The sequence below is a fragment of the Triturus cristatus genome, chromosome 11 (genome assembly GCF_964204655.1).
Source record: "Triturus cristatus chromosome 11, aTriCri1.1, whole genome shotgun sequence".
Classification (NCBI taxonomy): Eukaryota; Metazoa; Chordata; class Amphibia; order Caudata; family Salamandridae; genus Triturus; species Triturus cristatus.
In genome coordinates this window covers 258,073,998-258,146,086 of record NC_140594.1, presented here as the reverse complement: position 1 = coordinate 258,146,086, position 72,089 = coordinate 258,073,998, and positions in this window count along the sequence as shown.

Below are 72,089 nucleotides of genomic sequence, written 5' to 3'. Positions count from 1 at the left end.
TGTGTGATGGTGCGCATTGTGCCACACATCCCCTCCACTCCTTTGACATGTGTGCATGTCGTACACACTAGTAGAGCCATGAGTCACTTGCATGTCCCAGTCACGGACACCCGCACCTGTCCCCTGATGCCAGGTACACGGAATATTACACATGACATGTGAATGGCTGCGTTGCACGCTGCAACCATGTCATGTGTGTGGCATGTGTTTCCATGATTTTGCTGTAGGTGTGTGGTCCAATGCATCAGCAGTTGCTGCTACCAACATGTGTCTGTGTGTAGATGGCCATGGCACACTGTTCCGCACACCAGCCCACATATGTGATCTGCCATGAGGTGTGTATGTATGCAACTACACGGAGTATCAAAACAAGTACATATCCACATGCTCTCAATGTATGTATGTTCTGTCTCGACATGTACTCCTCCAAGGCAATGTGTGTGGCCTGTCCTTTTCCTATAACATGTGACCAGTGCATATCGCATACACCAACCTGTCTGTACCATACGCATCCTACTTCTGCACATGTGTGGATGTCTGTGAATCCTGTGATGCGTGTGCATGTTCACTTACACTGGCCCACAGCTAGTCTCATGCCATGTCATCGTGAGCTTGCCCCACTCCGTTAGTGGCTGTCCCTTGGTAGGAGTGTCACCTGCCTGGCGTACGTGTCCAGGAAATGTGGCACAGACCTGACTCAGAATGTGGCATTTGTGTATTGGCTGTTTAACATGTGCTCAGTGCATTGACAATGTCGTCGTACAGTGCTCACTCTTCGGTGTTCCTTCCATTTCACTGCAGGGCTCCGCCTCTCCCTCGACGTATGCCAGACCTGGCTGCCCTGCATGAACGGGACTGTATACGCCGCTACAGATTCAGCCAACAGTTGATTGATGAGTTGACTGGCCGGCTGGAAGCACACCTCCTCCCGCGCCACAGGTATCCCAGTGCACTGACACCCAAGTTGAAGGTGATGGCAGCCCTACATTTCCTTGCCACGGGTACGTTCCAACATACCATTGCTGACGTCGGGGGCATGTCCCAGACGATGTTCAGCCGTGTTCTGCATGATTTCTTAGAGGCTATGTTGGTTCACCTGGATGAGTACATTAAATTCCCAATTCGTGAGCAGTTGACAGGTGTCAAGCGTGAGTTCTATGCCCTGGGAGGGATGCCCCATGTCATTGGGTCCATAGATGGGACACATGTTGCGTTGGTACCACCACAGGCACAGGAGGTGGTGTATAGGAATCGCAAACATTATCACTCCATTAATGCCCTTGTGGTGTGTCTGTCCAACATGGTGATTTCACATGTCTGTGTTCGCTTTCCAGGATCAGCACACGATGCCTTCATCATGAGGCATAGCAGGCTGCCTGAAATGATGCTGCAGCTGCGGAACGAGCGAGCATGTATTGTTGGTGGGTAGACTCTGGCAGTTCAGTGTTTGGCGTCATCTTCCAATCTCACTGCCTGTGCTGACACACTTCTGTCCATGATGTTTCCTTGTAGGGGACGCTGGCTATCCCAACATGCCATGGCTGATGACGCCTGTCCGCAACCCCAGCACAGCTGCCGAGCACCGCTACAACAACGCCCATGGGCGGACCAGGAGAGTCATTGAGAGGACGTTTGGACTTCTGAAGAGCCGATTCCAGTGCCTCCACAAGACCGGCGGAGCACTCCCATATGCCCCGGTGAAGGTGTGCAAGATCATCATCGTCTGCTGCATGCTGCACAACATGGCAGTGGGGGAAGCTGTTCCACTCATACTGGATCAAGATGACCAGGACCATCCACCCGTGGATGATGAAGGGCTTGGTGACGGGGCAAGTGATGTGGAGGAGCAGGAGGCTGTGGAGGACATGCGGAGTCGGCTCACACGCGACTTCTTTGCTTAGTGGTGAGTTCCAGTGTCTGAGTGTGCACGCATTGGGCCGTGTGTGGCATGTGTTGCAATGTGTGTGTCCATCTGCATGTCTGCCAAGTGAGTCAGTGGTGTGTATTGAAGTGTCACTCGAGTGATGGCGCAATGGAAGGATGTTGTCCGAGAGTCATCATTGTCACCTGTCATGTTGACAACATGATACGTGTTGAGTACATGCTTGCGGATGTGCTCCTTTGGGCTGACTTCTTGTGTGTCTCTCTTCCACAGGTCCATGGGCATGCTGTCTGCTGGTGGCATTGTTGTGCTCCTGCTACTCCTCATGAACACAGCAACATGTGCTGATTCTGCGTCACATGCACGGGCAAGTTTGGAAATCTCCTTAGGGTAAGGGATGCCTCACGGCGTTTTGGGTGTGTAAATTGTTTGTAGTCTGTGTGCACTTCTCCGGTTCATGTGTGGTCAATTTGCATACATGTGGATCCTACATGGGAAACATGACATGGGGCAGCCTTCACCTGGAGCCATGGTCAGACTTGGTGACTGTCATGTGTCAGGGGATTGGGGATTGTGATGAGGCCATCAATGTGTGTAACACTGGCCTCGGAAACATACAGGTTGCACCGGGTTGACATGGTGTGTGATTGCCCCATCAGGGCCTCAATGGTGTATAGCAGCCTCTCCGTGGCAGCAGGGGGTGTTTAGCTGTTATCCGTCACTTGTGTGCCAGTTCAATGGAATACCAGCATCTGTGTTGCAATGGGGGGTGCCAGTGTTGCTCCCACATGTTCATCCACATGACCTGTGTATGTGTTGACAGAGTATCATTGTCATTCCAACACACATGACTAATAAATTTCTCCCTCTGTCTCCAAGGTGCCTCTTCTCTGTCAATGGTGGCCTGTTGCCACTGTGCATGCGGCATGTCTGGCATAGTTTTCAGAGGTGGTGCATATGTGTCTATGTGTAGAGTAGCAAGATGCTAGCGGTTTGTCAGGGATTGGAATCTGTATTATGCACAAGATGCACAGTTCCATCCACCTCAAGGCAAGAGAGACCATCCCCAAGGGCAACTACAACATCTGTGTCTAATCCTACCCTGCAGTCTACGGACATGTGCCTTACAACTCCCATGATACTTGTCCATATCCGGAGTGCATCTGCACAGCTCTGCTACTGCATCGGGCAACCAGGCCACATCAACGTCCAAACGGGATGGGGGGAATGATTCACAGCCAGCTGCAGGATGACCTTCTCGATCCACGCCCACACTCATGATGCAGCCCACAACCCCAACACAACCATGTGGCACTGTGATCCAAAACTGCATTCTGGCATCTCCATGCATCCAACCTTGGCCTAGCCACCATTCTCAACATCCGCCTGACGCAAGCATGCAGGACATGGTAGGGACAAATGTCTAGACATACCTGGGAGCGGCAAGCCAGGTCACTCCACATGATCCCTGACCTCTGCGCATGACTGTTGCTCCCCTAAATGTGTCTGTAGCCACAGTTGTGCGGGAACCACTCAGCTGGTTGGGCCCAGCACAGGTGAGTATGGTACTCCATGTCTGTATCAGATGATACATTGGGACCCATGTGTGTCCTGGGCAAGACTGAGACCCCACGGTTTGGATGGTTGGAGTTAATTCTGAGATCAGGCATGCTTTGACTTTACGACACACACATGTATTGTAATAATGCAGAATCACGGCATCATCTTGTAATTGTGATTAATTTATTTGTGGTGGGGTACGGGTTTGTGGGGATGACAAGAGGTGCACTGCGGGAGTGTAGAATCCAAAGTTCACTGGGGGAGTTGGTATCCTTGCCGTAGCAAATTATCAGAGTCCATGCCACAGTCTTCGTCAACATAGGTAAGACAGTGACCAGCAAGTCCATGTGGCAGAGAATGTCATGTGCTGCTATTGGGCCAGAGGGCCAGGTGCCAGGCCAGGTGACCTGGGAGATGGTGATGTTCTGCTGACTCTCACAGTCTTTTTCGTGGCCGACCCACCTTCCTGCAGGGACCCTCGGAAGCAGGCCGTGACGATGTCTGTGACGCTCCGTCGGATGAATCCTCCTCCTCCTGATCCCTCCCTGTGTCTGGTAATGGCCTTCGCCTGGTGCCACAGGGAGGGTTGCCCATGTTGTCGGCAATCCGACGGAGTACACCGGTCATTTGGGTTTGCACCGCCACGAGCTCAGCCTGTCTATCCTCCATCCTTCCTTGGTGTTGCAGTTGACAGGCATGTTGCTGGGCCTGCAGGGTCTTCATCTCCTCGAGGGTCCCCTTGATGTCATTGAGGGTGGACGCAATCTGGTCCATGCCCCTGGTGTCACGCCGGTATGTATCCAGGATGTTGCTGACCTGGGACACTACCGGGTCCTGAGCTCCCTGGTCAGGTTCGCGCCTCCGCCGTCCTCCACTCCCGCCACCCCTGCCCACGTGCACCTGGCCTGCCGTTGTGGGCCCATCGGGTCTCCGGGACCCCTGAGGGATGGCATCTGCATTGTCGCCTGCCTCCTCCTGGGTGCCCGGAGGACCGTGTCCCTCCTGGGCAGACTGGCTGGGAGGTCGTGTGCGGGCAGGGCTCCTGGACGTCTCCTGGGATGTGGCAGGAATGGGGGTGGTGGTTGGCACAGTTGTACCTGACGCAGGTGCTGCAGGTGGTTGGACACCAGAGGGGCCAGGTTGGTCTGGGTCATCCACGGAGTGGTGAGAGTCGTCGCTGGCGGTGGGGTCCTCATCCCGCAGAGCCTGGTCCTGTGAGACTTCCCCCCCAGTGTTGGGGGGTGATCGACGACGTTGACCTGTGTGTGAGAGAGACAATGTTAACAGTGTTACATGTGGCATCCATGTTTCATGCATTTCTGATTTGGCACTCTTCCTCTGGGTAGTTGGATCTGTCTTGCATTCCTCTCACAGTGCACTTGTGCATGGGTATGTCCCTTGGCCACAGCTGTCAGGGCTTTACGCATGTGTGACACAATCTTAGTTGATGCATCTATTTGGGTACACAGTCAGCAGTGTGGTGTGCGGGCGTAGCGAGCCATGCAGAGGCGCCTTACGTGTTGCACTGTACGTGGCCAAATGGTGTTTTGCCAAGGCAATTTGATGATGCAGGTAGGTGACTGAAGCATTTGTGACAGGGTTCTTACCGACACAGTGGGTGTGTATACTGGGTGTGTGGTTAGGTCTGTGCCTGCAGCACGGATGGACTCGTGCACAGATTGACACATGGACCGGTCTTCATCTACGGTAGGGGGGGGTTGAGGCACTGCCGGACCTTGTCTGCATGCACACAGTCCACCGGCTGACGAGTGGACATGGCCACACCACCCAAGGGTGATTTAGTCTCCCTGTGTCTCCCTTCCTCCCTCCCTCTGTCACCCTCCTCCCTCTGTCGGTCTCCCTCTGTCACCCTACTCCCTCCCTCTGTCTGTCTCCCTGTGTCCCCCTCTGTCTCCTTCCCTCTCATTCCCCCTCTCCCTCCCTCTATTTGTCACCCTCTGTCACCTCAGGCCAGCTTCCTGGGCACACACAGATAGCCGGTCTTTGAATGGCCATTGGCTTGTTCATGTGAGTTAGTTCCTGTTCTCCGGGCACCCATTGGGCAGTGTGTCTGAGTGTAGGCTGCTGCTGTGGCGGTGTGTGCTGAGACTCTATCAGAGCGATGCATCTTCATTGTCTGCTGTTATGTGCAAATTGTGCCTTCAGACCCATGTCATCCTGCAAGGCGGCCACCATTTGCAGGCAAGACAGTACTGTGTGGGTACACACAGTTTGTATGGCTGTGCCCTGGGCCATATGGGCTGAGGGCATTGTTGTGTGCTTGTGAGTTGCTCAATGTTAGTTTTGATGCCCCCACTCCCAGCATCGGCCACATCCTGTGTTGTGTTGGTGTTTTGTGTGGCCTGTGACTTGGCATGGCCCTGATTGGTGCATGGGGCATGGAGGCGCTAGTGGCATGTGTGTGTTTGTGGAGTGTGGTTGTGTCCGGTGGTGGCTTGGGGGGGTGGCGTGCATGATTGATTGTGTATGGCATCCCCCCATGTGAGGTGAGTTGTTTGTGCACTCACCAGGGTCTGGGAGTACTGGTAGTCTGTGTAGTCCCTCCACCGCCAGCGTGGACATCACCTTCTCCTCCCAGGGATGGTATTGTACCGGTCTGGGGGGCGGCCCTCCTCCAGTGATGTTCTCCTGGTTGTGATTGTCAGTCATCTTCCTCTTGACCGTCCTCCGCAGATCGTACCACCTGGATTGGCACTCGTGCCTGGTCCTTCTGGTGGACCCAACAGCATTCACAGAATCGACAATCCTCTGCCACATGGACGATTTTTCGGATATGCTGGTCTGTCTGACCAATGTTCCAAAGAGCTGTGGCTCGACTCTGAGGATTTCGTCGACAAGGATCTCCAGCTCCTCCTTTGTGAACTTTGGATTCTTGGTTGTGGACATGGCGTGGGGTGTGGGTGTGGATGGTTGTGGGGGTGTGGGTGTGGATGGTTGTGGGTGTGTGAGTGTGGTAGTGGAGGTGTGTGTGTGAATGTGATGAGGGGGTGTTTGTGTAGGTGGTTGTGTGAAGGTATGCAAGTGTGAGGTTCAAGTATGGTGGTGTGGGTCGTCTGTGGGCTCTGGCAGCAGTGGGTCTGTTGCAAAGGCTCATGGTTTGTGTGTGTGGTCCATTTTTATTGGTCCATTTGTGGGTGTGGCTGTGTTTGAATTTTGTGTGGGTGTGTTATGAGGAGTGGTCGTGTTTTGGGCCTCTGTTTGGCAGTTTGGCAGTTGCAGGTCAGTGTATGTGATGTTTGTGGGGTTGTTGGGCATGTTTGGTGGTGTGGGGAAACTCTAATTGACTCTCCTTGTGTAAATATGGTTTGTCCTGGTTCAGTACGTGTGTTTTTGGCGTCAGTACGGTCCGTACATGCACTGGTGGGGGTACGATCCGTACATTCCCTGGTGGGGTGTGGGTACGGGCCATACTTCCACGGGTGGGGGTTCGGTGCGTACATACACGGGTGGGGGTTCGGGGCGTACATACACGGGTGGTGGTTCGGTGCGTACATACACGGGTGGGGGTTCGGTGCGTACATACACTGCTGGGGTGGGGGTTCTGTGCGTACATACACGGGTGGTGGGTCGGGGCGTACATACACGGGTGGGGGTTCGGGGCATACATACACTGCTGGGGTGGGGGTTCGGGGCGTACATACACGGGTGGTGGTTCGGTCCGTACATACACGGGTGGGGGTTCGGTGCGTACATACACGGGTGGGGGTTCGGGGCGTACATACACTGCTGGGGTGGGGGTTCGGTGCGTACATACATGGGTGGGGGTTCGGTGCGTACATACACGGGTGGGGGTTCGGGGCGTACATACACTGCTGGGGTGGGGGTTCGGTGCGTACATACACGGGTGGGGGTTCGGTGCGTACATACACGGGTGGGGGTTCGGGGCGTACATACACTGCTGGGGTGGGGGTTCGGGGCGTACATACACGGGTGGGGGTTCAGGGAGTACATACACGGGTGGGGGTTCGGGGCGTACATACACTGCTGGGGTGGGGATACGGGCCGTACTTCCACGGGTGTGGGTACGGTCCGTACATACACGGGTGGTGGTTCGGTGCATACATACATGGGTGGGGGTTCGGGGCGTACATACACTGCTGGGGTGGGGGTTCGGTGCGTACATACACGGGTGGGGGTTTGGTGCGTACATACACGGGTGGGGGTTCGGGGCGTACATACACTGCTGGGGTGGGGGTTCGGTGCGTACATACACGGGTGGGGGTTCGGTGCGTACATACACGGGTGGGGGTTCGGGGCGTACATACACTGCTGGGGTGGGGGTTTGGGGCGTACATACACGGGTGGGGGTTCGGGGCGTACATACACTGCTGGGGTGGGGGTACGGGCCGTACTTCCACGGGTGTGGGTATGGTCCGTACATACACGGGTGGTGGTTCGGTGCGTACATACACGGGTGGGGGTTCGGGGCGTACATACACTGCTGGGGTGGGGGTTCGGGGCGTACATACACGGGTGGGGGTTCGGGGAGTACATACACGGGTGGGGGTTCGGGGCGTACATACACTGCTGGGGTGGGGGTTCGGGGCGTACATACACGGGTGGGGGTTCGGGGCATACATACACGGGTGGGGGTTCGGGGCGTACATACACTGCTGGGGTGGGGGTCCGGGCCGTACTTCCACGGGTGTGGGTACGGTCCGTACATACACGGGTGGTGGTTCGGTGCGTACATACACGGGTGGGGGTTCGGGGCGTACATACACTGCTGGGGTGGGGGTTCGGGGCGTACATACACGGGTGGGGGTTCGGGGCATACATACACTGCTGGGGTGGGGGTTCGGGGCGTACATACACGGGTGGGGGTTCGGTGCGTACATACACGGGTGGGGGTTCGGGGCGTACATACACTGCTGGGGTGGGGGTTTGGTGTGTACATACACGGGTGGGGGTTCGGTGCGTACATACACGGGTGGGGGTTCGGGGCGTACATACACTGCTGGGGTGGGGGTTCGGGGCGTACATACACGGGTGGGGGTGCGGGGCGTACATACACTGCTGGGGTGGGGGTACGTGCCGTACTTCCACGGGTGTGGGTACGGTCCATACATACACGGGTGGTGGTTCGGTGCGTACATACACGGGTGGGGGTTCGGGGCGTACATACACTGCTGGGGTGGGGGTTCGGGGCGTACATACACGGGTGGGGGTTCGGGGCGTACATACACGGGTGGGGGTTCGGGGCGTACATACACGGGTGGGGGTTCGGGGCGTACATACACTGCTGGGGTGGGGGTTCGGTGCGTACATACACGGGTGGTGGTTCGGTGCGTACATACACGGGTGGGGGTTCGGGGCGTACATACACTGCTGGGGTGGGGGTACGGGCCGTACTTACACGGGTGTGGGTACGGTCCATACATACACGGGTGGTGGTTCGGTGCGTACATACACGGGTGGGGGTTCGGGGCGTACATACACTGCTGGGGTGGGGGTTTGGTGCGTACATACACGGGTGGTGGTTCGGGGCGTACATACACGGGTGGGGGTTCGGGGCGTACATACACTGCTGGGGTGGGGGTTCGGGGCGTACATACACGGGTGGTGGTTCGGTGCGTACATACGCGGGCGGGGGGGTGGTGGGGTGTTCGGCGCGTATGCGGGCACATGTCTCCATGGTTGCTATGGGAGTTCGGTTCGGACGGTGTTTTTTGCGTACGGTTGTGAAATGGGGAGGACGGGAGGGATCGAACTTGCGCAGTCGGACTTTATTTTTCCGCACGGTGGGTTTTTCGACCGGGGACGTGTCGGTGACTTTTCCCGACCCCAGGACGTGTGGGGAAATCTTCCCAATGCGATTCGTATGGACTTTTTTCCGTTCGAATCGTACTTGGCAGTTTGTACGCTACTTTGACGATTCGGACGGAAAAAAATCCGGATACGAGTCGGACGGGGAATTTTTTTACCGGATCGGAATTGGCCCCTTTATGATTTAAATTACCTAAGAGTGAAGAAAAAAATTACGAAATTATTGGATCAATGGTCACTTCTTCCATTATCGATAGTTGGGCGTGTATCTTTGATTAAAATGTCAATACTGCCTCTTTTGATTTTTTTATTCTCCAATGTCCCTATTAAAATTAACCAGGTATTTTTTAGGGAAACAGAAACGCTTTTTAGGCAATTTATATGGGAGAAGAAAGCCCCCCGAGTTAAACTGAATATCCTTCAACTACCCGTAGATCAGGGGGGACTCGCACTCCCACATATCAAATCCTATTATGAAGCCGCCCTCCTTGACCTTGTATCAAGTCTGTTAGGATCCAGCTCTTGTAGAGATACTTTTTTTATCGATAAAATGTTAACAGAGATCGGTTCATCCATTCCAGTGTTTTTAAAGACTGCCAAACTTCCAAAGAAAACCCGATATAAAATTCTAAAGGACTTCCTATTTCGACTACAGGCAATTTTTAGAGACATGAATTTGACAGGCTTTCTATACCTTAAACTAAAAGAATGTGCCGGCCTCGGTCTCCAGCTACAAGCCGGTCATAATATCATATGGGAAATCTCCGGCTTAACACAATTGAGACACTTTATAATACAGAATAGACCAATCTCTTGGCAGGAAATATTGGTCAGGGTGGGGGCTCGTCGGAAACCGGTCTATTTTGAATATCTACGCTTAGTCTCCTGGTTGAGAAGCTATGGAGGTTTAAAAGAACCCCCCAACCAGCTATCAACTGCACTTTATGGAGCTAAACTTCGAGGGATTGGTAATTGGTATAAGCTGATCCATAAACAACTCTATCCCCCTATAATTCAGAAACATCGGGAAAAAATACTTCGGGAGACTGACTGCAGTTTATCCGAAAGGGAGTGGGAGTGGGTCAGCCACTCTGGTGACCGTGCACTTCGCTCTGCAAACTATAAGAGGATGGCTTTTCTCTCAAGGTGGATGGCCTACTTGACACCCGCCATTTTGAGTAAAAGGTTTCCCGATGTTGAAGACAGGTGTTTTCGATGCGCCAAACCTGGGGAAGGCGGATGGCACCATACCTTTTTTGTATGTCCCGGGCTGAGGTCTTTTTGGGAAACAATTTTTTCAGACATCGAGCGTGCAATTGGGAATCCCATTCCTATTGCAGCTGAGACTGTTTTATTCGGCAGTTGCAAGGGCGATTTACAATTGTCTAATCCAGAAAGAATTTTTATTTTTATTGCCTGTGCGGTAGCTCGCTCTTTAATCTTACAAAATTGGAGATCTAATACAGCCCCCTCCCATTTGAAATGGATAAATAAAATGAAAAGGGTTAAAAAATTTGAGGAGGCTTATGCTAGGAGGGTTGGAGCTGTAAAAAAATTTGAGCGAAACTGGAAGTTTTTTGAAAAATTGGAGATGACTTAAATTCATTCCCCCTTAAGAATGCACTTGCACTTCGGCAACTGTTCTATAGCATTGGAAGTGGTGAATCCCTTAAAATCAGCTTTTTTATTCTGATTACCACGATTAATATGATGTTGAATCCTTTTTTGACTACAATCTTTTGGGACAACATGCCACCACAATTTTGTTCACTTTTCTCAAATCCTGTACAATCCTGAACTTCCCATTAGGTTTCTTCAGCCCCATTATCGGTGAATTACACGGGCTACTCAGTATTTCTCTCAAAACACCCTGTTGAATCATTTTGTCAATTATAGGTGTTATTCCCTCAATTATTTCCGGTGTCAATCTATACTGAGGAATATTAGGATAAACAATACCCTCTTTCACTGAAATCTTTACTGGATCTACATTATTCATCAATCCCACATCTTCTCCAGTAAAATCCCAAACTGCTGTTTTCACTGTGTGTCTCAACTCTTGAGGCAAATCATCTGGATTAAACACAGCATATGTACCAACAATTTCACTCTCTCTATTGTCTAGAGTCATCCGGTACAAAACATCTTCATCTGGTGTCTCAAAGGCTATTCCATCCGGAGTACAGAAAATTGTACAATTCATCTTGCACAATAGGTCCCTACCTAGCAAGTTCACTGGACTAGTGTCACAGACAACAAATCTGTGCATGTCTGAAAATTTCCCTATACTCACCCTAACTGGTTCAGTAAGACGAGTTTTAATCTGTGTATTGGCTACACCAACTACTTGGATTGCTTCGTCCGAGAGAGGAAGATTTCTAATATCTGCTGACCTGGCAGTTGATCTCGTCGCTCCTGTGTCTACCAAAAAAGTAACACTCTCCCCATTTATTTTCCCATCTACAAATGGTCCTGCCTTGTCTATTTCTAGAGTTGCACCAAGTATGCACTCTTCCTCCTCTCTTCGGCACCGTCAATAGTCCCCTTCAGACACACTCCCCTCATTCTTTAACCAGTACTGTTGTACCAGATTAGAACGTCTCGGTTTGTTTACCTGCTCATCATTGTAGAATCCCGAATCCTGATTGTACTTTTGAGACCCTCTATTCTGCGGCAAGGGCGGTTTTGGCTCTTGACTCTGCTGTCTGACAACCTTCTGTTGTTGCTGCTGTTGATTACACCCCTCATTCTGCAACTGTTGATTCAAGGGTTTATTTTCATTACTCACTAATGGTGGATTGGTACACTCGGATCTCCAATGCCCCAATTGTCCACAGTTGTGACAAGGGAACTTTTTCTTGGCCTCCTCTAAATTCCCTTTTCCCTTTCCCGCATATCTAGGTCTATTTCCTGGATTATTTGAATTAATTGCCTGCTCCATCAACTGTGCTTCTTGTCTTTCAGCAACTTTCACCTGTGCCCACATTGCCTTTTCTTTCAGCTTTCTCTGTTTTGCTTCAATCTCATCACTGAAGTATTTTGCATGTCTCAAGATTTCATCAATCTTTTTACTCTGCCAATCCACTGTATGCTCACGTATCTTTTCACTTATCTCAGGTCTCAGGCCATATACAAATCTGTATACAAAATGACTCAAATCCTTGTCACCCAGATGTTCATCTCCACTGAACTGTTTAAAAGCCAGTATCAGCCTTTCGTAAAAAGCATGAACTGATTCTTTTGCTTCTTGATGTGTCCGATCTATCTTAACCCAGTCTGTCTCTTTTGGGGGTACTTTATTTTTCAGGAACACAATAACCTGATCATACTTTCTCATAACCTCTGGATCTGGTGCTCCTGTCTTCGGATCTCTGGGATACTCCTTTGCAGGCCAACCTATAACTATTTTACACTCAGCCCACAAATCTGCTGGAACAATTATATCAAACAGGCTATTCAGATCAATCCACAGCACTTTTGACAATTTCACAAACCTGTCTACCTGCCTATACCACTCGACGGGCTTTTCTCTCAGTCGAGGGAAATCATTCGTGAATGATAAAATATCTTGTCTAGTCCATGGGACATGTACATATCCACCTCCAGGAATCTCTCTCATAGGATAAGCATCCACTGTTTTCTCTTTTTCTCTCACAGGAAAAGCTGAATAAGTTCTATCCACTGAATCTTCCCTTTTCTTGTACCATCTATCCTTCCACTTTTCTACATCACCCCATTTTCGCAATAAGGCAATCATTTCCTTAATCTGCCCTGTTCTACCAGCACCATTTAGGTTTTCAATATCTTTGTCTGTAAAATCCATACTGTAGGACCTCTGTAATACCTTCACTTTATCCATGTCAACTCCTTGTTCACTCGCTATTGCTGTTAACCTGTCATGTGTACTCTTAGCCCTCCAAGTGATGTTTTTGCACATAAATAACAACTCTCCATCATGATGACTTTTTAGTATATCTGTAGGAATTGTCCCTGCAATAAGCTCCTCCAACTCCATGCGCAATCTGGCCACATCAATTGCTTGAGAATCTTTATCCTTCTTTTGAAGAACCTTCAACCAATCATTCAAATCCTCAGCTGTTATTTCAGTAGACCTTTTCACTGCACCCACTTGTTCTATCACCCTCTGTGGTTCCAGAATTGTTCCTCCCAAACAACCAGTATTCAATCCTGAATTAGGCTGTACATCTAATCCCCCACTACAGGTGTCATGTCTTGATTGACTCAAATTATTTCCTCCTGTTCTTATTCCAGATTCCTCCAAAGAACACGTACCCACCAAACCATTTCCAACATATGGAACTGTCAAACCATTTTCACCCATTCTTTGTTTATCAAAAATAGGCACAACCGGACCTATAGTTACAGGCACTGTAACTGCTTCAAGATTTTTCGTTAGCTCCCTAATTTTCTCAGTCAGCTCAGTTGTGGTTCTGGCTAATTCTCTTGTTTTCTCGTCACCAACTCGATACTCTCTCTCTCGCTCTCTCTCTCTTTCCCTTTCCGCAAAAGAGCTACCACTTTTCAAATCAGGTGGTGTCACAACCTCAGTTTTAATAATCCGCAAAGTATCTCTTACAGGAGTAGCAGCTGACATACTCTCTTCTGGTTCTGGTCTATACGGAGGTGGTCTCTTGTAAATCATGTCATCCAAGACCTCAGCTTCATAATCATTAACTCCATACCTTCTCACTTCTGCATCAGGCACCTTTTCTGTACCTTTCCTTCCTTCCGCTTCTTCAACTGTCCTCATAGGATATAATCCCTCTGACATACTAGCATCTCGCCATCTCCTCATTCGATCATGATGAGTTTCACGATCATATTTTCTTCCAAAAAAGTATCTATAATTACTTCCACTCCTCTGCTTTTCTCGCTCATGCACCTCATCTTCCCATTCCACCAATGCCTCGAACTGTGTCGGCCTTGGTCTAGGCTCTAGACGCATCATTTTCTCCCGTAAATTTCTCAACACGGCCAAATTAAATGAACCATGTTCCGGGAACGCTAAGACACCATCTTCCTTAGTATATCTAGCCCAGTTCTCCACCATATACAGGTATGATATCCATATTTCGCAACCATGAAGGATGCAGGAGTTTTCGTCGGAGGTAGCAATTCACCCTCTCTGGTTATTATTTTCTTATCCTTGTCGAACCACTTCTTTATTTTACCGAACAAGGATTTTTTCTTCTTTTCCTCCGGTTGGTAATACATTTTAATGTTTACCAATATTCACTAATCCCTTCCGTACAATTACGATCTTTTGTCCAATACCAGCGCGACTCACACCAACGCACCAATCCTGGAGCGTCTACGTCACTCTGTACTCCTTCCAATACCAGCGCGACTCACACCAACACACCAATCCTAGCGCGAGCACTGTTCTGATTCACCACCCAATCAGAGCACGGTCTGTATGACGTCAGCAGTCGCTGCAGTCGCTTCTGCTCCTGTCTCCTGTCACTCGTCTACCCCTCCTTTACAAAGCCTTCTTAGTAGACTTCGTTTCAGATTCTACAAAATCTATTAGTTACAACATATAAACATCTCCATTGTCTGTTTCGCTAACCACAGAATAGTAAAGAAAATCTTTTTCACAAGAATCCCGCTTCTCTCTAGAACAGCGCTTACCTCTGCTCCACTACGGAATAATCACTCTCGTTGACACAGTAGCACATCCCTCTACTCTGCCCTTCTAACATGCATCCATTAACTGTTTCCTCTAGGACTGCTCCAAAGAGTCTTTGTTGGACTTGGCCCTTCTGGCAGGTTCACCCCTGGACTTTTTGGCTTTTTATTGGTGACTTGGTGTGGTAATTTATTTGGTTTCTGCGCACTTTCCCTGTGTCCCAGGGTAAAGTGCGTGCGTGCTCTGAGTGCATGTGGTGAGATAGGCCTGCCCTCCCATAGGAATGCATGGGGAATGTATGTGTCCCTAGTAGTTCCTGATGCGTGGGGTGTGCAGGCCCGAGTTTGGTATGTGCGAACTCGTGGGAGTGAATGCTGCGCGATGATGTGTGCGGCGTGCATGTACCTAGTGTGGAAGTGCCACTTCTAGAAGTGGGCACTTCTGTGTGCAGTGTGTCTGTCGCGTGATTGGCTGGTCATGTCATGTGACGGGCTAGGGATTCCCCAGAGTCAGGATGAGTCACCCAGTGGTGAATGGGGAGATCAGCAGCTAGATGGGTGGGAGGAGTACACCTGGGTCCTGAATAGGACAGGGTTTTCCACACACAATGCTGGCCCCGCCCCCTGTGGTGCGACTGACGACCCTAGCCCTGCCAGTGAATAGAGTGGGGGGCTGAGCACATCAAGGGTGCTCCCCAACCAGCTGCGACTGGTTTTCCCCCTCACCCTGAACCCAGAACAAAGGGTTTGACTGTATAAAAATGGGGCTGTGTCCCCACAGAAACTGTTCTTTGCCAGGATCCTGCCTGAGGGGGGCTGCTGCTGCTGCTGCTGGACCAGAGGACCGCCACCTGGACTACCTCCCTGCCTGGAGGCCCAGTGAGCTGGCTCTGGGTCCAGCCTTGCCCCCCACCCCTGCCCTGCTGCATGCAGGGGAAAACTCTGCTGGACTTTGCTACTGGCACCCTTAACGCGCTGGGAGCGCTTTATTTGGATCTCTAAGCGCCTGGAAGCGCTGAACTGGCCTTGAGCGCTGGGAGCGCCCTCCCTTGCTTTCCTTAGCGCTTGGAGCGCGCTATTTCGAAAAGCCGGTGCCCACCCGGCGTGTGCCCCGTTCTCTGCAAATCCTAAAGTCCCCTGGCAGGTGCCCACCCTGCCAGGGACATTGCCGCAATATCGAGTGCCCACCTCGATTTATTGGATTATAATAGCGCCGGTGCACACCCGGCATTTGCCCCGTGAATCGCCCTCCGGCGCCCGACCAGGAAGTCAGGCGGGCCGGGGCGGGCCTCCGGGACAACCGGAAAAGGAAGTAGGAGGGCGGGAGCCTACCCCGCCTCCCTCCGAAAGTCCGCGCTGGTCTATGCCCTCAAGACCCAGGCGGGAGCCTACCCCGCGCTGGGCCGGTCCGGAGCGAAGACGTGACCTCCGCGACCCAGACTGTGCCGAACGCCGGAGAAGAAGGAAGGCCCCGAGGAGGATCCTCCCCACGCTCCCCTGAAGGAAGAAGGGACCGGGTGAAGAGGAATCCTTCCCCCAGAGGCCCGGTAAGTCCTGGCTCCAAGGGGAGGGGGGGCAGCGAGAGAGAGGCACCAGTGCCGGTGCCGACTTCCTGGGCGGCCCCGTCTAGCAGCGGGCCGCCCCAACGTCCGGGCACAGTGTTTTACGAGCCTGCGAGGCTCGCGAGTCCCTGAGAGGGACTCCAACGAAGGGGGCAGAGAGGTTAAAGAGCCTAGAGGGCTCCAACGTCCCCCAGATCGTTTGTTTGGAGCCTATTGTTTTCAGAGCCCACAAGGCTCCACCGAAGTCCGGGGGCATCTCCTTGGCGACCACGAGCCCCGTGAGGCTCCAACGAAGGAGCGCATTATCGATCAGAGCCTACGAGGCTCAGGGGCATTTTTTGTGTAGAGCCTTTGAGGCTCAGGGGGCCACAAGTGTTTTCTTAGAGCCCAGAGGGGCCCCACGTGACTGTGATCTGTGTTCAGAGGGCACAGTGGTGCCCACGTTCCTTTTCCCAGCTGCCCAGCACTTAGTGGGCAGCTGCAACGTTTAGGTTGTGACCTCTGCGTTTGGTTGTGCGCTTGGCTGGCGCAGCTGGCGCAGCCGTGCCCTAACTTCTCTGGACATAGGGCGTCCTAGCCCCGACCAGGCCAGTTGGCCTGGGGACTGCCACAGATAGTGGCTAATGTGAGTTTTTGCGCTAGTGTTCCTTTCCTGCACCTCTGAATGTGTTTATGCGTCATGTGCTTTGCTCTACACCTCTGAATGTGTTATTTTATGCATCATGTGTTTCCCTTGTTCTACACCTCTGAATGTGATGCATCATGTGTAATGTGCGTTTACCCCTCCAGGTATTGTGATACTTAGGTGGTTGTTTTCTCCCTAGTACAGGTGGTACTAGTAAGGTCCTAGTTCCCTGCGTGATATTCCTAAAGGTGGTTAGGGTTGCGTAGGTGGTACTTTCTGGTTACCAGTAGTTACTGGTTGTGTGCTATATGTTCTATTTTTAGTGCTACAGTGATTGTATGTGCTATGTTCTAAAATATTATTCCTACGTTCTAAGTGCTATTTCTACAAAGTGCTAATTCCTGACAGTGGTCCATGTGGCCCTGTCCCCTGTATATATAATCCCTTGTAAATTCTGCCCGTGCCTGTTGGCACATTGTAAAGTGTGTGTTTTTATCTAATGTGTTGTGTATAATACAAAGGCTATTTTTATAGAATACCTTGTGTGGAGTTTCCTTTGTGGTGGGCCTTGGGTGTTGTTGCTGGGTGCGCGCGCAAACGCTTTACACATCGCCTCAGAGATAAGCCTGACTGCTCGTGCCAAGCTACCAAGGGGGTGAGCAGGGGTTATCTTTGGCGTGTAACTTCCTTGCCCTGACTAGAGTGGTGGTTTCTGCCTGACTTTGGCGCAAGCCTTAGCCAACCAGAAATCCCATTTCTAACATTGGTGATCAGCGGTGGGATTTGGACTTGCGTCTGCGCTGTACCGCAGCGGCAACTGGCCGCACTACAAAACTCTGCATTTAGATAAATCACATGGTATAGGGTTTATTGTTTTAAAATTGTTTTTAATTGTCATTTCTTTGGAAATGTGGTTTTGTGCACTGTGAGTTAGGTGTCCCTAGCTCGGGAGGGTAGATCATCCCCCTTAGTGCATTGTGTTTCTGGATTCACCAGAGGGTGCGATCCAGTGGTGGCAGCGCAATAGTGTCCTGTACATTTGTCCCCCGCCCTGAGCCCAGAGTTGGTACCTGTGTCACGTGGTGGTCAGGTTGAGGAATCAGGGGTGGTAGAAACTGCCTTACCAGTCCGAGGGGAGGGTTGTGTGTGTGGATGAATGGTGTGTGGCACTAGGCAAGTGAGTGTGAGTTCTCTGGGTTAGAGAGCTTGCTGAATCTTTTTGTGAATTGTGTGCTCCTGTGTTAAACGCAGACCCCTAGGTTCCCTGTGTGATCTTTTCTCTAGAACGTCTGCCAGAATGGAGCCTGCTTTTGATCTCAGTGATCTAATTTATTACAGTATGCAGGAGTTGGAAAGGTTCTGTAGAGAGAGAGGCATAGGGGTGAGAGAGTCAGACACTGTGTGAACTTAGGGGCCACATGATCCAGTGGGTTAAGAGGCAAAGGGATCTTGAGCGCAGTACGGAAAGGGCCCAGGCCTCACACCTGGAGGGTGGTGGGTCTGTGGGGAGCCCTGAAGATTCAGAAGAGGAGGTAGAGGATTACAATACCTGGACGCCAGTAGAGAGTGAGGACCCCATAGGTAGGGCGTCCCTTGCTGGGTCCAGCGTAGGAGGCAGCGCCTCATCCCTTTCCCTGTCCCCAGAGGAGTGGGAAGATAGGAGGAAAGAAAGGGAGCACCAGCTGGCGTTAGAGAAGCTCAGGTTAGAGCATGCTCAGGCTATGGCGCAGCTGGAGGCCAGGAAGCAACAGCGAGAGACTGAGTGGGTCTTGGCGCGGGAGAGGAGGCTGAGAGGGCCTCCACCAGAGGCAAAGTAGCTCTGGAGGGTAGACTATCCCCTGCGCGCAGTTTTAATTTTCTGGACTCCCCAGGGAGGGTTGAGTCCAGTGGTAGTAGCGATGTAGATTCCAGTGTAGGAAATCCCAGTCCCCCCAGTCTGGTACCTGTTCCCCAGGAGGAGGAGTTAAGGTTGAAGTTCAGGGGCAGTAGGAAACTGTCTCACCAGTCTTGGGAGGAGTTTGTGGATGAATGTGAGGATGCCCTGTTTGATTGGATAAGAGTTCCCGCAGAAGCTGATTATGATAAACTGTGTGATCTGATTCTCAGAGAACACCTGCTCAATTGTTGTGCGCCGGGGTTGCGCCAACACCTGTTAGGGTGTGGAGTGTCTGCGCCATTTGAGCTTGGAGATGAAGCAGAGCGCTGGGAAAGGGCTAGAGGTTCTCTAGAGTCATTAGGGAGTGACTCCAAAAGTAGTGGGTCAGGTATCTTCCAGCCCAGCGTGGTGGAAGAGGCTCAGTGTAGCCCAGCTAGGTCCCAGGATAGCGAGGAGGGTGTAGGGGCTCACTGCCTGGCTCAGTGAAGCAGGAGTGAGAGGGTGACCGAGGGTCCCCAGACGCACGAAACCCTGCCTCAGGACTTGGATGGTTTCTTGAGGGAACACCAAGTTGGGGACCTAGGCTGTCCTGTTAGCCCATTTGAGGAAGATCTCCTGGTGAGTAGAGGACCTGGAGCACCTGTAACCAGGGGTCCTGTGGTTCTAGAGTCTGGCAGTACCGCTCCGGTAGGGAGGGTACAGGAGTCCAGTGTGAGGAGTGATTGGAGGATGAGTTCCCCAGTGGAAGAGCCTGTGGGTCAGGGACTACCCAGTTGGGCTAGGATCCCGTGTAGTGGCCAGGGTGGCACCACTTCTGTTCTGGGGGATCTCCACGCACTGTCAGGTGGACAGGGGACGGGAGATCAGCGCCAGACAGACAGTCGCTCGGCATATGTGTCCTTTGATAGCCTCAGGGGGGTGGAGTGGAAATCCCCAGAAGTCCTGGAGTGCCAGGCAATTATTCCACCAAAGGTTCTAGGCCGGAGGTTGGGAGGCCAGGTTCAGGATCAGCCTGACCTGAAGGGTGGGACGTCTGTAATCGGCGTCCCGACCAGTTCTTCTTCCAGAGGTACCGCCCCAGTTGGTAGGGAGCAGGGTTCTGGAAGGGGGTGCAGAGGGTGGGAGAGCCCACCTCTGGCCCCGGTACAACCTGAGGGGTTAAACCCTGGGTTGGAATGGCGTTCTAGGTGTACCCCTCGCCAGAGGAGGAGGAACCCTAGGAGAAGAGGTAGGAGGAGGAGAGCCTTCCCTGAGACTCCTGGTCCGCCTGAGGGTGTAGACCCTAGGCTGGAGAACCAGTGGCAGTCTAGTCCTGTCTTGCAGAGAGGAAGAGTGGAGAATGGCCGCTATGTGCCAGGGGTTACTACCCCCCACTCTGTGATTAGGCAAAGACCGGTGGCACCTGGGTGGCCTAGGGCCTGGTCTTGGCCGCGGACCGCTTGGGAGTACCAGTGGGGTAGCCCAGTTGGTCCAGACAGTGGTGTTAGAAAGAATTCCATGGGTTCACCGTGGCGTAGAACCGGAGGGTGTCCCTGCAGTTGCGGGCCCGCGTCCGTGTTCTATCGCCCCAAGCAGGGAAGTCCATCACGGTGGTGATTGGTCTGCCCTGCGTTTTGGCTGGAAGGGGGTTGTGTTGGACTTGGCCCTTCTGGCAGGTTCACCCCTGGACTTTTTGGCTTTTTATTGGTGACTTGGTGTGGTAATTTATTTGGTTTCTGCGTACTTTCCCTGTGTCCCAGGGTAAAGTGCGTGCGTGCTCTGAGTGCATGTGGTGAGATAGGCCTGCCCTCCCATAGGAATGCATGGGGAATGTATGTGTCCCTAGTAGTTCCTGATGCGTGGGGTGTGCAGGCCCGAGTTTGGTATGTGTGGACTCGTGGGAGTGAATGCTGCGCGATGATGTGTGCGGCGTGCATGTACCTAGTGTGGAAGTGCCACTTCTAGAAGTGGGCACTTCTGTGTGCAGTGTGTCTGTCGCGTGATTGGCTGGTCATGTCATGTGACGGGCTAGGGATTCCCCAGAGTCAGGATGAGTCACCCAGTGGTGAATGGGGAGATCAGCAGCTAGATGGGTGGGAGGAGTACACCTGGGTCCTGAATAGGACAGGGTTTTCCACACACAATGCTGGCCCCGCCCCCTGTGGTGCGACTGACGACCCTAGCCCTGCCAGTGAATAGAGTGAGGGGCTGAGCACATCAAGGGTGCTCCCCAACCAGCTGCGACTGGTTTTCCCCCTCACCCTGAACCCAGAACAAAGGGTTTGACTGTATAAAAATGGGGCTGTGTCCCCACAGAAACTGTTCTTTGCCAGGATTCTGCCTGAGGGGGGCTGCTGCTGCTGCTGCTGGACCAGAGGACCGCCACCTGGACTACCTTCCTGCCTGGAGGCCCAGTGAGCTGGCTCTGGGTCCAGCCTTGCCCCCCACCCCTGCCCTGCTGCATGCAGGGGAAATCTCTGCTGGACTTTGCTACTGGCACCCTTAACGCGCTGGGAGCGCTTTATTTGGATCTCTAAGCGCCTGGAAGCGCTGAACTGGCCTTGAGCGCTGGGAGCGCCCTCCCTTGCTTTCCTTAGCGCTTGGAGCGCGCTATTTCGAAAAGCCGGTGCCCACCCGGCGTGTGCCCCGTTCTCTGCAAATCCTAAAGTCCCCTGGCAGGTGCCCACCCTGCCAGGGACATTGCCGCAATATCGAGTGCCCACCTCGATTTATTGGATTATAATAGCGCCGGTGCACACCCGGCATTTGCCCCGTGAATCGCCCTCCGGCGCCCGACCAGGAAGTCAGGCGGGCCGGGGGCGGGCCTCCGGGACAACCGGAAAAGGAAGTAGGAGGGCGGGAGCCTACCCCGCCTCCCTCCGAAAGTCCGCGCTGGTCTATGCCCTCAAGACCCAGGCGGGAGCCTACCCCGCGCTGGGCCGGTCCGGAGCGAAGACGTGACCTCCGCGACCCAGGCTGGGCCGAACGCCGGAGAAGAAGGAAGGCCCCGAGGAGGATCCTCCCCACGCTCCCCTGAAGGAAGAAGGGACCGGGTGAAGAGGAATCCTTCCCCCAGAGGCCCGGTAAGTCCTGGCTCCAAGGGGAGGGGGGGCAGCGAGAGAGAGGCACCAGTGCCGGTGCCGACTTCCTGGGCGGCCCCGTCTAGCAGCGGGCCGCCCCAACGTCCGGGCACAGTGTTTTACGAGCCTGCGAGGCTCGCGAGTCCCTGAGAGGGACTCCAACGAAGGGGGCAGAGAGGTTAAAGAGCCTAGAGGGCTCCAACGTCCCCCAGATCGTTTGTTTGGAGCCTATTGTTTTCAGAGACCACGAGGCTCCACCGAAGTCCGGGGGCATCTCCTTGGCGACCACGAGCCCCGTGAGGCTCCAACGAAGGAGCGCATTATCGATCAGAGCCTACGAGGCTCAGGGGCATTTTTTGTGTAGAGCCTGTGAGGCTCAGGGGGCCACAAGTGTTTTCTTAGAGCCCAGAGGGGCCCCACGTGACTGTGATCTGTGTTCAGAGGGCACAGTGGTGCCCACATTCCTTTTCCCAGCTGCCCAGCACTTAGTGGGCAGCTGCAACGTTTAGGTTGTGACCTCTGCGTTTGGTTGTGCGCTTGGCTGGCGCAGCTGGCGCAGCCGTGCCCTAACTTCTCTGGACATAGGGCGTCCTAGCCCCGACCAGGCCAGTTGGCCTGGGGACTGCCACAGATAGTGGCTAATGTGAGTTTTTGCGCTAGTGTTCCTTTCCTGCACCTCTGAATGTGTTTATGCGTCATGTGCTTTGCTCTACACCTCTGAATGTGTTATTTTATGCATCATGTGTTTCCCTTGTTCTACACCTCTGAATGTGATGCATCATGTGTAATGTGCGTTTACCCCTCCAGGTATTGTGATACTTAGGTGGTTGTTTTCTCCCTAGTACAGGTGGTACTAGTAAGGTCCTAGTTCCCTGCGTGATATTCCTAAAGGTGGTTAGGGTTGCGTAGGTGGTACTTTCTGGTTACCAGTAGTTACTGGTTGTGTGCTATATGTTCTATTTTTAGTGCTACAGTGATTGTATGTGCTATGTTCTAAAATATTATTCCTACGTTCTAAGTGCTATTTCTACAAAGTGCTAATTCCTGACAGTGGTCCATGTGGCCCTGTCCCCTGTATATATAATCCCTTGTAAATTCTGCCCGTGCCTGTTGGCACATTGTAAAGTGTGTGTTTTTATCTAATGTGTTGTGTATAATACAAAGGCTATTTTTATAGAATACCTTGTGTGGAGTTTCCTTTGTGGTGGGCCTTGGGTGTTGTTGCTGGGTGCGCGCGCAAACGCTTTACACATCGCCTCAGAGATAAGCCTGACTGCTCGTGCCAAGCTACCAAGGGGGTGAGCAGGGGTTATCTTTGGCGTGTAACTTCCTTGCCCTGACTAGAGTGGTGGTTTCTGCCTGACTTTGGCGCAAGCCTTAGCCAACCAGAAATCCCATTTCTAACAGTCTTACAATCAATTAAATGCTCATACATTCACGCACTTTCACACCGAAAAATATAGCACATATACACAGAATCCTGCCTTTCCCGAGAACAGCGAACAGTCTGTCCCACTACAGAATTACAACACGCGTTAACCAAGCAGCGCTTACCTCTGCCCAGTCCTTCAGACAAGCTCAGAGAATACCTATTACTCCTCCCGCGATAAGCTTTAACGGCAACCTTTCAGATCCCTGGGACTTATGACCAGAGTTTCACAGATAACCTTCGCTACCATACACACTCCTTTTATACCGAAAATATATCTAATAGTAACACGCGACGATGTCACTTATTCCGAACCCAGACAATGTGACGCGCAACTTCAATTGTCACACGATTTTTTTTCTCTTCCTGCATACGTACAGGTAATTCCAACAATCCCGTTTTTCCCGAGAGCAGCACACACTTCCCACTGCCCTACTACGGAACTGTCACCAGCTCCCAAGTTCCAGAAGCACTACATAAAACTCAATACGACGACTTCAACATATAGGTGCCGATTACGATCCTGGAAAAACCGGGTACGAACCGTCGGACGGAGCATATTCTCTGTCCGACGCGTGCCCGGTCGTCAAAATTTACAAACAAGGAATTACGATTCGCACGGGAACACCATTTCCGTACGAATCGTAAAAAAGCCCAACCGAACAAAATAAACCTACAAATGCGATCCGGGAAAGCGCCGACGTGACGTCGGGACGCTCGCAGCCTGCCATTCACGAACCAGGAATTACGATTCGCACCGACGTCATCCCGCACGGTGAATATTTTCCGGCTGCCAAAAACTGCCGGGAAATCAGGACGACGCGAACAAGGACCACCAGTACGCGACGGACAGACAGGACGACGCAAACAAGGAGGACCAGTACGCGACAGGACGACGCGAACAAGGAGTACCAGTACGCGACGGACAGACAGGACGACGCGATCAAGGAGGACCAGTACGCGACGGACAGACAGGGCGACGCGAACAAGGAGGACCCGTACGCGACGGACAGACATGGACCCGAACCTACGTGTCATCCCGGTCCTCATAGCAGTCGACCTCCTCTACAGGTTCGGACGCAGACGCCGCAGAAGGTCAGAATAACTAAGGGAGGGGGTAAAGTGGGGTGGGGTGGGGGTGGCAGGACCAGGGCAGGCCACAAAACCCCCACCAAAGTCACACAGCACACATGCCCAGGACATACCTGACTCCCATGCCCTGGTCACTACGAGGGGGTGGGGGCGTGTCCAGCTAAGCAAGCGACCGCCACAACGGAAGTCCGTCACCACGCGAACCGGCAACACAACCAGACCGGTACGTCCCGTACCCACGCCTGAAGAGCGTGGGTACGAGACGTACCACGCCACACCCACGTCACCCCAACAATGGCGGGACGGATCGTACCCACGTGCCAAAGGCCTGGGTACGGCCCGCACAAGCATCACATAGCGTGGGGACGGATATGTACGGACCCTAACCCCACCCGCGTACGTATGGAGCGTACCCCCACCCCACCAGTGTAAGTACGACTCGTACCCTCACCCGCGGACGTACGGACCGTACCCCCACCCCCACCAGTGTAAGTACGACACGTACCCTCACCCGCGGACGTACGGACTGTACCCCCACCCCCACCAGTGTAAGTACGACACGTACCCCCACCCCCAGGCATGGAGCCTACCCCCACCCCACCAGTGTAAGTACGACTCGTACCCTCACCCCGTATGCATGGAGCATACCCCCACCCCAACAGTGTAAGTACGACTCGTACCCTCACCCGCGGACGTACGGACCGTACCCCCACCCCCACCAGTGTAAGTACGACACGTACCCCCACCCCCGTAGGCATGGAGCCTACCCCCACCCCACCAGTGTAAGTACGACTTGTACCCTCACCCCGTATGCATGGAGCGTACCCCCACCCCACCAGTGTAAGTACGACTCGTACCCTCACCCGCGTATGCATGGAGCGTACCCCCACCCCAACAGTGTAAGTACGACTCGTACCCTCACCTGCGGACGTACGGAGCGTACCCCCACCCCCACCAGTGTAAGTACGACATGTACCCCCACCCCCGTAGGCATGGAGCCTACCCCCACCCCACCAGTGTAAGTACGACTCGTACCCTCACCCCGTATGCATGGAGCATACCCCCACCCCACCAGTGTAAGTACGACTCGTACCCTCACCCGCGTATGCATGGAGCCTACCCCCACCCCACCAGTGTAAGTACGACACGTACCCCCACCCCCTTAGGCATGGAGCCTACCCCCACCCCACCAGTGTAAGTACAACTCGTACCCTCACCCGCGTATGCATGGAGCGTACCCCCACCCCAACAGTGTAAGTACGACTCGTACCCTCACCCCCGTAGGCATGGAGCCTACCCCCACCCCACCAGTGTAAGTACGACTCGTACCCTCACCCGCGTATGCATGGAGCGTACCCCCACCCCAACAGTGTAAGTACAACTCGTACCCTCACCCGCGGACGTACGGAGCGTACCCCCACCCCCACCAGTGTAAGTACGACACGTACCCCCACCCCCGTAGGCATGGAGCCTACCCCCACCCCACCAGTGTAAGTACAACTCGTACACTCACCCCGTATGCATGGAGCGTACCCCCACCCCACCAGTGTAAGTACGACTCGTACCCTCACCCGCGTATGCATGGAGCGTACCCCCACCCCACCAGTGTAAGTACGACTCGTACCCTCACCTCGAATGCATGGAGCGTACCCCCACCCCACCAGTGTAAGTACGACTCGTACCGTCACCTCGAATGCATGGAGCGTACCCCCACCCCACCAGTGTAAGTACGACTCGTACCCTCAACTCGAATGCATGGAGCGCACCCCCACCGTGTATGTTCCAAGCGTACATATCCAGAAATAGGAGGTGTGTGTGCAGAGTCCTCCCAGCAGTGCCCTGAGACAGGAGGGGTGGGTGCCTAACACTCCCAGCAGTGCCCTGAGACAGGAGGGGTGGGTGCAGAGTCCTCCCAGCAGTGCCCTGAGACAGGAGGGGTGGGTGCAGAGTCCTCCCAGCAGTGCCCTGAGACAGGAGGGGTGGGTGCAGAGTCCTCCCAGCAGTGCCCTGAGACAGGAGGGGTGTGTGCCTAACACTCCCAGCAGTGCCCTGAGACAGGAGGGGTGGGTGCAGAGTCCTCCCAGCAGTGCCCTGAGACAGGAGGGGTGGGTGCAGAGTCCTCCCAGCAGTGCCCTGAGACAGGAGGGGTGGGTGCTGAGTCCTCCCAGCAGTGCCCTGAGACAGGAGGGGTGGGTGCAGAGTCCTCCCAGCAGTGCCCTGAGACAGAAGGGGTGGGTGCTGAGTCCTCCCAGCAGTGCCCTGAGACAGGAGGTGTGTGTGCAGAGTCCTCCCAGCAGTGCCCTGAGACAGGAGGGGTGGGTGCTGAGTCCTCCCAGCAGTGCCCTGAGACAGGAGGTGTGTGTGCAGAGTCCTCCCAGCAGTGCCCTGAGACAGGAGGGGTGGGTGCAGAGTCCTCCCAGCAGTGCCCTGAGACAGGAGGGGTGTGTGCCTAACACTCCCAGCAGTGCCCTGAGACAGGAGGGGTGGGTGCAGAGTCCTCCCAGCAGTGCCCTGAGACAGGAGGGGTGGGTGCAGAGTCCTCGCAGCAGTGCCCTGAGACAGGAGGGGTGGGTGCAGAGTCCTCCCAGCAGTGCCCTGAGACAGGAGGGGTGTGTGCCTAACACTCCCAGCAGTGCCCTGAGACAGGAGGGGTGGGTGCAGAGTCCTCCCAGCAGTGCCCTGAGACAGGAGGGGTGGGTGCAGAGTCCTCCCAGCAGTGCCCTGAGACAGGAGGGGTGTGCGCCTAACACTCCCAGCAGTGCCCTGAGACAGGAGGTGTGTGTGCAGAGTCCTCCCAGCAGTGCCCTGAGACAGGAGGGGTGGGTGCAGAGTCCTCCCAGCAGTGCCCTGAGACAGGAGGGGTGGGTGCCTAACACTACCAGCAGTGCCCTGAGACAGGAGGGGTGGGTGCAGAGTCCTCCCAGCAGTGCCCTGAGACAGGAGGGGTGGGTGCAGAGTCCTCCCAGCAGTGCCCTGAGACAGGAGGGGTGGGTGTGGAGTCCTCCCAGCAGTGCCCTGAGACAGGAGGGGTGTAACACATGTGTGTGAGGCTGGAAGTACACACATGCATACTGCCTACAAGGGAACATATCCCCATGAACTCATGTCAACAGACTCCATACACAAGTACAGTGATCACCAAGGATGCCACGAATGTTGCAGGTGGAGACATGGCCCTGCATGCATGGCCAAAGTAGAAGTGCTCCGTCACACACACAGCTAATGTAGACACAGCTCTGTGCTAAATATTGGGAACACCCTGCAGGGAAGATATCAGGGTACACAGAGGGAGGAATACACCCTGGGACAATTGCACCATGCAGTAACTGCTTACATGAACAAAGAAAGTTAGCTAACACCTTGTGATGGCACACAGATCCCAGGGTCCCCCCAATGAGCAGCACACTACTACATTTCCCACACACCCAACACATGAACACCACCCAAAACCATGTGGCAGCCCCACCAACACCAATACCAGCACAGCAGTAGTGTCAGAATGAAAAAAAAAGTAAAGCTTTATTCAGCATGATCACAATGTCCGTGGATCGCAGGCAGTTCAATATTCACAAAGCCCATAGGGCAGTCAATAAGTCTCAGCTGGATGGGGGACACAGTGGGATGTGTGTCCCCTAGCTTGCCTGCACAGTTACATGCCGTCGTCTGCCACAGGGGTGAGGGCATCAGGGGGGGGGGAAGCACCAGGCACCGCATGGACATCAGGGCAAAGGGGAGGCGTTGTGGGTGCAGGGATGGAGGACTCCACCACAGGGGGTGGGGCAGGGCCAAAGGCGGAGGCCAGGATGGCACTACACACCTTTGCAAGGTCCTCCAGGGATTCCCCTGCATCTGAAGGAACCACAGGCCCCAAGGAGGGGGGGCGGTCAGAGGGATGGGTCGCAGCGCCACCGGGGGAGGGTGTGGACAGGGGGGGGGATGCAACCACCCTGACCGGGGACTTCCTTGACCGCTTGCGGGGTGGTGTCACTGTGGGGCTCAGGGACAGAGCGGCCATGAAGGAGTCTTTGGGGGAGAGGTGGCCAGGAGAGCTGAGGGGAGGGGATTTGGAGGGAGTGGACTGGGTGGAATGCGGACTCCCACTCTGGCTGCGTGTCACACGTTTGCCCCCCGACCCAGTGGGTGTGCCTACCTCACCCTGTGTGTGCGTGTCAGGAGGAGTGCGGTGGACCTTCCCTGCTGGTGTGGTGCCTGTGTCTGTTGTGGTGGGTGCATGCCGACGTCTGGGTGTACGTGGGACAGGCATGGGAGTGGGAAGTGTGGATGGGGCAGGGGTAGGTGGTGGGAGGTCGCGCTGCAGGAGACACACTGCTGCAGTCAGTGTCGAGTCTATCGACCTCAGCAAGCTGCGTTGGTCAGCCTGCGATGAATTAATGCCCTCCAAGTATGCCTCGATGTTGTTGAGGGTCTGGCCGTGGGCATGGAGGACATTAAGGATCGCAGCCTGACCAACCTGCAGCTGCCGCTGGATGTCCACAGACTCGGCATTGGCGGCAGCAGTGGAGACAGGGGCAGGGGGTGCGGTGCCTGGCATGAAGGAGACATGCGGTGACCGGGCACGCTGGGAAGGGACACGAGCAAGTGGGAGGCGGCTGATGGGAACCTAGGGGGCGGTGCGAGGTGTTGTTCCGCTGTCAGCTGCTGGTGCAGCCTCCGCCCACTCGGATACATCCTCCTCGGACCTGTCAGCTTCGTATTCTGACGTGCCAGTCGACAGGTCTTCGGCCGCACTCTCCTCCGCCTCTGTCCCATTCGATGTGCCAGCCACGATGTCACGGCTGGCACTGGTGCTCGGTCCCTCCGCCTGGTCTGTGTCCATGTCTCCCTCTGTGTCCCCCGACGATGCTGTGGGCAGGGTGGAGAGACAGAAATTAATCAGACACCTGTACACATCTGTCACATGAGTCCAATCTACATAGGTTACATTGCATAGCCTGAAAAGGAAGATCCCTAACATCTACTAAACAAGGTACCGATGTAGGGCATGAAACACACAGTTGGTTGAGCCACCATGCCACTGAAATACCATGGAGAGCATGAGACAATAGCAAATGACAGGAAACGGAGTCTGACATAGCACCCAGGCCCTGGGGACAATCCAGCACTGCATCTGCACCACACTGCGTTGGCGAAAATAGGGATGACCAGGGACCATATCCATGAACTTGAGACACATGCTGCATAGGTAATGCTGAAAACATGCCCAACATGACTGGGTCACTGCACCTTGAGTGTATGTCCAGACAAACATCACACACTGCCCAGACCCAGCAAGTAGAAATCAGGATTTGACATATAGGCTTTGCCCGCCCCAACCACCCCCTACACGTGGCAAATTGTTGAGACACAGGTGACACCAACATCTCATAGTCTGGGTGATAAACACAGGGGCAGGCAAAATGCAAGATTGGACGCCAAACACCCAAGGTGCGCCTGTACAAATAATGAGGTACCAGTGCCCATCCTCAGATGAGTATAACAAGACACACAGGCACTGGCAACTGTGAGTATAAAGAAGGACATTCAGGTCAGGCTGCACAGTGGACACCTGTACTAAATTTCACGTCTATATACATGGTGCCAGGGGACAATGGCACAGAGCACAACCTACGCTGTAGACACTGAGAGTGTCCACGTTTTGTGAAGACACATACAACACCGAGGAAAAGGTGCCCCAGGGGACAGTAGTGGCCACACAACTCCATGCTCCTGAATGGTAATGACTGCAACACATGCCACCATCCCTGCACTATGTGTATCGCACACTCATGCACATCATGTCACAGGCCACTACATAGGACATGCGCGCTGTAAGGCATGACACTTGAGAGACTAACTCCCATGTCTGGACTCAGCATCAGTGCCAACTGACATGGAACCCACATGCAGTGAACTGGACAGGGCACAGGCAAGGTCCCAAAACCTGTTACACACCACCCCCACACATGATGCTACAGGCATAGTTCTCGTGGACAAAGCGCCAGCCTACATTACCTTGTGAAGGAGTGACTACACACAGACCAGGGAACACATTGCAAGGAGGGGAAGGGTGGCAGGAGCGCAGCGCTATACTGGGGCAAACTGGATCTGCACAGCACCTTTAAACCCTGGCAGTGAATTCATGCTACTGTGCCCTTACAAATGCCGGTGACACACAACAAACACACATGTACCTACCCCCTTCCGGCTGCTGCATCTCCTGTAAGCGCGGTTCTTGTGGCTCACAGGTGAGTCCCCCAGCAGGACCCGTGCGATCCTCCGCGTCCAGCACCGGATATCCTGCCAGCGTTTCCTCACCTGGGACAGGCTCCGCCTCCGACCATCCACACCCCTCACGGCACTGACGGCGGTCAGCCAGATCTGCTCCTTGGCAGTGGCGCCTACCTGTGAGGAAGAACAAGTGACACCACATCAATACACCAGCCACATGTCACAGAGAGACATATGAGAACAAATTAGCTGGTTACAACAAGGCATGTCATGCAGCCAACGCATTGCACCTTTGTCATAGGGACATGATCCTCTGGGGAGGGAAAAAGCAGTACGTGCCATTGTAGGTACACAGGTGGAATGATGGCAATGTCACAATCAATGATCAAGGCTCACACTGTGCATCACACCCACCCCTCCTGTCTCAGGGCACTGCTGGGAGGACTCTGCACACACCCCTCCTGTCTCAGGGCACTGCTGGGAGGACTCTGCACACACCCCTCCTGTCTCAGGGCACTGCTGGGAGGACTCTGCACACACACCTCCTGTCTCAGGGCACTGCTGGGAGGACTCTGCACACACCCCTCCTGTCTCAGGGCACTGCTGGGAGGACTCTGCACACACCCCTCCTGTCTCAGGGCACTGCTGGGAGGACTCTGCACACACCCATCCTGTCTCAGGGCACTGCTGGGAGGACTCTGCACACACACCTCCTGTCTCAGGGCACTGCTGGGAGGACTCTGCACACACCCCTCCTGTCTCAGGGCACTGCTGGGAGGACTTTGCACACACACCTCCTGTGTCTGGCCAGCACCTCAAAGCAGTCACATGCCACAGGCCACTGACGCCACCTCAGCAGAGTACACAGACACACACAGGCACAGGACATTCACCTGCCATTGCCAAATGCAGATACAAACCTCACTGCACATGTGCCACTAGATCGGGGGGGCTCACAGGTGTGGGGCTGGCTCTGCACGTCAGACACACAGCACTGCTCCCTGCTCACATGAGATGTGCAGGGCATATCCAGGCCTCATGCATCTGGGGTGGTCCACTACACATATGCACCCACACAAATGACATTGGACTTACACACACAGATGTCCAGGGGACGAACACATCATGTGGACACTCTCAGCATAGGTACAGTGGACAAACACACATCTGTAGGTACAGTCACCTGTCACACTGGGGTAACCACAGAATCACAGGAGGACTGTAGTAGCTCCATACCCTGGAGGATTAGACAGGCACAATGTGTAATGCCACATGCAGTGAATGTCACAGTAAACACAATGCAAGTGAGGAGAGCAGACATGCACCACAGCATGCTCTGGCTGGGACACATCAGGCATCCCCCCCTGGTACCCCCCCTACAGTACATAGCATGTGTGTCACACCAGGACACAATGCCAGAAGTCACAGTCACAACAAAGAGACAGTCTGTGCCAGTGGCCTATGCACTCACCTGATACCCTGGTCGCCCATACAGAAGGGGGTACTGTGGGAGGATCACATCCAGCAATGCCAGGTTCTCCTCCAGGGTGAATGGCTGTGTCCTCTCCACAGCCCTTGACATGGTTCCACGGAATCAGTAGCAGCAGCTGGGTCGACGAATTCAAAGATGTGCAGGCAAGTTCTCCCTCATGGGACCTGGCTGCCTTATATCTGCCTTTCTGCCCTGTCTCATGCACAGGAGTACAGAGTGATTGGTCACTCACATTTGCATCCTATGTTTCCACCAATCCCTTCAAACCTAGCAGTCTGTGTGTACTCTATCGGTTTCATTCTCCTGCATGATGTCAGCCCCACAAACACATTGCAACAAAGTAGATTAATTCCAACTGACTTCTGCTGTGCACCTTCCAAACAAATTCAAAATTTGAACTTGGTCTCCATGACAACCAGCATGCATGTAGGCCTTAATACTTGTCCCTCATGTGTCCCCTATGTAATTAGGAGCTTCACACACAGGTACGGTGCGTTCCGGGGCCCTAGGGCACCCCAAATGCATTGCAACAGCCCGTACACGCGTGCCTACGTTCACTATCACTATGGGTGTCCTCGCGTATGCGTACTCGTAGTGGTACGGGCCGTACACACGCCTGTACGCTCCCTATCACTATGGGTGTCCTCGCGTATGCGTACTCGTAGTGGTACGGGCCGTACACACGCCTGTACGCTCCCTATCACTATGGGTGTCCTCGCGTATGCGTACTCGTAGTGGTACGGGCCGTACACACGCCTGTACGCTCCCTATCACTATGGGTGTCCTCGCGTATGCGTACTCGTAGTGGTACGGGCCGTACACACGCCTGTACGCTCCCTATCACTATGGGTGTCCTCGCGTATGCGTACACGTTGTGATAGGGAGCGTACAGGCGTGTGTACGGCCCGTACCACTACGAGTACGCATACGCGAGGACACCCATTGTGATAGGGAGCGTACAGGCGTGTGTACGGCCCGTACCACTACGAGTACGCATACGCGAGGACACCCATAGTAATAGGGAGCGTACAGGCGTGTGTACGGCCCTACCACTATGGGTGTTCTTGCGTATGCGTACTCGTAGTGGTACGGGCCGTACACATGCCTGTACGCTCGCCATCACGATGGGTACACATACGGCAGCACTCCCATAGTGAAATGGTAACGTACACAGGCCCTCTTCGCAGCAGTACAGTGGTTTTCACACATCACAGTGGTGACAGGCGGCACACAGGTAGGGATAGGGCGGACATACTTGTCCATGGATGGACATACTTGTCCATGGATGGACATACTTGTCCATGAATGGACATACTTGTCCATTAATTGACATCGAGGCATCGTCTGTGCATTACTACATGTGTGGGGCACAGGTGTGACGGCCTGTGATGTGGAACATTACTCCTGAGTCGAGAAGGCACCAGATGCATGATGAGATGTCTACAGATGTACTGTGTGATGGTGCAATGTGTGCCAGGCATGCCCTTGACTCCTTTGACATGTGTGCATGTTGTACTGCACACTTGGGGTGAGCGTCACTGGCATGGCACGGACACCAACACACGGAAGTGTCCCCTGATGCCCGGTACTGGGCTTACCACACCTGACTTGTCACTACCCACGGTGCACAATGTGACTATGTCATGTATGTGTGGGGGCTTCCCATCAGGTTGATGTTGGAGCACCCTCAAAAGCTGCAGCCGTTGCAGCAACCAACATGTGTCTGTGTGTAGATTGACATTGCACACTGTTCCGCACACCATGCCACATGTGGTATCGGATGTGAGGTGCACATGTATGCATGGGACACGGAGTAGCGTGACAAGGACATGTCTGCATCCTCACAATGAATGTGTGGTGAGTCATGACATGTGCACCTTCATGGCAAGGTGTGTGGGCTGTCCTAGTGTGATGTCATGTGACCTGTGGCTCTAGTGTTCCGCTACCAGTCTCTGCAATCGGCATCCTACTTCTGCTGATGTGTGGGTGTATGTCACTCCTGTCTTGCGTCTGGCTGTTCACTTGCACTGGGACACAGCTATTCCCATGGCATGGCATGGGGAGGTTCTCAATCTCCGTGTGTAGCTGGGTCTTGGTAGGGGTGTCACCTTGCATCCATACGTGTCCTGGGCATGTAGCACATACCTGACTCCCTATGTAGCATATGTGTATTGACAGATTAACATGTGCGCAGTACATATGAATTGTTGTCGTAGTGCACTCACTCTTCCTTGTCACTTCCAAATTACTGCAGAGCGCCGCCTCTTGCCCGAGCAATTCCGGACTTGGCTGACATGCGGGAGAATGACAGCATCCGGCTCTACCGCTTCCCCCAACCGTTGATTCTGGAGTTGACGGCGAGACTGGCACCACACCTGCAACCGCAGCACAGGTATCCTACGGCACTGACACCCCAGCTGAAGGTAATGGCTGTCCTACATTTTCTTGCCACGGGTACCTTTCAATATACCATAGCTCATGTTGGTGGAATGTCCCAGAGCATGTTCTGCCGTGTGCTGCATGATTTCTTAGAGGCCATGTTGATTCACCTGGATGACTTCATCAAGTTCCCAACCCCTGAACAGTTGACTGCGGTCAAGCGTGGATTCTATGCCCTGGGAGGGATGCCCCATGTCATTGGGTCCATAGATGGGACACATGTAGCTTTGGTACCACCACACGCACGGGAGGTGGCGTACCGCAATCGGAAGCACTACCACTCCATCAATGCCCTTGTGGTGTGTCAGTCCGACATGGTGATTTCACATGTCTGTGCTCGTTTTCCAGGATCAGCACACGATGCCTACATCATGAGGCGTAGCAGGATGCCTGAAATGATGATGCAGCTGCGCAACGAAAGAGCATGTGTTGTTGGTGGGTACAGTCTGTCTGTCCTGTATTTTGCATAGCCTACCAGCACAACCGCTGCACCACTTCTAACGATGTCAATGTGCTTCCCATGTAGGGGACGCTGGCTATCCCAGCATGCCATGGCTGCTCACACCTCTCCGCAACCCCATCACGCCGGCACAGCTCCGCTACAACACCGCCAATGGCCGGACAAGGCGAGTGATAGAGAGGACGTTTGGCCTGCTGAAGAGCCGATTTCGGTGCCTCCACAAGACCGGCGGCGCGCTCCCATATGCCCCTGCGAAGGTCTGCAAAATCTTCATGGTCTGCTGCATGCTGCACAACATGGCAGTTGAGAGAGCTGTGCCACTCATCCTGGATCAACATGACGAGGACCATCCACCCGTGGAGGACGAAGGGCTTGGCAATGGGGCTAGTGATGTTGAGGATGTGGAACCGCAAGAGGACATCCGGACTCGGCTCATACGCGACTTCTTTGCTTAGTGGTGAGTACCAGTGTCTGAGTGTGCACGCATTGGTCCCCGTGTGGCATGTGTTGTGATGTGTGTCTCCACCTGCATGTATGGCACGTGAGTCAGAGGTGTGTGTGGGTGTGTCACTGGAGTGATGGTGGCAGTGATGGTTGTATTTCCCCAGTCATAATTGTGACCTAGCATGTTGTCATCCATACATGTGTCGAGTAAATGCACATGCAAGTGGCTGTGCTTTTTGTGGCTGACTTCTTGTGTGTCTCTCTTCCCCAGGTACTTGCGCATGCCGTCTGCTGCTTGCATTGTTGTGGCACTGCTATTCCTCATGGACACGTCATCGTGGGCTGACTCAGCGTTACAGGCACGGACACGTTTGGAAGTCTCCTTCGGGTAAGGGATGCATCAGGGGTGTATTGGGTGTGGCAGTTGTTCACGATGTATGCACACTGCCCATGTCGATGTTTGGTTCCTCTGCAGACATGTCGCATCACCATGGTGCACATGACATGCAGCTGGGTACACCTGAATAGATGGTCAGACTTGTTGACAGTCATCTGTAATGGGATAGTGGATTGTGATGATGGCATCCATGTGTGTAACACTGCCCTCGGACACATGCGGTTAGCATTGGGTTGACATAGTGTGGGACTTCCACATCAGCTGATCAATGGTGTATGGCACTCTCTCCGTGAGCAGCTGTGGGTGTTTAGCTGTTAGCCGACAATTGTGTGCAAGTTCCATGGCTAACACGCATTTGTGCTGCAGAAGGGGGGTGCCAGTGTTGGACCCACATGTTACTCCACAAGATGTGTTCATGTGTACTTCAAGTTGCCTCTGCAATCCCGAATACATGACTAATAAAGGTGTCCCCATGCCTCCAAGGTGCCTCTTCTCCGTCAATGCTGGTGTGTTGCCACGGTGCATCCAGCATGTCTGGCATGGTTCTCCCTGATGGTGGCTATGTGTCGATGTGTCGAGTAGCAAGATGCAAGCTGTGTGTGTGGGCTGAGACTGTGTATTGTGCATGATGTCCATGAGTGTGTGGGTATTGTGACATGTGCCATCCCCATGCATCCAACGTTGGCCAGGCCCCCATTCTCTGCATCCACCGGACTCAAGCTTGCAGGACATGGTTCTGCCACCTGTCTACACATACCTGGGTGCCCCCCTGGACCCTGGACTGGATCCCTGACCTCTGCGCATGACTGTTGCTGTACTCAATGTGTCTGTCAGCACGGTTGTGCGGCCACCCCCTCAGCTGGTTGGGCCCATCACGGGTGTGTATGGTGCTCCATGTCTGTCTTGACTAATACACTGTGACCCGTGTGTCCTGTGCCAGACTCAGGCCCCAGGGTGTGGATGGTTGAAGACAAAAGATGACTCAGGCATGTTTAGACTTTACAAGACACATGTTAGGTAATAATGCAACCAGCAGGCATCTACTCTTCATAGTGTGATTTATTATTGGGGGTGGGGGGGACAAAGTGAGGGGCTTTCCGGGATTTTGGAATCCAAAGTTCAGTAGGGGAGTTGGTGTCCTTGCCATTTGAAATCCTCAGAGTCCATGCCACAGTCTTTGTCAACATTGGTCAGCCAGTGACCAGCAGGGCCATGTGGCAGAGAATGTCTCTTGATGCTGTGATGCTGTTGCTTCAGTGGGCCAGGTGCCAGGCCAGGTGTCCTGGGAGATGGTGATGTAGCGCCGACCCTCACGGTCCTTTCCGTGGATGACCCGGCCTCCTGCGGGGACCCTCAGCAGCAGGCCGTGACGACGTCTGGGATGCTCCATCGGATGTTTCCTCCTCCTCCTCCTGATCCCTCCCTGTGGGTGGTGATGTTCTCCGCCTTCTGGCACAGGGAGGGTCGGCCATGTTGTCGGCCATCCGACGGAGTGTATCGTGAATCCCCTGGAACGCCGTCACTTGCTCAGCCTGTCTGTCCTCCATCCTCCGTTGGTGTCGCAGTAGACAGGCATGTTTCTCCGCATGTTGCTGGGCCTGCTGGGTCTTTATCTCATCGAGGGTCCCCTTGATCTCATTGAGGGTGGACACAACCTGGGCCATGCCCGTGGTGTCCTGCCGGTATGTGTCCATGATGTTTCGGACATGGGCAAATACCGGTTCCCCAGCCAACTGGTCAGGCTCGCGCCTCCGCCGTCCTCCACTCCCACCACCCCTGCCCACTTGCACCTGGCCTGCCCTTGTGGGTACATCGGGTCTCCGGGACCCCTGAGGGGTGGCAGTGGCGTTGTCGCCTGCCTCCTCCTGGGTGCCTGGGACACCGTGTCCCTCCTGGCCAGCCTGGCTGTATTGTGGTGTTGGGGCAGGGATCCTGGGTGTCTCCTGGGATGTGGCAGGAGTGGGGGTGGTGGTTGGCACAGTTGTACCTGACGCAGGTGCTGCAGGTGGTTGGACACCAGAGGGGCCAGGTCGGTCGGGGTCGTCCACAGAGTGGTGAGAGTGGTCGCTGCCAGTGGGATCGGGCTCCCGCAGATCCGGGTCCTGTGAGTCTTCCCCCCCAGTGTTGGGGGGTGAACCACGACGTTGACCTGTGTGTGAGAGAGACAATGTTAATTTTGGTCCATGCAACATCCATGTTTCATCAGTGTCAAAGTTGGCACTTTTCCTCTTGGAATTAGGATCTGTCTTGCATTCCACTCACAGTGCACTTGTGCATGGGTGTGTCCCTTGGACACCACTTTGGCCCCTTTAAATATGTGTGGCACAGTCTTACGTGCTGCGTCAAGTGTGACTGCAGTCAGCAGTGGAGTGGGCAGGTGTGGCGAGCCATGCATTGGCGCCTTCCGTGTGGCACTGTACATGTGCACATGGAGTGGATCCACACACTTATATAATGCAGGTAGCTGTCGTTGTGCTCGTGAACAGGTTGTGACATGGCCCTGTGTTTTGCCATGGTGAAGAGGGGGGGTTCTGGCACTGGCCACCCTTGGCTACATGCACGCAGTCTACCTGCTGACGAGCAGACATTCCCACACACCACACGGTTGATTTGCTCTCCCTGTGTCTCCCTCCCTCTCTGTCCCCCTCTCCCTCCCTCTCTGTCCCCCTCTCCCTCCCTCTCTGTCCCCCTCTCCCTCCCTCTCTGTCCCCCTCTCCCTCCCTCTGTGTGTCAGCCTCCTCCCTCTGTCCGTGTCCCTGTGTCTCCCTCCCTCTCTGTCCCCCTCTCCCTCCCTCTCTGTCCCCCTCTCCCTCCCTCTCTGTCCCCTTCTCCCTCCCTCTGTGTGTCAGCCTCCTCCCTATGTCCGTGTCCCTGTGTCTCCCTCCCTCTCTGTCCCCCTCTCCCTCCCTCTCTGTCCCCCTCTCCCTCCCTCTCTGTCCCCCTCTCCCTCCCTCTCTGTCCCCCTCTCCCTCCCGCTCTCTGTCCCCCTCTCCCTCCCACTGTGTGTCACCCTCTGTCACCTCAGCCCAGCTTCATAGACACACTCTTTTTCCAGTCCTTTGAATGGCCCTTGGCTTGTTGCTGTGAGTTGGTTTCTGATCTCCAGGCACCCATTGGGTGTGGTGTCTGTGTGTGCGCTGCTGCTGTGGTTGTGTGTGCTGCCACTCTTTCACAGTGTTGGCTGTTCATTAGCTGCTGTCATGTGCAAAAAGTGCCTTCACCCCCATGTGTTGATGCAAGGCGTCCGCCATTTGCTGGCGAGTCTTTCCTGTGTGGGGACACACTGTTTGTCTGGCTGTGACCTGGGCCATATGGGCAGAGGGCATTGTTGTCTGCTTCTGAGTTGCACTATGTGATTTTTGGGGCCCACCCTCCCGCCATCCGGGTTACCGTGTCATGTGTTGGTGTCTTCTGTGGCCTGTGACTTGACATTGTCCAGCTGGGTGCATGGTGGCAGCAGTGGCATGTGCGTGTTCATGGAGTGTGGTTGAGTCATGTGATCGGTTGGGGTGGTTGCGTGCCTGTTAGTGATTTTGGTTGTGGATGAGGTCCCCCCCATGTGAGGTGCGTTGTTCGTGTACTCACCCGGGTCTCGGAGTCCTCCTAATCCTTCGACTGCCTCCACCGGCTGTATGGCCATCACCCTCTCCTCCCAGGGCTGGTATTGTACGGGTCTGCGGGAGGGCCCTCCTCCGGTGGCGTTGGCCTGGTTGTGTTCCTCCAGCATCTTGGCTCGGACCCTCCTCCGCAGATCGTACCACCTGGCTTGGCATTCCTGCCTGGTTCTTCTGGTGTCCGCAACAGCATTCACAGCATCGACGATGGTCTGCCACATGGCTGTTTTTGCTGCAATGCTGGTCTGTCTGACCAATGTTCCAAAGAGGTGTGGCTCGACTCTGAGGATTTCATCAACAAGGACCTCCAACTCTCGGTTACTGAACTTTGGATTCTTGTTAGTGGGCATGGTGAGGGGTGTTGGTGTGGATGGGGGGGGGTGTGGATGGTTGTGGGTGTGTGGGTGTGGTTGTGCAGGTGTGTGTGTGTGTGAATGTGATGAGGGGGTGTTTGTGGAGGTGGTTGTGTGGAGGTTTGCAAGTGTAAGGTGTGGTGAGGCTTGTAGTATGGTTCTGTGGTGTCTGGCAGCAGTGAGTCTGTTGCACAGGCTCATGGTTTGTGTGTGTGGGCTCTTTTTATTGGTCCATGGGTGGGTGTGGCTGTGTTTGAAGTTTGGGTGGGTGTGTTATAAGGAGTGGTGGTGTTTTGGGCCTCTGTTTGTTTTTGGCAGTTGCAGGTCAGTGGATGTGTTTTTTTAATGTTTGTTGGCCATGTTTAGTGGCTTTGTGCCAATCGAATAGTGTATTCTTGTGTAGTTTTGTTTTGTCCTGGTTGTGTACGTGCGTTTTGAGCGTGTGTACGGTGTGTACATGGGCCATTTGGTTGTACGGTGCTGTCCTTGTGTGTGGCTTGGTACGACTCGTACATGAGGTTGTGATGTTGGGGCCTGGGGTGCGCTCCGTACTTAGGAGGTTGTGTTGGGGGTTCGACTCGAACGTACTGGGGTGTACATGGACGTTGTTACGACACGTACTTGGGTGGGGGTTGGACTCGAACGTACTGGGATGTACATAGACGGTGGTACGACACGTACAGGGGTGGGGGTTCGACTCGAACGTACTGGGGTGTACATTGACGGTGGTACGACACGTACAGGGGTGGGGGTTCGACTCGAACGTACTGGGGTGTACATACATGGGGGTCGGACACATACAGGGGTGGGGGTTCGACTCAAACGTACTGGGGTGTACATGGACGTTGGTACGACACGTACAGGGGTGGGGGTTCGACTCGAACGTACTGGGGTGTACATAGACGGTGGTACGACATGTACAGGGGTGGGGGTTCGACTCGAACGTACTGGGGTGTACATACATGGGGGTCGGACACATACAGGGGTGGGGGTTCAACTCGAACGTACTGGGGTGTACATGGACGTTGTTACAACACGTACTGGGGTGGGGGTTGGACTCGAACGTACTGGGGTGTACATAGACGGTGGTACGACATGTACAGGGGTGGGGGTTCGACTTGAACGTACTGGGGTGTACATAGACGGTGGTACGACACGTACAGGGGTGGGGGTTCGACTCGAACGTACTGGGGTGTACATACATGGGGGTCGGACACATACAGGGGTGGGGGTTCGACTCGAACGTACTGGGGTGTACATGGATGTTGTTACGACACGTACTGGGGTGGGGGTTGGACTCGAACGTACTGGGGTGTACATAGACGGTGGTACGACACATACAGGGGTGGGGGTTCGACTCGAACGTACTGGGGTGTACATAGACGGGGGGGTTCAACACGTACTCGGGTGTACATACACGGGGGGTTTGACACATACTCGGGTGTACATACACGGGGGGGGTTCGACACGTACAGTTCGACTCGTACTCGGGTGTACATACACGGGGGGTTCGACACGTACAGTTCGACTCGTACTCGGGTGTACATACACGGGGGGTTCGACACGTACTCGGGTGTACATACACGGGGGGGTTCAACACGTACAGTTCGACTCGTACTCGGGTGTACATACACGGGGGGTTCGACACGTACAGTTCGACTCGTACTCGGGTGTACATACACGGGGGGTTCGACACGTACTCGGATGTACATACACGGGGGGGTTCGACACGTACAGTTCGACTCGTACTCGAGTGTACATACACGGGGGGTTCGACACGTACAGTTCGACTCGTACTCGGGTGTACATACACGGGGGTTCGACACGTACTCGGGTGTACATACACGGGGGGGTTCGACACGTACAGTACGACTCGTACTCGGGTGTACATACACGGGGGGTTCGACACGTACAGTTCGACTCGTACTCGGGTGTACATACACGGGGGGTTCGACACGTACTCGGGTGTACATACACGGGGGGGTTCGACACGTACAGTTCGACACGTACTCGGGTGTACATACACGGGGGGTTCGACACGTACTCGGGTGTACATACACGGGGGTTCGGCGCGTACATGCGGGGCCTGGGGGGGGTCGACTCGAACGTACGGGGGCTGGGGGGGTACGGCGCGTACATGCGGGGGCTGGGGGGGAGTACGGCGCGTACCGGGCACCTGTTTGGACGTCTCCATGGTTGCTATAGGAGTTCGGTGCGGACGGTGTTTTTACCATACGGTTGTACGGTCGGACGCACGGGTTGGATCGTAATTCCTCGGTCGGACTTCACTTTTCACATTCGTACGGTAAATCGTCCGAGGAGGTGTCGGACACATTTTCCGACCCGAGGACGTGTGGGGTACAATTCCCAATGCGATTCGTATGGACTTTTTCCCATGCGAATCGTGATTGCCAGTTTGTACGGCACTTGTACGATTCGTACGGTAAAAAGACCGGATACGAGTCGTACGGGGAATATTTTTACCGGATCGTAATCGGCACCATAGTATTAGTACATATACCAACATCAATCAATAATCAATAAATCAAAAAGCCAATGTACAATCAATCTAATCTGATCAAGACAATCATCTAACCATCCTCTGCTACCAGGAAACTGCTGCAGATCGGCACATACAAAATCTCCCTGCTTCCACGGACAGAGTAAACCTACAGTCACACGCACATACATACATCATACGCTAGGGCCCATCACACTAAATTCACACTATTTACTCTATCCACACTGAATATAGGAGAACCAACCTGCATTTACAATGAGGTCAATGCGACCAGAAAATCATTGTCCTGAGTCATGATTTTTAAACATAATGAAAACATTTAGAACTCAATAAATGACAAGAAATAAACAACCGACACTGAAATTAAAATATGCTTATTTATCTAAATTAGTTCAAAAATGAAAGTCAATCATTAGCAAAATTGTCATTCTCATAGTTACCTATTCTAGCTAAAAGGGTCAGGACAGGTCTCTCAGTAAAGTCTCTCGAGATGCCGTCCTCAGCATAGGTAACATCCAAACGTGATGATCACCAGGAAAGAATGAATAAACGAACGAACATGGACCCTCTCTAGTCTAACATTTTATAGATTATGTTGCAAAAGAAAGTAACGAACAAAAATTAGATATCCGTTGAGCTGCTGAGCAGAGCGAGCAGGAAAGGAAGTCTCTCGGTTACATTTAGAAAAACTCCGCTCAGGAAAAATCACAAAAATAAAAAGACGGAAGAAGGAAACTCGAGTTTGCAAATGTATCTTTCGTAAATGTTCTTCCTTGATATCTTAGCAGAGTCACCGCAATTGTTCAATTGTTCATTGTGACTTTATCCCTGTCCAGGGTCAGCTGGAATCACGCCCAGAGCTACCATCCTCACGGAAGATTTTCTAACCAGGCAACACTGCGGTCAGGTGACTCTCGACCATATTCAGCAAGGCCTCCCATCAAAATTCACTCACTCGAGCGCAGGCTGTAAAAGGCAGCCATCTTGTTTTATGCCAAAACGAACCATCTTAATTAAAAGAAACACAAACAACGTTACCACAGCACAATGATAGAACAGTGTTAATTCCCACTAATACCCTTATGTGTATGTATTTATCTAGCCTCTTGCAACACAATAAAGCATTAGTACACGTTATTTCAAAAGCGTTTTGTGCTCTAAACAAACAACACTTTGCAACATTCATTTAATTAAAACCGCACATTATTATTAAGCAACATATATGCATTCCCACGTGTAGTTTTCTCTCATTAGTAGTATTGGTAAGTTCGACTTCAACAAAACAAACTATGAATTAGTGTTTTTAAAATTAATAATTTTAGTTAAACCATATAAACGAAACTGGAGCTTAAAACACGATAAATTTTCAACAGAAAACTCTGCTCCAGCAATATAGCAAAGCTCAAAGTAACACATCCTTAAGTACTATCCTCGCTAGGTATGTTCGGTACCCAATGTCCACAATTAACCACTTCTTGAATATTTGTAGATGAGGATCTCTAGACATATTTCACTAACGACTGTTAAAATAAAGTTTTGCTGTAGTTTTTTAGCAGGGTCTCGTATTTACTAAAGCATTTATTTGGGAGTTTTGTAAAGCGCTGCATATGACATTGCCGTTAATTCATAGCAGTACATTTACCCATTGTCTTGTTTATGTTGCAAGATGCATGCAGTTCTTTTTTCTATAGCGCATTGGTAAGCAGTTTAAAACTGCCAGGGGCTACACGGGGTGCTAATTTCTGTATCGTCGAGAGTTGGAATTTGATTGTTTAATCGGTCCCTCACCCTGTCATTTGATGTTTTACCACTGTTCGATTACAGATAACCTCCCTGGCTCACAAGTTGTTGGTTTGTGTACTGTGACACGTGGTGTGATCCGACATGCCCGTTATCAGAGATTGTTTTCTGTGTGTTAACTTCCTAAATAATGACCTCAGCGGGGAGAAGAGATAAAGGACTTCACACCTCGCTCTCTCAGACGCATTGTTATGCCTCTGCTTCGTGCCCATTTTGGATCCGGACCCAGGCAAGATCTGTGCCTAGCGGCCAGCCAGAGGGGGAGGGAGGTGGGATGAGAGGGCAGCCGAAGCCCACGGGTGTTGGCACCCAATCTCATCAGGTCACACCCACAAGGTTGGTATGAAATTATACCAGAGGAAGCAATAATGCCCCCTCTGAAGATATGAGGTCTTTGAAACGGTGAGCAGTCTATATATCGACTTTTAAATATCGAGGGACATAAATATCGAGTCAAAAATATCTACTGTATAAAATATCGAAATAGATAATATCGATGTGCAAAATATCGATTTTTTTTTGTAATTATATGTCGATGTAAGTAATATCGTTAGTAATAATATCGACATGTGAAAATATCGTTATTGTGTGTTTAGTAAATATTTTGAAGTTGTTTGTATAAATAGTTAAAATGTATATAATATGAGAAATATTTTTTTTGTTTTAGGGGCGGGATGTTGGGTTATAGGGGATAAGGGTGGGGAGTGTTTTAAAAAAGTTAATTATTTTTTAAATATATTGTAAAATTTAATTAGTAAATTTTAATTCAAATTTGAAATGTATATTTAATTTTAGGAGCGGGATGTTGGGTTACAGGGGATAAGGGTGGGAAGTGTTTTAAAAATGTTTATATATTTTTGAATTTTTACAAAAATTTAGTTAGAAATTTTAATATAAATTTAGATTTTTAATTTTTTTTTTAGGAGCATGATGTTGGGTTATAGGGGATAAGGGTGGGAAGTGTTTTAAAAATGTTTATATATTATTTTTTTTTTTTTTAAATTATTTAGAAATTGTAAATTAAATTTAGAATTTTACAAATAATTTTAGGAGCGGGATGTTGGTTTATAGGGGATAAGGGTGGGAAGTGTTTTAAAAATGTTTATATATTTTTAAATTTTAAAAAAATATAATTTAGAAATTGTAAATTAAATTTAGAATTTTAGAAATAATTTTAGGAGCGGGTTGTTGGGTTATAGGGGATAAGGGTGGGAAGTGTTTTAAAAATGTTTATATGTTTTAGAATGTTTAAAAAAAATAATGTAGAAATTTTAATTTTAATTTAGAAATTTAAAAATTATTTTAGGAGTGGGATGTTGGGTTATAGGGAATAAGGGTGGGAAGTGTTTTGCAAATGTTTATATATTTTTGAATTGTTTATAAAAAAAATTTGTAATTTTATATTTAATTTAAAAATTTAGTTAAAATTATCGGAGGGGGATGTTGAGTTATAGGGGATAAGGGTGGGAATTGTTGTAAAAAAATATTTTACATTTTGAATATTTAAAACATTTTATTTGAAATTTGGAATAAAAATATATTTTTAATATTATCTTTTAGGAGTGGGATGTTGGGTTATAGGGGATGAGGGTGGGGAGTGTTTTAAAAAATGTCATTTATGTGTGAATAATTTGTATACAAAATTTAGAAAATTATAATAAAATTTCGAATGTTATATTGAATTTTAGGAGTGAGATGTTGTGTTATGGGGATAAGGGTGTGGAGTTTGATAAAAATGTGTAAAATGTTGGTAATATTGTATAAAAAGTATGTATAAATTTTGATTTTTATTGTACAATTTTAAATTTATTTGGGGCTTGGGATGTTGGCTTATAGGGGATAAGGGTGGGGAGTGTTTTAAAAATGTATTTGAAATTAGTAATATTGAGTAATTTATATTAAAATATATTATATTATAATATAATATTTTGGGATACATTTTAGATTGGGGATTTGGATTTGTAGAGGATAAGTGTGGGTATTTTTTATGTTAATGTATTAATAATGATTAACACATATTTTTTTTTATATATTTATATTTATATATTTGTATTGCAATTACTGTAATTAAATACATATTGGAGTGGGAATATAAAATTAATTAAGATTAGTATACATGATCTAGTGTAATTTAATATATTTATGAGTGGGAATACTAAATTAATTAAGTTTATTGTTTTGCAACTACCATAATTAAATATAGATTTGAGTGAGAATAGTAAATTAATTAAGTTCAGTGTCCAGCACTTATCCTAATTTAATATAGACTGGAGTGGGAATAGTAAATTAATTCAGTTCAGTGTCCAGCACCTACCCTAATTAAATATAGATTGGAGTGAGAATAGTAAATTAATTAAGTTTAGTGTCCAGCACTTATCTTAATTTCATATAGACTGGAGTGGGAATAGTAAATTAATTCAGTTCAGTGTCCAGCACCTACCCTAATTAAATATAGATTGGAGTGAGAATAGTAAATTAATTAAGTTCAGTGTCCAGCACTTATCTTAATTAAATATAGACTGGAGTGGGAATAGTAAATTAATTCAGTTCAGTGTCCAGCACATACTCTAATTTAATATAGGTTGGAGTGAGAATAGTAAATTAATTAAGTTCAGTGTCCAGCACTTATATTAATTAAAGATAGTCTGGAGTGGGAATAGTAAATTAATTAAGTTCAGTGTCCAGCACATACTCTCATTAAATATAGGTTGGAGTGAGAATAGTAAATTAATTAAGTTCAGTGTCCAGCACTTATCTTAATTAAATATAGACTGGAGTGGGAATAGTAAATTAATTCAGTTCAGTGTCCAGCACCTACCCTAATTAAATATAGATTGGAGTGAGAATAGTAAATTAATTAAGTTCAGTGTCCAGCACTTATCTTAATTAAATATAGACTGGAGTGGGAATAGTAAATTAATTCAGTTCAGTGTCCAGCACCTACCCTAATTAAATATAGATTGGAGTGAGAATAGTAAATTAATTAAGTTCAGTGTCCAGCACTTATCTTAATTAAATATAGACTGGAGTGGGAATAGTAAATTAATTCAGTTCAGTGTCCAGCACCTACCCTAATTAAATATAGATTGGAGTGAGAATAGTAAATTAATTAAGTTTAGTGTCCAGCACTTATCTTAATTTCATATAGACTGGAGTGGGAATAGTAAATTAATTCAGTTCAGTGTCCAGCACCTACTCTAATTTAATATAGGTTGGAGTGAGAATAGTAAATTAATTAAGTTCAGTGTCCAGCACTTATATTAATTAAAGATAGTCTGGAGTGGGAATAGTAAATTAATTAAGTTCAGGGTCCAGCACATACTCTCATTAAATATAGGTTGGAGTGAGAATAGTAAATTAATTAAGTTCAGTGTCCAGCACTTATCTTAATTAAATATAGACTGGAGTGGGAATAGTAAATTAATTCAGTTCAGTGTCCAGCACCTACCCTAATTAAATATAGATTGGAGTGAGAATAGTAAATTAATTAAGTTCAGTGTCCAGCACTTATCTTAATTAAATATAGACTGGAGTGGGAATAGTAAATTAATTCAGTTCAGTGTCCAGCACATACTCTAATTAAATATAGGTTGGAGTGAGAATAGTAAATTAATTAAGTTCAGTGTCCAGCACTTATCTTAATTTCATATAGACTGGAGTGGGAATAGTAAATTAATTCAGTTCAGTGTCCAGCACCTACTCTAATTTAATATAGGTTGGAGTGAGAATAGTAAATTAATTAGGTTCAGTGTCCAGCACTTATATTAATTAAAGATAGTCTGGAGTGGGAATAGTAAATTAATTAAGTTCAGTGTCCAGCACATACTCTAATTAAATATAGGTTGGAGTGAGAATAGTAAATGAATTAAGTTCAGTGTCCAGCACTTATCTTAATTAAATATAGACTGGAGTGGGAATAGTAAATTAATTCAGTTCAGTGTCCAGCACCTACCCTAATTAAATATAGATTGGAGTGAGAATAGTAAATTAATTAAGTTCAGTGTCCAGCACTTATCTTAATTAAATATAGACTGGAGTGGGAATAGTAAATTAATTAAGTTCAGTGTCCAGCACATACTCTAATTAAATATAGGTTGGAGTGAGAGTAGTAAATTAATTAAGTTCAGTGTCCAGCACTTATCTTAATTAAATATAGACTGGAGTGGAAATAGTAAATTAATTCAGTTCAGTGTCCAGCACCTACTCTAATTTAACATAGGTTGGAGTGAGAATAGTAAATTAATTAAGTTCAGTGTCCAGCACTTATATTAATTAAGGATAGTCTGGAGTGGGAATAGTAAATTAATTAAGTTCAGTGTCCAGCACATACTCTAATTAAATATCGGTTGGAGTGAGAATAGTAAATTAATTAAGTTCAGTGTCCAGCACTTATCTTAATTAAATATAGACTGGAGTGGGAATAGTAAATTAATTCAGTTCAGTGTCCAGCACCTACCCTAATTAAATATAGATTGGAGTGAGAATAGTAAATTAATTAAGTTCAGTGTCCAGCACTTATATTAATTAAAGATAGTCTGGAGTGGGAATAGTACATTAATTAAGTTCAGTGTCCAGCACATACTCTCATTAAATATAGGTTGGAGTGAGAATAGTAAATTAATTACGTTCAGTGTCCAGCACTTATCTTAATTAAATATAGACTGGAGTGGGAATAGTAAATTAATTCAGTTCAGTGTCCAGCACCTACCCTAATTAAATATATATTGGAGTGAGAATAGTAAATTAATTAAGTTCAGTGTCCAGCACTTATCTTAATTAAATATAGACTGGAGTGGGAATAGTAAATTAATTCAGTTCAGTGTCCAGCACATACTCTAATTAAATATAGGTTGGAGTGTGAATAGTAAATTAATTAAGTTCAGTGTCCAGCACTTATCTTAATTTCATATAGACTGGAGTGGGAATAGTGAATTAATTCAGTTCAGTGTCCAGCACCTACTCTAATTTAATATAGGTTGGAATGAGAATAGTAAATTAATTAAGTTCAGTGTCCAGCACTTATATTAATTAAAGATAGTCTGGAGTGGGAATAGTAAATTAATTCAGTTCAGTGTCCAGCACATACTCTAATTAAATATAGGTTGGAGTGAGAATAGTAAATTAATTAAGTTCAGTGTCCAGCACTTATCTTAATTAAATATAGACTGGAGTGGGAATAGTAAATTAATTCAGTTCAGTGTCCAGCACCTACCCTAATTAAATATAGATTGGAGTGAGAATAGTAAATTAATTAAGTTCAGTTTCCAGCACTTATCTTAATTAAATATAGACTGGAGTGGGAATAGTAAATTAATTCAGTTCAGTGTCCAGCACATACTCTAATTAAATATAGGTTGGAGTGAGAATAGTAAATTAATTAAGTTCAGTGTCCAGCACTTATCTTAATTTCATATAGACTGGAGTGGGAATAGTAAATTAATTCAGTTCAGTGTCCAGCACCTACTCTAATTTAATATAGGTTGGAGTGAGAATAGTAAATTAATTAGGTTCAGTGTCCAGCACTTATATTAATTAAAGATAGTCTGGAGTGGGAATAGTAAATTAATTAAGTTCAGTGTCCAGCACATACTCTAATTAAATTTAGGTTGGAGTGAGAATAGTAAATGAATTAAGTCCAGTGTCCAGCACTTATCTTAATTAAATATAGACTGGAGTGGGAATAGTAAATTAATTCAGTTCAGTGTCCAGCACCTACCCTAATTAAATATAGATTGGAGTGAGAATAGTAAATTAATTAAGTTCAGTGTCCAGCACTTATCTTAATTAAATATAGACTGGAGTGGGAATAGTAAATTAATTAAGTTCAGTGTCCAGCACATACTCTAATTAAATATAGGTTGGAGTGAGAGTAGTAAATTAATTAAGTTCAGTGTCCAGCACTTATCTTAATTAAATATAGACTGGAGTGGAAATAGTAAATTAATTCAGTTCAGTGTCCAGCACCTACTCTAATTTAACATAGGTTGGAGTGAGAATAGTAAATTAATTAAGTTCAGTGTCCAGCACTTATATTAATTAAGGATAGTCTGGAGTGGGAATAGTAAATTAATTAAGTTCAGTGTCCAGCACATACTCTAATTAAATATAGGTTGGAGTGAGAATAGTAAATTAATTAAGTTCAGTGTCCAGCACTTATCTTAATTAAATATAGACTGGAGTGGGAATAGTAAATTAATTCAGTTCAGTGTCCAGCACCTACCATAATTAAATATAGATTGGAGTGAGAATAGTAAATTAATTAAGTTCAGTGTCCAGCACTTATATTAATTAAAGATAGTCTGGAGTGGGAATAGTACATTAATTAAGTTCAGTGTCCAGCACATACTCTCATTAAATATAGGTTGGAGTGAGAATAGTAAATTAATTACGTTCAGTGTCCAGCACTTATCTTAATTAAATATAGACTGGAGTGGGAATAGTAAATTAATTCAGTTCAGTGTCCAGCACCTACCCTAATTAAATATATATTGGAGTGAGAATAGTAAATTAATTAAGTTCAGTGTCCAGCACTTATCTTAATTAAATATAGACTGGAGTGGGAATAGTAAATTAATTCAGTTCAGTGTCCAGCACATACTCTAATTAAATATAGGTTGGAGTGTGAATAGTAAATTAATTAAGTTCAGTGTCCAGCACTTATCTTAATTTCATATAGACTGGAGTGGGAATAGTAAATTAATTCAGTTCAGTGTCCAGCACCTACTCTAATTTAATATAGGTTGGAATGAGAATAGTAAATTAATTAAGTTCAGTGTCCAGCACTTATATTAATTAAAGATAGTCTGGAGTGGGAATAGTAAATTAATTCAGTTCAGTGTCCAGCACATACTCTAATTAAATATAGGTTGGAGTGAGAATAGTAAATTAATTAAGTTCAGTGTCCAGCACTTATCTTAATTAAATATAGACTGGAGTGGGAATAGTAAATTAATTCAGTTCAGTGTCCAGCACCTACCCTAATTAAATATAGATTGGAGTGAGAATAGTAAATAATTAACTTCAGTGTCCAGCACTTATCTTAATTAAATATAGACTGGAGTGGGAATAGTAAATTAATTCAGTTCAGTGTCCAGCACATACTCTAATTAAATATAGGTTGGAGTGAGAATAGTAAATTAATTAAGTTCAGTGTCCAGCACTTATCTTAATTAAATATAGACTGGAGTGGGAATAGTAAAGTAATTCAGTTCAGTGTCCAGCACCTACTCTAATTTAATATAGGTTGGAGTGAGAATAGTAAATTAATTAAGTTCAGTGTCCAGCACTTATATTAATTAAAGATAGTCTGGAGTGGGAATAGTAAATTAATTAAGTTCAGTGTCCAGCACATACTCTAATTAAATATAGGTTGGAGTGAGAATAGTAAATTAATTAAGTTTAGTGTCCAGCACTTATCTTAATTAAATATAGACTGGAGTGGGAATAGTAAATTAATTCAGTTCAGTGTCCAGCACCTACCCTAATTAAATATAGATTGGAGTGAGAATAGTAAATTAATTAAGTTCAGTGTCCAGCACTTATCTTAATTAAATTTTGACTGGAGTGGGAATAGTAAATTAATTAAGTTCAGTGTCCAGCACATACTCTAATTGAATATAGGTTGGAGTGAGAATAGTAAATTAATTAAGTTCAGTGTCCAGCACTTATCTTAATTAAATATAGACTGGAGTGGGAATAGTAAATTAATTCAGTTCAGTGTCCAGCACCTACTCTAATTTAATATAGGTTGGAGTGAGAATAGTAAATTAATTAAGTTCAGTGTCCAGCACTTATATTAATTAAATATAGACTGGAGTGGGAATAGTAAATTAATTCAGTTCAGTGTCCAGCAACTACTCTAATTTAATATAGGTTGGAGTGAAAATAGTAAATTAATTAAGTTCAGTATGTAGTGGGAGTAGTATGTTCATTAAGTTTGGTAAATAGCAAATATTAGAATTAAATATAGAGTTGAATAGGAACAGTTAAATTAATTTGTTTTAATTTACAACAAATCTGTAGATTTTAGTTTTGTTTGGATAAAAGATAGAAGTTATATCAGAATGCAAATTCCAAATTTTTGTATAAAATAATAGAAAGGAAAATAAGATTTGTTTTATAGTTGTTGGAATGTATATTAATTAGAGAGAAAATATTGTTTATTATTACGCATATTATAATAATTAAATCATTGAAATAAACATGTAATAACTTAATTAATATTTAACATTTGTAATATTGTAATAATTTTTTTATAATGGATATATATTTGTTTAATGTATATTTTGGACATTAATATATGAACAGACAAAATAATAAAAAAATAACAATTGTGATTTTTATAGCTGTTTAATATTTTTAAATTTATATTGTGTACTCTCAATATTTTTAGACTTTATTTGGATATATAAGAAATTGTATGTTTTGAAATATATGATAAATATATTTTAATTATTAATATTTATATTAGATAATTAATATTGAAATTATTTACATTTTAGAATATTTCTTTTGATTTTTATTTTTGGTATGTTGTAGATACAATATATTAATAATATCATGTTCATACATTTTTTGGGTAATATATACAGTTTGATTATTATATTAATAAATATATTTTATTTATTATATTAATTTTTATAAGTTAAATCATTTTCACATATATAAAAAAATAGGTATTCTTTTTGAGTATTTTATTCTAATGTTTTACTACTTTTTAAAGTAATGTGTAATGTTAAATAAATAGTTAGGGCATTTTTGGGGATTTTCTTAGTTGTTATGTTTGTTTGGGTCTTTTATTTTGTAACCGCTCGCTGTTGTTTTGGGTTATTTTGGTAGAATCCAGGTCGCGGTCGGGAGCTGTTTCGCGTTTGAGAAGGTAAGAGTTATTTTCTTTATTATTAAATAGTTTTAAGTGTTTTGTGGAAGTAGTAATGTTGTAATAAGTGTGTATGGATTCATGTTTTAGAAGTTAGGGTGTTAGTAATAGTTTGTATACGGTTTTATAATTTACGTTGTGTTCCGTGTTTGTGGCTTTGTTAGTGTTTTGTTATTTAGGTGTGTTAAAGTTTTATAGTGTTTGAATAATGTTTGTAGTGATGTTTTTAGGTGTATTATGTGTGTTTGTGTGTGGGTGGGAATGTTTGTTTCTCTTTTGTAGGTTTTACGGAGAAGATATTTTCGTCTCTTTCAAACACCTTTTTTTTTTAAGGAAGTGTGGATTAGTAGTGTTTACTAATCTTTATTTTACACTTCCTTTATTGTTCGGGTTTACAGGAGCGGTTATTTATCTTTTTAATATTTTTCGGGATTTTTATGGTTAATGGATAGTCGTTTTTTGGCGTAGACGTTTTTTTTGAAAAACAGTTGTATTTTTCCATTTTATTTGGATTTCTTTTGGATACCTATGGATTTTGAACTACCTGGATTTATTTGGAAGGAATGTTATTATCCCATTGGAGCAACTACACAGGTAAGTTTATTTAAATATTTTAATTGTGGGTGGGCAAATCTTATATATTTAATATTGTTGTTGTGTACTTGGTTTGTTTAATTATGTTGTCTAAATATATGTAGATATAAATTATTTATATATTTTAGACCACATAATTAAATATGTGATTTAATAAAGTGGTTTATTTATGTTGTGATAGTTGTTTTAGTAGAATTGTGGGTTAATATTTTGGAAAGGGTTTAGAAGAGAGTTTGAGCTATTATATTTAAGTACTCAAGTCCTCTTGTGGATGGGTATAGCTGTACCTGTTGTTGTAGGTAATTATACATTTGAGTAGTTTGTCTAGATTGTTTTGGTTTTAATTGTAGGACAGATTGTTGCATTCTTAATTCTTGGAAACTTTGTTCCTTTTGTATGGCAATTAGTAGTTTTTGTAGTGTTGGAGTTGTTCTCCCAGTAGAAGTTAGGAATGCATTATGCCAGCCCTCGACGGCGTTGTTAGTTTTGGCTTGTTGGTTGAGTGTACTTACATATACATTCCACCAAGGTATTTGGAACTTGGGCTGACGTCTATGGCCTGATCTGTGTAGTCTCCCCACCCAGGTATCCTCAAAATAATCTAAGAGGGGAGATAACTTTACTTCATTTTGTTTGCAGAATGGACTTTCTAATAAAAGATTGTAATGTTCTGCAACATCTGTGGTTGGTACATAAGCTAGGGCTGTTAGAAGTTTTATTTGGTGTGCAAAACTTATGTTTGTGGCATATTCTACACTTTGGTGCCGATCACGATCCTGCAAAAACCGGGTACGAACCGTCGGACGGAGCACAATCTCCGCCCGACGCGTACCCGGTCGTCAATTTTCACAAACAAGGAATTACGATTCGCACGGGTACACCATTACCGTACGAATCGTAAAAAAGCCCGACCGCACAAAAAAACACCTACCAATGCGATCCGGGAAAGCGCCGACCTGACGTCGGGACGCTCGCAGCCAGCCATTCACGACCCAGGAATCACGATTCGCACCGACGTCACCCCGCACGGTGAATATTTTGCGGCAGCCAAAAACTGCCGGGAAATCAGGACGACGCGAACAAGGACCACCAGTACGCGACGGACAGACGACGACGCGAACAAGGAGGACCAGTACGTGACGGACACACAGGACGACGCCACCAAGGAGGACCCGTACGCGACAGGACGACGCGATCAAGGAGGACCCGTACGCGACAGGACGACGCGGGCAAGGAGTACCAGTACGCGACGGACAGACATGGACCCGAACCTACGAGTCATCCCTGCCCTCATAGCAGTACACCTCCTCTACAGGTTACGACGCAGACGCCGCAGAAGGTCAGAATAACTAAGGGAGGGGGGAAAGTGGGGTGGGGTGGGGGTGGCACGACCAGGGCAGGCCACAAAACAACCACATAAGTCACACACCACACATGGCCTGGACATACCTGACTCCCATGCCCTGGTCACCACGAGGGGGTGGGGGCGTGTCCTGATAAGCCAGCGACCGCCACAACGGAAGTCCGTCACCACGCGAACCGGCAACACAACCAGACAGGTACGTCCCGTACCCACGCCTGAAGAGCGTGGGTACGAGTCGGACCACGCCCACACACGTCACCCCAACAATGGCGGGACGGATCGCACCCACGTGGCAAAGGCCTGGGTACGGGCCGCACAAACATCACATAGCGTGGGGACGGATATGTACGGACCCTACCCCCACCCCGTATGCAAGGAGCGTACCCCCCAGCCCAACAGTGTAAGTACGACCCGTACCCCCACCCGCGTATGCATGGAGCGTACCCCCCATGCCAACAGTGTAAGTACGACTCGAACCCTCACCCACGTATGCAAGGAGCGTACCCCCCAGCCCAACAGTGTAAGTACGACCCGTACCCCCACCCGCGTATGCATGGAGCGTACCCCCCATGCCAACAGTGTAAGTACGACTCGAACCCTCACCCGCGTATGCAAGGAGCGTACCCCCCAGCCCAACAGTGTAAGTACGACTCAAACCCTCACCCGCATATGCAAGGAGCGTACCCCCCAGCCCAACAGTGTAAGTACGACCCGTACCCCCACCCGCGTATGCATGGAGCGTACCCCCCATGCCAACAGTGTAAGTACGACTCGAACCCTCACCCGCGTATGCAATGAGCGTACCCCCCAGCCCAACAGTGTAAGTACGACTCGAACCCTCACCCGCGTATGCAAGGAGTGTACCCCCCAGCCCAACAGTGTAAGTACGACCCGTACCCCCACTCGCGTATGCATGGAGCGTACCCCCACCACACCAGTGTAAGTAGACTCGTACCCTCACCTCGAATGCATTGAGCGTACCCCCACCGTGTATGTTCCAAGCGTACATATCCTGAAATCGGAGGTGTGTGTGCAGAGTCCACCCAGCAGTGCCCTGAGACAGGAGGGGTGTGTGCAGAGTCCTCCCAGCAGTGCCCTGAGACAGGAGGGGTGTGTGCAGAGTCCTCCCAGCAGTGCCCTGAGACAGGAGGGGTGGGTGCAGAGTCCTCTCAGCAGTGCCCTGAGACAGGAGGGGTGGGTGCCTATCACTCCCAGCAGTGCCCTGAGACAGGAGGGGTGTGTGCAGAGTCCTCCCAGCAGTGCCCTGAGACAGGAGGGGTGGGTGTGGAGTCCTCCCAGCAGTGCCCTGAGACAGGAGGGGTGGGTGCCTATCACTCCCAGCAGTGCCCTGAGACAGGAGGGGTGTGTGCAGAGTCCTCCCAGCAGTGCCCTGAGACAGGAGGGGTGGGTGTGGAGTCCTCCCAGCAGTGCCCTGAGACAGGAGGGGTGTAACACATGTGTGTGAGGCCAGAATTATCCACATGCATACTGGCTACAAGGGAACATGTCCCCATGAACTCATGTCAACAGACTCCACACACAAGTACAGTGATCACCAAGGATGCCACGATTGTTGCAGGTGGACACATGGCCCTGCATGCATGGCCAAAGTAGAAGGGCTCCGTCACACACACAGCTCATGTAGACACAGCTCTGCGCTAAACATTGGGAACACCCTGCAGGGAAGAAAGCTGGGTACACAGAGGAAGGAATACACCCTGGGACAAGTGCACCATGCAGTAACTGCTTACATGAACAAAGAAAGTTAGCCAACACCTTGTGATGGCACACAGATCCCAGGGTCCTACCAATGAGCAGTACACTACTACACATCCCACACACCCAAACCCTTACACACCACCCAAAACCATGTAGCAGCCCCACCAACACCAATACCAGCATAGCAGTAGTGTGATAATGAAAAAAAAATTAAGCTTTATTCAGCATGAGCACAATGTCCGTGGATCGCAGGCAGTTCAATCTTCACAAAGCCCATAGGGCAGTCAATGATTCTCAGCTGGATGGGGGACACAGTGGGATGCGTGTCCCCTACCTTGCCTGCACAGTCAAATGGCATCGTCTTCCACACTGGTGAGGGCATCAGGGGGGGGGGAAGCAACAGGCACCGCAGGGACATCAGGGCAAAGGGGCGGCGTTGTGGGTGCAGGGATGGAGGACTCCACCACAGGGGGTGGGGCAGGGCCAAAGGCGGAGGCCAGGATGGCACTACACACCTTTGCAAGGTCCTCCAGGGAGTCCCCTGCACCCGAAGGGACCTCAGGCCCCAAGGAGGGGGGGGGTCAGAGGGATGGGTCGCAGCGCCACTGGGGGAGGGTGGAGACAGGGGGGGAGACTCAACCACCCTGACCGGGGACCTCCTTGACCGCTTGCGTGGTGGTGTAACCGTGGGGCTCAGGGACAGAGCGGCCATGAAGGAGTCCTTGGGGGAGATGTGGCCAGGAGAGCTGAGGGGAGGGGATTTGGAGGGAGTGGACTGGGTGGAATGCGGACTCCCACTATGGCTGCGTGTCACACGTTTGCCCCCCGACCCAGTGGGTGTGCCTACCTCACCCTGTGTGTGCGTGTCAGGAGGAGTGCGGTGGACCTTCCCTGCTGGTGTGGTGCCCGTGTCCGTTGATGTGGGTGCATGCCGACGTCTGGGTGTACGTGGGACAGGCATGGGAGTGGGAAGTGTGGATGGGGCAGGGGTAGGTGGGGGGAGGTCGCGCTGCAGGAGACCCACTGCTGCAGTCAGTGTGGAGTCTATGGACCTCAGCAAGTTGCGTTGGTCAGCCTGCGATGAATGAATGCCCTCCAAGAAAGCCTCGATGTTGGTGAGGGTTTTGCCGTGGGCATGGAGGACATTAAGGATCGCAGCCTGACCAACCTGCAGTTGCCGCTGGATGTCCACAGACTCTGCATTGGCGGCAGCAGTGGAGACAGGGGCAGGGGGTGCGGTGCCTGGCAGGAAGGAGACATGCTGTGACCGGGCACGCTGGGAAGGGACACGAGCAAGTGGGAGGCGGCTGATGGAAACTGAGGGGGCGGTGCGAGGTGTTGTTCCGCTGTCAGCTGCTGGTGCAGCCTCCGCCCACTCGGAGACATCCTCCTCGGACCTGTCAGCTTCGTAGTCTGATGTGCCAGTCGACAGGTCCTCGGCCACACTCTCCTCCGCCTCTGTCCCACTCGATGTGCCAGACCCGATGTCACGGCTGGCACTGGTGCTCGGTCCCTCCGCCTGGTCTGTGTCCATGTCTCCCTCTGTGTCCCCCGACGATGCTGTGGGCAGGGTGGAGAGACAGAAATTAATCAGACACCTGTACACATCTGTCACATGAGTCCAATCTACATAGGTAACATTGCATAGCCTGAAAAGGAAGATCCCTAACATCTACTGAACAGGGTACCGATGTAGGGCATGAAACACACAGTTGGTTGAGCCACCATGCCACTGAAATACCATGGAGAGCATGAGACAATAGCTAAAGACAGGAAACGGAGTCTGACATAGCACCCAGGCCCTGGGGACAATCCAGCACTGCATCTGCACCACACAGCGTTGGCGAAAATACCGATGACCAGGGACCATATCCATGAACTTGAGACACATGCTGCATAGGTAATGCTGAAAACATGCCCAACATGACTCGGTCACTGCACATTGCGTGTGTGTCCAGACACATCACACACTGCCCAGACCCAGCAAGTGGAAATCAGGATTTGACACATAGGCATTGCCCGCCCCAACAAGACCCTACACGAGGCAAATTGTTGAGACACAGGTGGCACCAACATCTCATAGTCTGGGTGATACACACAGGGGCAGGCAAAAAGCAAGATTGGACGCCAAACAGCCAAGGTGCGCCTGTACAAATAATGAGGTACCAGTGCCCATCCTCAGATGAGTATAACAAGACACACAGGCACTGGCAACTGTGAGTATGAAGAAGGACAATCAGGTCAGGCTGCACAGTGGACACCTGTACAAAATAGCACGTCAATATACATGGTGACAGGGGACAATGGCACAGAGCACAACCTACGCTGTAGACACTGAGATTGGCCACGTTTATGATGACACATACACCACTGAGGAAGAGCTGCCCCAGGGGACAGTAGTGGGCACACAACTACATGCTACTGAATGGTAATGACTGCAACACACGTCACCATCCCTGCAATATGTGTATCGCACACTCATGCACATCATGTCACAGGCCACTACATAGGACATGCGCGCTGTAAGGCATGACACATGAGAGACCAACTCCCATGTCTGGAGTCAGCATCAGTGCCAACTGACATGGAACCCACATGCAGTGAACTTGACAGTGCACAGGCAAGGTCCCACAACCTGTTACACACCACCCCCACACATGATGCTACAGTCATTGTTCTCGTGGACAAAGCGCCAGCCTACATTACCTTGTGAAGGAGTGACTACACACAGACCAGGGAACACATTGCAAGGAGGGGAAGGGTGGCAGGGGCACAGCGCTATACTGGGGCAAACAGGATCTGCACAGCACCTTTAAACCCTGCCAGTGAATTCATGCTACTGTGCCCTTACAAATGCCGGTGACACACAACAAACACACATGTACCTACCCCCTTCCGGCTGCTGCATCGCCTGTAAGCGCCTCTCCAGGTCTGGAAAGACCACCGGCAGCACACGCCTGTGGAGGTGGCTCAGACGGCGGCGGACGCGGTTCTTGTGGCTCTCAGGTGAGTCCCCCAGCAGGAGCCGTGCAATCCTCCGCGTCCAGCACCGGATATCCTGCCAGCGTTTCCTCACCTGGGGCAGGCTCCGCCTCCGACCATCCACACCCCTCACGGCACTGACGGCGGTCAGCCAGATCTGCTCCTTGGCAGTGGCGCCTACCTGTGAGGAGGAACAAGTGACACCACATCAATACACCAGCCACATGTCACAGAGAGACATATGGGTACAAATTAGCTGGTTACAACAAGGCATGTCATGCAGCCAACGCATTGCACCTTTGTCATAGGGACATCATCCCCTGGTGAGGGAAAAAGCAGTACGTCCCACAGTGGGTACACAGGTGGAATGATGGCAATGTCACAATCAATGATCAAGGCTCACACTGTGCATCACACCCACCCCTCCTGTCTCAGGGCACTGCTGTGAGGGATAGGCCCCCACCCCTCCTGTCTCAGGGCACTGCTGTGAGTGATAGGCCCCCACCCCTCCTGTCTCAGGGCACTGCTGTGAGTGATAGGCCCCCACCCCTCCTGTCTCAGGGCACTGCTGTGAGTGATAGGCCCCCACCCCTCCTGTCTCAGGGCACTGCTGTGAGTGATAGGCCCCCACCCCTCCTGTCTCAGGGCACTGCTGTGAGTGATAGGCCCCCACCCCTCCTGTCTCAGGGCACTGCTGTGAGTGATAGGCCCCCACCCCTCCTGTCTCAGGGCACTGCTGTGAGTGATAGGCCCCCACCCCTCCTGTCTCAGGGCACTGCTGTGAGTGATAGGCCCCCACCCCTCCTGTCTCAGGGCACTGCTGTGAGTGATAGGCCCCCACCCCTCCTGTCTCAGGGCACTGCTGGGAGTGATAGGCCCCCACCCCTCCTGTCTCAGGGCACTGCTGGGAGACATCAGGCACCCCCCCCCCTGGGACCCCCCCGACAGTACATGGCATGTGTGTTACACCTGGACGCAATGGCAGAAGTCACAGTCACAACATAGGGACAGTCTGTGGCAGTGGCCTATGCACTCACCTGATACCCTGGTCGCCCATACAGCATGGAGTACTGTGGGAGGATCACATCCAGCAGAGCCATGTTCTCCTCCAGGGTGAATGGCTGTGTCCTCTCCACAGCCCTTGACATGGTTCCAGGGAATCAGTAGCAGCAGCTGGGTCGACGAATGCAAAGATGTGCAGGCAAGTGCTCCCTCATGGGACCTGGCTGCCTTATATGTGCCCTTCTGCCCAGTCTCATGCACAGGAGTACAGAGTGATTGGTCACTCACATTTGCATCCTATGTTTCCACCAATCCCTTCAAACCTAGCAGTCTGTGGGTTCTCTATCGGTTTCATTCTCCTGCATGATGTCAGCCCCACAAACACATTGCAACAAAGTAGAAGAATTCCAACTGACTTCTGCTGTGCACCTTCCAGAACAATTTCGAATTTTGAACTTGGTCTCCATGACAACCAGCATGCATGTAGGCCTTAATACTTGTCCCCTATGTAATTTGGAGCATCACACACAGGTACTATGCGTTTCGGGGCCCTAGGGCACCCCAAATGCATGGCAACGGCCCGTACATGCATGCCTACGCTCTCCATCACTATGGGTCTGCACGCGTATGCGTACTCCTAGTGATAGTGAGCGTACATGCGAGTGTACGGTCCGTACCACTACGGGTACGCATACGCGTGCAGACCCATAGTGATAGTGAGCGTACATGCGTGTGTACGGTCCGTACCACTACGGGTACGCATACGCGTGCAGACCCATAGTGATAGTGAGCGTACATGCGTGTGTACGGTCCGTACCACTACGGGTACGCATACGCGTGCAGACCCATAGTGATAGTGAGCGTACATGCGTGTGTACGGTCCGTACCACTACGGGTACGCATACGCGTGCAGACCCATAGTGATAGTGAGCGTACATGCGTGTGTACGGTCCGTACCACTACGGGTACGCATACGCGTGCAGACCCATAGTGATAGGGCCGTACACACGCATCTACGCTCACTATCACTATGGGTCTGCACGCGTATGCGTACCCGTAGTGGTACGGACCGTACAAATGCCTGTACGCTCGCCATCACGATGGGTACACATACGGCAGCACTCCCACAGTGATTTGGGAACATGCACAGGCCCTCTCAGCAGCAGTACGGCGGTTTTTACACATCACTGTGGTGATAGGCGACACACATGTAGGAATAGGGCGGACATACTTGTCCATGGATGGACATACTTGTCCAGGAATGGACATCAAGGCATCGTCTGTGCATTACTACATGTTTGGGGCACAGGTGTCACAGGCTGTGATGTGGAACATGCCTCCTGAGTGGAGAAGGCACCAGATGTATGATGAGATGTGTACATGTGTACTGTGTGAGGGTGCAATGTGTGCCAGGCATGCCCTTGACTCCTTTGACATGTGTGCATGTGGGACTGCGCACTTGGGGTGAGCGTCACTGGCATGGCACGGACACCAACACACGGAAGTGTCCCATGATGCCCGGTACAGGGGTCATGACACATGACTTGTCACTACCCACAGTGCACAATGTGACTATGTCATATATGTGTCCGGGATTTACATCAGGTTGATGTTGTAGCACCCTCAAAAGCTGCAGCCGTTGCAGCAACCAACATGTGGCTGTGTGTAGATTGTCATTGCACACTGTTCCCAACACCATGCCACATGTGTTATCGGATGTGAGGTGCACATGTATGCATGGGACACGGAGTAGCGTGACAAGGCCATGTCAGCAAACTCACAAGGAATGTGTGGTGAGTCATGACATGTGCACCTTCATGGCAAGGTGTGTGGGCTGGACTAGTGTAATGTCATGTGACCTGTGGCTCCAGTGTTCCGCTACCAGTCTCTGCAATCGGCATCACACTTCTGCTGATGTGTGGGTGTATGTCACTCCTGTCTTGCGTCGGGCAGTGCACTTGCACTGGGACACAGCTATTTCCATGGCGTGGCATGGGGAGGTTCTCAATCACCGTGTGTAGCTGGGTCTTGGAAGGAGTGTCACCTTGCATCCATACGTGTCCTGGGCATGTAGCACATGCCTGACTCCCTATGTGGCATGTGTGTATTGCCAGATTTACATGTGCTCAGTAGACATGAGTTGTTCTCGTAGTGCACTCACTCTTCCTTGTCACTTCCAAATTACTGCAGAGCGCCTCCTGTTGCCCGAAGAATTCCAGACTTGGCTACCATGCAGGAGAATGACAGGATCCGGCTCTACCGCTTCACCCAACCGTTGATTCTGGAGCTGACGGCGAGACTGGCACCACACCTGCAACCGCAGCACAGGTATCCTACGGCACTGACACCCCAGCTGAAGGTAATGGCTGCCCTACATTTTCTGGCCACGGGTACCTTCCAAAATACCATAGCTCATGTTGGTGGCATGTCCCAGAGCATGTTCAGCGGTGTGCTGCATGATTTCTTGGAGGCCATGTTGATTCATCTGGATGACTTCATCAAGTTCCCAACCCCTGAACAGATGACTGAGGTCAAGCGTGGATTCTATGCCCTGGGAGGGATGCCCCATGTCATTGGGTCCATAGATGGGACACATGTAGGTTTGGTACCACCACACGCACGGGAGGTGGCGTACCGCAATCGGAAGCACTACCACTCCATCAATGCCCTTGTGGTGTGTCTGTCCAATATGGTGATTTCACATGTCTGTGCTCGTTTCCCAGGATCAGCACACGATGCCTACATCATGAGGCGTAGCGGGATGCCTGATATGATGATGCAGCTGCGCAACGAACGGGCATGTGTTGTTGGTGGGTACAGTCTGTCCGTCCTGTATTCTGTATAGCCGACCAGCACGACCGCTACACCAGTTCTAACGATGTCCATGTGCTTCCCATGTAGGGGACGCTGGCTATCCCAACATGCCTTGGCTGCTGACACCTCTCCGCAACCCCATCACGCCGGCCCAGCTCCGCTATAACACCGCCCATGGCCGGACAAGGCGAGTGATAGAGAGGACGTTTGGCATGCTGAAGAGCCGATTCCGGTGCCTCCACAAGACCGGCGGTGCACTCCCTTATGCCCCGGCGAAGGTCTGCAAGATCTTCATGGTCTGCTGCATGCTGCACAACATGGCAGTTGAAAGAGCTGTGCCACTCATCCTGAATCAACATGACGAGGACCATCCACCCGTGGAGGACGAAGGGCTTGGCAATGGGGCTAGTGATGTGGAGGATGTGGAGCCGCAAGAGGACATCCGGACTCGGCTCATACGCGACTTCTTTGCTTAGTGGTGAGTACCAGGGTCTGAGTGTGCACGCATTGGTCCCCGTGTGGCATGCGTTGTGATGTGTGTCTCCACCTGCATGTATGGCACGTGGGTCAGAGGTGTGTGTGGGTGTGTCACTGGAGTGATGGTGGCAGGGATGGTAGTATTTCCCCAGTCATAATTGTGACCTAGCATGTTGTCATCCATACATGTGTCGAGTAACTGCACATGCAAGTGGCTGTGCTTTTTGTGGCTGACTTCTTGTGTGTCTCTCTTCCCCAGGTACCTGCGCATGCCGTTTGCTGGTTGCATTGTTGTGGCACTGCTATTCCTCATGGACATGACGTCGTGGGCTGACTCAGCGTTACAGGCACGGACACGTTTGGAAGTCTCCATGGGGTAAGGGATGCATCTGGGGTGTATTGGGTGTGGCAGTTGTTCACGATGTGTGCACACTGCCCCGGTCGGGGTTTGGTTCCTCTGCAGACATGTGGCATCCCCATGGGACACGACATGCAGCTGGGTACACCTGAATAGATGGGCTGCCTGGTTGTCAGTCATCAGTGATGGGATAGTGGATTGTGATGATGGCATCAATGTGTGTGACACTGCCCTCGGACACATACGGTTAACATTGTCTTGACATGGCGTGGGACTTCCACTTCAGCGGATGTATGGTGTATGGCAGGCTCTCCGTGAGCAGCTGTGGGTGTTTAGCTGTTAGCCGACGCTTGTGTGCCAGTTCCATGGCTATCACGCATTTGTGCTGCAGAAGGGGGGTGCCAGTGTTGGAGCCACATGTTACTCCACATGATGTGTTCATGTGTACTTCAAGTTGCCTCTGCAATCCCAAAAACATGACTTATAAAGGTGTCCCTATGCCTCCAAGGTGCCTCTTCTCAGTCAGTGCTGGTGTGTTGGCACGGTGCATCCTGCATGTCTGGCATGGTATTCCCTGATTGTGGCTATGTGTCAATGTGTCGAGTGGCAAGATGCAAGCTGTGTGTGTGTGCTGAGACTGTGTATTGGGCATGATGTCCATGACTGTGTGGGTATTGTGACATGTGCCATCCCCATGCATCCAACGTTGTCCATGACCCCATTCTCTGCATCCACCGGACTCAAGCTTGCAGGACATGGTTCTGCCACCTGTCTACACATACCTGGGTGCCCCCCAGGACACGGGCCAGGATCCCTGACCTCTGCGCATGACTGTTGCTGTACTCAATGTGTCTGTCAGCACGGTTGTTCGGCCACCCCCTCAGCTGGTTCTGACCATCACGGGTGTGTATGGTGCTCCATGTCTGTCTTGCCTAATAAACTGTGACCCATGTGTCCTGTGCCAGACTCAGGCCCCAGGGTGTGGATGGTTGAAGTGAACAGATGACTCAGGCATGTTTAGACTGTACAAGACACATGTTAGGTAATAATGCTACCAGCAGGCATCTACTCTTAATAGTGTGATTTATTATTGGGGGGGGGGGGACAAAGTGAGGGGCTTTCCGGGATTAGGGAATCCAAAGTTCAGTAGGGGAGTTGGTGTCCTTGCCATTGGAAATCCTCAGAGTCCATGCCACAGTCTTTGTCAACATTGGTCAGCCAGTGACCAGCAGGGCCATGTGGCAGAGAATGTCTCTTGATGCTGTGATGCTGTTGCTCCAGTGGGCCAGGTGCCAGGCCAGGTGTCCTGGGAGATGGTGATGTAGCAGCCACCCTCACGGTCCTTTCCGTGGACGACCCGGCTTCCTGCGGGGAACCTCAGCAGCAGGCCGTGACGACGTCTGGGATGCTCCGTCGGATGTTTCCTCCTCCTCCTCATGATCCCTCCCTGTGGGTGGTGATGTTCTCCGCCTTCTGGCACAGGGAGGGTCGGCCATGGTGTCGGCCATCCGACGGAGTTCAGCGTGAATCCCCTGGGACGCCGTCACTTGCTCAGCCTGTCTGTCCTCCATCCTCCGTTGGTGTACCTGTAGACAGGCTATTAGCTCCGCATGTTGCTGGGCCTGCTGGACCTTGATCCCCTCGAGGACGGACACAACCTGGGCCATGCCCGTGGTGTCCTGCCGGTATGAGTCCAGGATGTTACGGACATGGGAAAATACCGGATCCCCAGCCAACTGGTCAGGCTCGCGCCTCCGCCGTCCTCCACTCCCACCACCCCTGCCCACTTGCGTCTGGCCTGCACTTGTGGGAACATCGGGTCTCCGGGACCCCTGAGGGGTGGCATTGGCGTTGTCGCCTGCCTCCTCCTGGGTGCCCGGGACACCGTGTCCCTCCTGGCGAGCCTGGCTGCATTGTGGTGTTGGGGCAGGGATCCTGGGTGTCTCCTGGGATGTGGCAGGAGTGGGGGTGGTGGTTGGCACGGTTGTACCTGACGCAGGTGCTGCAGGTGGTTGGACACCAGAGGGGCCAGGTCGGTCGGGGTCGTCCGCAGAGTGGTGAGAGTGGTCGCTGCCGGTGGGATCGGTCTCCTGCAGATCCGGGTCCTGTGAGTGTTCCCCCCCAGTGTTGGGGGGTGCAGCACGACGTTGACCTGTGTGTGAGAGAGAAAATGTTAATTTTGATCCATGCAACATCCATGTTTCATCCGTTACAAAGTTGGCACATTTCCTCTTGGAATTAGGATCTGTCTTGCATTCCACTCACAGTGCACTTGTGCATGGGTGTGTCCCTTGGCCACCAATTTGGCCCCTTTAACTATGTGTGGCACAGTCTTACTTGCTGCGTCAAGTGTGACTGCAGTCAGCAGTGGAGTGTGCATGTGTGGCGAGCCATGCATTTGCGCCTTCCTTGTAGCACTGTACATGTGCACATGGAGTGGATCCACACACTTATATGATGCAGGTGGCTGTCCTTGTGCTCGTGTACAGGTTGTGACATGGCCCTGTGTTTTGCCATGATGAAGAGGGGGGGTTCTGGCACTGGCCACCCTTGTCTACATGCACGCAGTCCACCTGCTGACGAGCAGACATTCCCACACACCAAAGGACTGATTTGCTCTCCCTGTGTCTCCCTCCTTCTCTGTCCCCCTCTCCCTCCCTCTCTGTCCCCCTCTCCCTCCCTCTGTGTGTCAGCCTCCTCCCTCTGTCCATCTTCCTGTGTCTCCCTCCCTCTCTGTCCCCCTCTCCCTCCCTCTCTGTCCCCCTCTCCCTCCCTCTGTGTGTCAGCCTCCTCCCTCTGTCCGTCTCCCTCCCTCTCAGTCCCCCTCTCCCTCCCTCTGTGTCCCCCTCTCCCTCCCTCCGTGTGTCACCCTCTGTCACCTTGGCCCAGCTTCCTGGGCACACACTGTTAGCAGATCTTTGAGTGGCCCTTGGCCTGTTGATGTGAGTTTGTTTCTGATCTCCAGGCACCCATTTTGTCTGCTGTGTGTCTGTGCGCTGCTGCTGTGGTGGTGTGTGCTGCCACTCTTTCACAATGTTGGCTGTTCATTAGCTGCTGTCATGTGCAAAACAGTGCCTTCACCCCCATGTGTTGATGCAAGGCGTCCGCCATTTGCTGGCAAGTCATTCCTGTGTTGGGACACAGTGTTTGTCTGGCTGTGACCTAGGCCATATGGGCAGAGGGCATTGTTGTCTGCTTTGGAGTCGCACTATGTGATTCTTGGTGCCCAGCCTCCCGCCATCCGGGTTACCGTGCCATGTGTTGTTGTCTTCTGTGGCCTGTGACTTGACATTGTCCAGCTGGGTGCATGGGGCATGGTGGCAGCAGTGGCATGTGCCTGCTCATGGAGTGTGGTTGAGTCATGCGATGGCTTGTGGTGGTTGCGTGCCTGTTATTAATTTTGGTTGTGGTTGCAGTTCCCCCCATGTGAGGTGCGTTGTTTGTGTACTCACCCGGGTCTCGGAGTCCTTCTACTCCTTCAACTGCCTCCACCGGCAGTATGGCCATCACCCTCTCCTCCCAGGGATGGTACTGTACGGCTCTGCGGGAGGGCCCTCCTCCGGTGGCGTTGGCCTGGTCGTGTTCCTCCTGCCTCTTGGCTCTGACCCTCCTCCGTAGATCGTACCACCTGTTCTGGCAATCCTGCTTGGTCCTCCTGGTGTCCGCAACAGCATTCACAGCATCGACGATGGTCTGCCACATGGCTGTTTTGGCTGCCTGGCTGGTGCTTCTGACCAATGTTCCAAAGATCTGTGGCTCGACTCTGAGGATTTGATCAACAAGGACCTCCAACTCTCGGTGACTGAACTTTGGATTCTTGGTAGTGGGCATGGTGAGGGATGTGGGTGGGGATGGTGTGGGTGTGGGGGGTGTGTGGATGTTGGGGGGGGGTGTGGATGGTTGTGTGTGTGTGTGAATGTGATGAGAGGGTGTTTGTGAGGGTGGTCGTGTGAAGGTGTGCAAGTGTAAGATGTGGTGTAGCTTGTAGTCTGGTTCTGTGGTGTCTGGCAGCAGTGAGTCTGTTGCAAAGGCTCATGGTTTGTGTGTGTGGGCCCTTTTCATTGGTCCATGGGTGGGTGTGGCAGTGTTTGAATTTTGGGTGGGTGTGTTATAAGGAGTGGTGGTGTATTGGGCCTCTGTTTGTTTTTGACAGTTGCAGGTCAGTGATTGTGTTATTTTAGTGGTTGTTGGCCATGTTTAGTGGCTGTGTGCCTTTCGAATGGTGTATTCTTGTGTTGTTTTGTTTTGTCCTTGTTGTGTACGTGCGTTTTGAGCGTGTGTACGGTGTGTACATGGGCCATTTGGTTGTACGATTATGTCCTTGTGTGTGGCTTTGTACGACTCGTACATGCGGTTGTGATGTTGGGGCATGGGGTGCGCTCCGTACTTAGGAGGTTGTGTTGGGGGTGCGCCAGGAACGTACTGGGGTGTAGGTACACGGGGGGTATGACACGTACTGGGGTGGGGGTGGGGCTCGAAGGTACTGGGGTGTACATAGACGGTGGTACGACACGTACTGGGGTGGGGGTACGACTGGAACGTACTGGGGTGTACATGGACGGTGGTACGACACGTACTGGGGTGGGGGGGTGTACATTGACGGTGGTACGACACGTACTGGGGTGGGGGTACGACTGGAACATACTGGGGTGTACATGGACGGTGGTACGACACGTACAGGGGTGGGGGGGTGTACATTGACGGTGGTACGACACGTACTGGGGTGGGGGGGTGTACATTGACGGTGGTACGACACGTACTGGGGTGGGGGTACGACTAGAACGTACTGGGGTGTAGGTACACGGGGGGTATGACACGTACTGGGGTGGGGGTGGGGCTCGAACGTACTGGGGTGTAGGTTCACGGTGGTACGACACGTACTGGGGTGGGGGTACGACTGGAACGTACTGGGGTGTACATAGACGGTGGTACGACACGTACAGGGGTGGGGGGTGTACATTGACGGTGGTACGACACGTACTGGGGTGGGGGGGTGTACATTGACGGTGGTACGACACGTACTGGGGTGGGGGTACGACTCGAACGTACTGGGGTGTAGGTTCACGGTGGTACGACACGTCCAGGGGTGGGGGTACGACTGGAACGTACTGGGGTGTAGGTACACGGGGGGTATGACACGTACTGGGGTGGGGGTGTGGCTCAAACGTACTGGGGTGTAGGTACACGGGGGGTACGACACGTACTGGGGTGGGGGTACGACTGGAACGTACTGGGGTGTAGGTACACGGGGGGTATGACACGTACTGGGGTGGGGGTACGACTGGAACGTACTGGGGTGTAGGTACACGGGGGGTATGACACGTACTGGGGTGGGGGTGTGGCTCGAACGTACTGGGGTGTAGGTACACGGGGGGTACGACACGTACTGGGGTGGGGGTACGACTGGAACGTACTGGGGTGTACATAGACGGTGGTACGACACGTACAGGGGTGGGGGGTGTACATTGACGGTGGTACGACACGTACAGGGGTGGGGGGGTGTACATTGACGGTGGTACGACACGTACTGGGGTGGGGGTACGACTGGAACGTACTGGGGTGTAGGTACACGGGGGGTATGACACGTACTGGGGTGGGGGTGGGGCTCGAACGTACTGGGGTGTAGGTTCACGGTGGTACGACACGTACTGGGGTGGGGGTACGACTGGAACGTACTGGGGTGTACATAGACGGTGGTACGACACGTACAGGGGTGGGGGGTGTACATTGACGGTGGTACGACACGTACAGGGGTGGGGGGGTGTACATTGACGGTGGTACGACACGTACTGGGGTGAGGGTACGACTGGAACGTACTGGGGTGTAGGTACAGGGGGGTATGACACGTACTGGGGTGGGGGTGGGGCTCGAACGTACTGGGGTGTAGGTTCACGGTGGTACGACACGTACTGGGGTGGGGGTACGACTGGAACGTACTGGGGTGTAGGTACACGGGGGGTATGACACGTACTGGGGTGGGGCTCGAACGTACTGGGATGTAGGTTCACGGTGGTACGACATGTACTGGGGTGGGGGTACGACTGGAACGTACTGGGGTGTACATAGACGGTGGTACAACACGTACAGGGGTGGGGGGTGTACATTGACGGTGGTACGACACGTACAGGGGTGGGGGGGTGTACATTGACGGTGGTACGACACGTACTGGGGTGGGGGTACGACTGGAACGTACTGGGGTGTAGGTACACGGGGGGTATGACACGTACTGGGGTGGGGGTGGGGCTCGAACGTACTGGGGTGTAGGTTCACGGTGGTACGACACGTACTGGGGTGGGGGTACGACTGGAACGTACTGGGGTGTAGGTACACGGGGGGTATGACACGTACTGGGGTGGGGGTGGGGCTCGAACGTACTGGGGTGTAGGTTCACTGTGGTACGACACGTACTGGGGTGGGGGTACGACTGGAACATACTGGGGTGTAGGTACACGGGGGGTATGACACGTACTGGGGTGGGGGTGGGGCTCGAACGTACTGGGGTGTAGGTTCACGGTGGTACGACACGTACTGGGGTGGGGGTACGACTGGAACGTACTGGGGTGTACATAGACGGTGGTACGACACGTACAGGGGTGGGGGGTGTACATTGACGGTGGTACGACACGTACAGGGGTGGGGGGGTGTACATTGACGGTGGTACGACACGTACTGGGGTGGGGGTACGACTGGAACGTACTGGGGTGTGGGTAGACGGGGCTATGACACGTACTGGGGTGGGGGTGGGGCTCGAACGTACTGGGGTGTAGGTACACGGGGGGTGCGACACGTACTGGGGTGGGGGTACGACTGGAACGTACTGGGGTGTGGGTAGACGGGGCTATGACACGTACTGGGGTGGGGGTGTGGCTCGAACGTACTGGGGTGTAGGTACACGGGGGTACGACACGTACTGGGGTGGGGGTACGACTGGAACGTACTGGGGTGTAGGTAGACGGGGCTATGACACGTACTGGGGTGGGGGTTCGACTGGAACGTACTGGGGTGTACCTAGACGGGTGGGGGTATACATATACGGGGGGTACGTGTCGGACGTACGGGGGCTGGGGGGAGTGTTGGGCGCGTATGCGGGCACATGTCTCCATGGTTGCTGTAGGAGTTCGGTGCGGACGGTGTTTTTTCCATACGGTTGTAACCTCGGACGCACGGGATGGATCGTGATTCCTCGGTCGGACTTGGATTTTCACGTTTGTAAGGTAAATCGTCCGAGGACGTGTCGGACACATTTTCCGACCTGAGGACGTGTGGGGAATGATTCCCAGTGCGGTTCGTATGGACTTTTTACCATGCGAATCGTGATTGCCAGTTCGTACGGCACTTGTACGATTCGTACGGTAAAAAGACCCGATACGAGTCGCACGGGGGAATTTTTTACCGGATCGTGATCGGCACCCTAGTGAAGATTTTTGTAAATGTCTCCATATACATTGGTTTAGATGGAAGTAACATCCTTGGATAGCTGTATGGGGGTACAGTTTTAGAATGCAATTTATCATGGCTTGCTCAAAGTCTATGATAATTCTTTGAGGGTAAAAATCATTTGATTCTTGTTTTAGTTTTCCTAGCATTTCATTATATGTTGTGTTTTGTTTGTTAGGTAATAGTGCATAAATTA